The 72,089-nt window shown below is 32.0% G+C and overlaps 1 protein-coding gene and 2 pseudogenes across 1 annotated transcript; 2 read left to right on the top strand and 1 right to left on the bottom strand.

Moving 5' to 3' along the window:
* Positions 1–7,592: 7,592 nt before the first annotated feature.
* On the top strand, positions 7,593–9,222 carry LOC129313946 (organic cation/carnitine transporter 2-like; annotated as a pseudogene).
* Positions 9,223–12,592: 3,370 nt separating this feature from the next.
* LOC129313381 (protein NRT1/ PTR FAMILY 5.10-like) lies at positions 12,593–19,919 on the top strand. The gene is made up of 4 exons (XM_054956413.1): positions 12,593–12,836; positions 13,872–14,089; positions 15,616–16,172; positions 19,052–19,919. Exons 1-4 carry the CDS (start codon positions 12,668–12,670, stop codon positions 19,872–19,874), a joined length of 1,767 nt encoding a protein of 588 aa, XP_054812388.1. The 5' UTR covers positions 12,593–12,667; the 3' UTR covers positions 19,875–19,919.
* Positions 19,920–28,452: 8,533 nt separating this feature from the next.
* Positions 28,453–34,820, bottom strand: LOC129313003 (COP9 signalosome complex subunit 3-like; annotated as a pseudogene).
* Positions 34,821–72,089: the final 37,269 nt, after the last annotated feature.

Raw genomic sequence — 72,089 nt, forward strand, 5'->3', positions numbered from 1 at the left:
AAATTATTTGGTTACTGAGTCATCAACTTACCCCCATGGTTATATTTTATAGGTGAAGGTTGTGATACAAAAGTAAAGAGGACTATACTAGGGTCTAAAGAGCTTGTGTTTGTATAGCTTTCTTTCTCTCTTTTGGTTTTGTGTAATGAATTATTTGTAAGTTATCACTACTACAAAAAGGAATATAAAATGATTATTTTTCTTACTATTTAACGGTTATGAACCATTGAGTAATCTAGCATTGAATATTCCATTTATTCAATGATTTTTAACCATTAATACTATCCATTTATTCAATGATTTTTATTCCAAAACCGTAGAATAAATTTTTGGAATTTGAAAATGAGAAATTGTGAGAGATAATATTCAATAGTTCTGGACTAAAAATTGCTGAATATTTTGCTATTATTCAACAATTATTCACTTAATAACTATTGAATATTTGTACTTATTCAATGATTCTATGATGCAATCGCTGAATAGTTTTTATTGCATTATTAGTCATCATATTCAACGATTTTCTCTCATAATCATTGAATATTATGACCCAATTTTTTGCATTGGGCAGATTGTATTTCTAGCAACTCCCTACATTGTAAATTACAAGATGATATTCTAGCACCTAGACACAAATTTTAGCCAATAATAGTCACGTATATACATATAAATGTACAATGAATTCCTATAAAAAAACTTATATACAATTTGAAGTGCTTAAATTAAATCAATTAGTGGCTAAAACATAAAACTTCAAATCCTAAAATTTGCCTAAGTTTCCTAACTATCATTGCTACTGGCTGTTAAAACTAAACCATGCTTCAAAAATACTGTGTGCTAACTCTTCAAGAACTTTTTCCATTTGAGCATGAATGTATATGTCACAATATATGTCCTCGTAGTACTATATGCAACAACAACAACAACAAAAAAATAAAATCATTTTTATTGATAAAAACTAATAAAATATTAATGCATAGGAAGATAATATATATTACATCATTCGAAAGAATTTTGGTTGGAGCATGTTGGATTATTTCCTTCATGAATTTCATGATAGTGTACCCACAATCCTAACTTTGTTTGCTTGCTCTGGGCATTACAATCATACAATGGATAAAAAAACTAAATAGTTAATTAATAATATGACATGACCTATACAGTGACGTTGCTAATATAATTAATAATAAATACATATGCCTTGACAACTTTCCATGATGCTGCTATATCAAACTGACCACTGCCCTTTACTAGTTTTTAAAATTTTTGATCAACATTAGTGTGGTACATGAAAATGGCCCTAACGTGAAATAGAAAATTTGACATGAGAAATATTCATAAAAAAAGAAAAAATTACATACATATATGCAAACAAATTAATCAACTTACTCATTAATCATTTCCACAATATGCGATCTGTTAGAGGGATGGCCACTATGAATAGGGTCAAGGTACCATACCCTCCCTAAAGTTAGATCAATCACAAGTAATATCTAGTGTCCCCTATGAAAAAAATTACAATTAGGAAGTATCATATAAATAATTAAATTTTGAATAAATTAAAGTGAAGAATCGTAAAGTAACTTACCCTTCACAACAAAGTAACTAATTCAAGAAACAAGATAGAAGTATAATTAAACTTCCTGCAGATCATAAAACAACTTTAACAATGGTTATATTTGCAAAACTAAAATTTTAAAAAAAAATTGGCAGTATAACGGCATAAAACTAAGCATTTCTTAGGCTTATTGCCCTCTTTTAACAAATTAAACATTAAAATAACAATAAATTCGTATTAAAAACAATCACATTTAACAATTTCACAATTCAAATTTCAAAATTGACAATAGACAAAGCATTTTCATTTAACCAAAATTCAAGCACATTGTATATGAAATAATCCCCACTTTAGATAATCATAACCCATTCAATCTATATTTAAATAAACTACTCAAATTTTTTATAGTTTCTTAAAAAAAAAACTAACCTTTTTTTCGTTTGCCAATGTAACCCACGAATGTAAGGAACCATAGTTGAATGGAGATAAACCATAAACCTAGCAACTGGAATAGAAGAGGAAGATGAACTTAGGAAGAGAGAGAGGAAGCGGAAGAGAACACAATAAAGCACTTACGTGTTCGCACACCATATAGCGGAAGATAAAAATCACAGAAGGCAAGTGACGGCATTCCAATGGCAGAATATCGAAGGGTTTGACCAGAAATGTGGACTTGGTGCCTAGGGAAAGAGATTTGACAGTGGATATTTGGTTTTGCAGAGAGAAAATGAAGTTTTAAGCGTATGAAGAGTAATGGCTTCGCAAGACAAAAAAACAATTTAAATGCTATTATTCAATGGTTCTGTTATAGAATCATTGAATAAATGTTTATTCAATGGTTCCTTCATAGAAACTGTTAAATATTCTAAATGTTTATTCAATGGTTCTGATTAAGAAAAAGTTAAATAATCTGATGATGTCATAAGGTAGTTTCTAAAGCATTTACTCAATGGTTGTTTAATTTAACCGTTGAATATTCTGGTGGTTTATTCAACAATTTTTTTAAGAAACTGTTGAATAATGGAATGATGTCACCAGACACTTTTTTGAAGCATTTACTCAATGGCTTATTTATTTAACTGTTGAATACATATAAATTTATTCAAAGGTCATATTTTTAACTACTGAATATTAGCTTTTCGAAATCCTGCCTTTTTTTATTCAACATTTTTTCTTATAATTATTGAATATGAGGCATTATACATACCCTATTTTTTAGTGGTGTATGCAACTTAGGATTATGCATCATTTTGGTATACTTGCATAAGAATATGTGATTTAGGGTATCTCGGCCTAGGAGAATATAATTGTAATAAAATTGTTGTAAGAAGTTAAGATACTAATGCAAGTGGCATTATTGTGGTGTTTGTATGTGGTTGGATAGCTATGCGATTTTTATTATAAGTTTTATGCACACCCCTTGATTTATGTGAAATTGGAGTTTTAATGGCCATATTTTGTTTGGAATGTGTGTAATGTTGTATAACTATTCAATTAGGCGTGTTGTAATCTAATTGAGTTAGTTCAAGTGGTTTTAGGATTGTTGGCACCTGGTTGGTGGTTTTGGACATCTCTATGGTGAGTTTTGAAGGAAAAAAGGGTAATTTGGTGCCTAGGTATTCAACTTTTAAATAGTAAAGTGTTTAGTTATGAAAATAGTGCCAATACATATGTGGCTTAAAAATCTACATGTAGACACTTAAATCGCTATAATTGGATGTTGGATGGTGAAACAAGGTGCACCAAAAGTTAGTCTCGAAGTGCTATCATGATAGTAGTTTGCTGTCATAACAATAGAGGTACATCACATTACACAATAAGGGAATTGCAGATGACACATGCACCGCAACAAACAATGCAATTTGGGCAATGATCAAATTGCCTTATTTGAGGCTTGAATATTTCCATACTTCCATTACTTCTTTTTACTTCTTTTAAATTATTATTTGAGTTTAAACATCTTTTCAAAAAAGGTTTTTTAGGATCCCAACTTTTAAACTTGATTTTAAACACTTTTATCATAATAACCTAATATAAGAAATTAATTAATTTTGGTTATCATAATGGTAGAGTGTGCTATGTTATGATAATGTTAAGGCAGACATTACACATTAGCTTTAATCTTATAAAGTTGCTGACTCCAAGTGTCTTTTAAGTTAAGACGAAGTTTTAAACTATTGTTTGAGTTTAAACATCTTTTCAAAAAAGGTTTTTTAGGATCCCAACTCTTAAACTTGATTTTAAACCCTTTTGTCATGATAACCTAATATAAGAAATTAATTAATCTTAGTTATCATAATGGTGGAGTGTGCTATGTTATGATAATATTAAGGCGGACATTACACATTAGCTTTGCTCTTATAGAGTTGTTGACTCAAAGTGTCTCCTAAGTCAAGACAAAGTTTTCATGAGAGGGAATAGAGTTTTGATGTATTTAGATTTAGATTGAAGACTCATGTTCCATTGCATTATCAAATATTATTTAATGCTAATATTTTTTTCTTAGGATTGAAACTAATAGTTTTTTAAAAACTTTGTTGCCAATATTTTTCTTTGAATTTATAAACCAATTTAAAGTAAATATGAAATTTGGAGGAGGGAGGGACCTACATGCCCAAGAAAAAAAAAAGAGAGGAAAAATTAGAAACTTAATTCGGATATATTTGGCCCTCTCTGCTACTTAATTATTACTATTTTGATTCTTATTATATGGCACTTTTTTTTTTATTTTTTGTCCCTAATATAACTAAGGCACTTGATGAGGTATATTAATTATATTTTTTTAATATTACCTCAATTTAAATTCATTAAGTATGAGAGAGAATATAATGTAAGTTTAAAAATTTTCATTTAAGTATGGATAAAATTGAAAGTTTATTTTATTTTCACACGAAATTGATGATGGATTAGTGATGAAAATTTTGTGATAAATTTAAATTTGTCACTAATTACATAACTTAGTAATGGATTAGTGATGGATATGTGATGTCATAATATTTTGGTCAAATTTTATAAATTTAGTGCTAGATTTAAATCTATTACTAATTTCCATCAATAAATTTTTATATTAGTGATAGATATTTTTAATTAAAAAATTAGTAAAATGATCTTAAATATTTTATAAAAATGAAAATTTTATAATATACATAGAGAGATTCACATGAAAAAATCTTCAAAATTACTATCAAATTAAATAATTATGCAAATATTTTTTCTCCTCTTATAAGTAAAATATATAATATAAAATGATGTAGAAAAAAATAAAAAATAATTTTTTCTTTTATTATGTAAATTTAAATATTAAATAAATTTTATTATATGAGAATATTTTAATTGTAACATAGATAATATAAAATGATATACTTAAATATTTATTTTCATAATATATATTAATTGATATTAAATAATATATTAATTAACTACTAATAAATATTGAATCATATATTTACATGTGTTAGTGTGCGTGTATGATAATATAAATAAATAAATAAATAAATATATATATATATATTATCAACTTATTTAACTAATAATATTTAAAGATATAAAAAATACATTATGTCAAATGAATGAGTTCAATTGAGTAATATGTATGTGTGTGTATAACTTTGCATATTAATGAAAATCATCATAGCTCAACCGACAAAAGGGACATATGAAAAAGGAAAAGTCTTGGGTTTGAGACGAGATAACGTCACATCAAAAGAAAATTAAAATAGACCATTGACATGGCAAGTGATTTATACTTTTGAAGTGATATGGTAGTGATTGGACCCATAAAAAATTGTGATTATAAAATAAATTAGTGATAAAATTTTATTAATTAGCATCACTAAATTACTAATAGATTCATTTTTATCCCTAAATTAGTGACACCATATTTATGAAGGAAATTACTGACGAATGATCCATCACTGAATCTAAAATTAATGACAAATTTTGCTCATTAGTGATAGATTTGTTTGCCACTAATTTCATTTTTTTTAGCAGTAGCAAAATTTCATTAGCTAAGTTGATCGCCCTTGATCCCCAAAATACTATTTTTTTTATGAACAAAAATATAATTTTTCTCATATGTACACTAAATGTAAAAATAAATAATAATGTATCATAAAAAGGGTGTAAATATGTTTGTTTTAGGTTTTTGAAATATGGTTTGGCCTTTAATCTATAAAAAAAATTATAATCATTTATTCTTGAATAAAATGTTAATTTGACCCTTAAACTATAAACCATGAAACATCATAGACTTTAAACTCATTTTTGGATGATTTATAAGAGAAGGAAATTGCATTACAATCTTTGGATGATCATATCATAAAGGAGATTCAACAAACTTGATAGAAATGGCAAAGTCAATAGAAATTCAACTCATCTTGATTTAGAAGTGAGAGCTTCACAAACATCATTGCATGATATGATAGAAGAAGGTCTAAGAAACTTTGGGTGGACGCACTTTCTACAATCCTTCCTTGTGTCCATAGCAATGTTCTTTGATGCGCAACAATCATTCACTAGTGTCTAAAACAATTCCCACTCTACATGGCATTGCACAACTACTAATCACGCCATATGTAGTTTAGAAGTTCCTTATATTTGTAAGCTTCCAAGATCTGCTTGGGCTTGGGATGGATTTTCCTCAATGATAATCATATCTCAATGAGGCCCTGAATGTGCTACTTTATTCATTATAGGCTTACCCCAATCATCCTTTTTTATTGGAAGCTTTGTTGTTGGGTTTCTTATTGCCAATTTTGCTAATTCATCTCTTGGTAGGAAGTACATGCTCTTTCTCTTTTGCTTAACAATGTCAATTGCTTCATCCATCATTATCTTCTCCACCAACCTTTGGGTGTACTCTAGTTTGAAGTTTGTGATTGGGTTTTGCCACTCTATCAATTAGAACTTGTTCCCTAGCTTTGTTGGCAAAGAGAGTTTGTAAAGAGTGGTGGTTTTGATTTAGAGTCCTTGAGTACATTTGGTTCACTTTAGGGTTTTTATTCTTGCCTCCTATTGCTTATGTTAATAGAGATTTCTCATGGAATTCTCAATATTGGCAATTTGCTATTCCATGTTTGCTTATATTTTTGTCATCGAGTCTCTCAAGTGGCTTGTCATGCAAGTTCAAGAAAAGGAAGTCATAGCTTTAGTCAGAGGATTTTACTACTTCGACACAAGTTGGTGTAACTTTGACTTCAAGCTAGCCAACTGAACTTGCCAAACAAAGTACTTCATCTTTCAAAATGCACTCATCAATCAGATAACTTTTTGCAAAAAGATGGGCTCTCAAACTACTATTAGAAGTTTTGATTCTTGGTTTTAGCATAGGAATGGTGTATGTTGGTGTGGCTTTCAATGTGGGAAACATGGGCTTCAACATATAATTGAGTGTTATCTTTTATGGTTTACTAGACATGGTAGCTTTTATAGTCATATAATACTTATTGAATAACTGCATAAGAAAACTTTCACTTCTTGTCTTTACCATAGCAAGTGAAATTTCTTGTTTGATTTGTAGTGTGATAGGATATAAACCATACATAGCAAAACTAGTCATTGCTCTGGTTTTCTTCTTTAGTGTAGATACAGGTCTTGATGTCTTTGTTATGTAGCTCACGACTGTACTCAATGTGAAAATTGAAGCTCATAACTTGAGAATTTATTGTTTGTCCCATTATTTTTTTGGAACTATTTAATATAAACCACCTAATGTTCAATTGCAAAAATTGTTTGAATACTTTTCTTAGGCTTACCATACTTGTATCACAAATCCTGTCATTCAAGCATGCATCCTCTTCCGTTAGTATATCTCCATTAAGGTTTACTCCCAATTTATACTTTAGTCATCACTTTTGGTTAATATTGATAAGGTTTGAGTTTTTGATTATGACTTTTATGGACGCCTATACTATCTGCTTCTAGTTTATGAAAATCCATATTTTGCCCCAATAGAAATTATTTTTAATATATATATCTGATTAAATAGTATGCAAATGCAGAAAGAGTACATAATTACACTCAACAAAACTGAGAAGAAATGACAGGGCCAATTGGAATTTTACCTCAATATGATTTAGAAGGGAAGAAAAATACTACATTACCATATTTGAATGATCATATCATATCAAATCAAGGAGAGGTTTCAACTCATATTGATCCAAAAGTGAGAGCTTCACAAACATCATTGGATGATATGATAGAGCATGGTCTAGGAAACTTTGGTTGGACACAACTCCTGCAAACACTTCTTGTGTCCATATCAATGTTCTTTGATGCACAATAATCGTTCATCAGTATCTACACTGATGCCCGCCCTACATGGCATTGCACAACTACCAATCACACTATCTGTAGCTCAAAAGTTTCTGATATTTGCAAGCTTCCAAGATCTGTTTGGGCTTGGAATGGACCCTCTTCAATGACAATCATATCTCAATGGGGCCTTGAATGTGCTGGTTCATTTCTTATAGGCTTACCCCAATCATCCTTCTTCATTGGAAGCTTTATTGCTGGGTTTCTTATTGCCAACTTTGCCGATTCATCTCTTGGCAGGAAGAAAATGATGTTTCTCTCTTGTTTAACATCGTCAATTGCTTCATCCATCATTGTCTTCTCCACCAACCTTTGGGTGTACTCTACTTTAAAGTTTGTGATTGGGTTTTGTCGCTCATCAATGGGCACTTGTTCTCTGGTTTTGTTGACAGAGAAAGTTCGTAAAGAGTGGAGGTTTCGAGTTGGAGTCATTGAATACATTTGGTTCACATTAGGGTTTCTATCCTTGCCTGCTATTGCTTATATTAATAGAGATTCCTCGTGGAAGTCTCTTTACCTTTGGGTATCCATTCCTGGAATTTGCTACTCCATCTTTGCTTATATTTTTGTCACTGAGTCTCCTAGGTGGCTTCTCATGCGAGGTCAAGAAAAGGAAGCCATAGCGTTACTTAGAGGAATCTCTACTACTTCAACACAAGGTAGTGCAACTTTGACTTCAAGCCTACTAGTAGAATATGCCAAACAAAGTACTTCAACTTTTAACTTCTACTCATAAATTAGAGAACTTTTTGCGAAAAGATGGGCTCTTAAACGACTGTTAGCAGTTCTGATTCTTGGTTTTTGGCATAGGAATGGTGTATTTTGGCATGCCTTTTAATGTGGGAAATTTGGGATTCAACATATACTTGAGTGTTATCTTCTATGGTTTACTAGACATCGTAGCTTTTATAGCCACATACTTGTTGAATAACTGCAGAAGAAAACCTTCACTTCTTGTCTTCACCATAACAAGTGGGATCTTTTGTTTGATTTGTGGTATGATGGGAAACAAACTACACATAGCAAAACTAGTCGTTGCTTTGGTTTCATTCTTTAGTGTAGCTACAGCTTATGATATCTTTGTCATATATGTGGTAGAATTATTTCCGACAAGTGTGAGGAATACTGTAACATCAATGGCCAGACAGGCGATTGTATTTGGAGCCATATTCTGCCCATATTTGATATCATTAGGGAGGAAAAATGACCTTTTCTCTTATGGCATACTTGGCATCATCATCTTATGCACTGCTTCTTCTTCGCTATGCTTGTCAGAAACTAAAGGGATTGCTCTATGTGATACAATGGATCAACAAGAGAGGAAGGAAAGAATAATTGTGTCGTGCAGAAACTGATCGATGAATATTAAAGTGGTTTTCTGTAGGTTCATTTCTATGTTTTGTTTGTTTTGATTGTCTATGTTTGTTTCAAGTTATTATTATTATTAATCTATTTATTTGTAGTGTAACCCGAGCACAAGAAAAGTGATGAGACATTATTGTTTTCATCTTCACTGTATTTATTTTGCTGTTAATGCTTTAGTCACTGGCTAGCTCCAGCATGTAATTTTTTTTCCCTTTTTTTTATTTTTTGATATTATGCTAGATTATAGTAGCAAATGCATGAGACGAGTTGAACTTTTGTTGGATGATTGGATTTGTGATTACGTTTAGGACATCAAACTCACAGTATTCATTCTTTTTTTAGGATTTTATTCATGATATATGTGATAGGCGTCGCTGTTTAAGGTCCATGTTTTTAAATTAAGTGCACATACAAAACTTGTTTTTAATAACTCTAAAGTCGTTTTTAAAAATAAAATAAATTTTAAATTAAAATTATTGTGGCCTCGTCTCCAGGAGAATATTAAAAATTTGTATGTGAGTTAACTGGTGGTTCTTGAAATGTTAAAATCCAATTATATGTTATGTGATCATATAATCGAAGGATTAGATACAAAATTTATTGGTGTAATTAACCACTAAAGTGTGGCTATGAAGGCCATGTCTGTAATTTTTGAGGTCTTAGATTTAATTATTGTTATAGAATTCTAGTGTCATATAAGGTATAAGGTAACTCATGAATTTGCATATTAACTTTTGTGTTTGTGAGCTACAAAATTATTTACCAATTCTTTGTGATAAAATTATTTGATCCTTGAAAGTCATTCTATTTCTACCTTTTCAAGATACTTTAGGGATTCTTGATTAATTGTGCTTAGTAACTTATTAAATTTTAGCATATTCTTGACTTTTTAGGCCTAAACTTTGAGATGTTACAGTTGTGATGATTAAAGGATGACAAGAAGAAAGATGGTACTATCTCAACAATGACAGCAAGCACATCTAAGTGTATTTTACAACTCCCTAGGGGTCAAAGAGTGTGCAAAGAAGCACAAGCACAGTGGCAGAAGAACCCCACACTTGACAGTTATTTTTGCCAATGACAATTAAAAATTGTCAAGTATTTGAAGTCTTGCAAATAGCTGTCAAATATTTGCTTTTAGATTTGGTTGTCGTTAGTTTTGAAAGCTTATACCTGACGATTATTTGAAATAATCATCAATTATTTATGGTAAAAACCAAGCCAGCAGTCTCCTTGGTTTTTAGCATAAATACTTGACAATTATTATGAAATAATCGTCAAGTATTTATAGTATTTTTTTTCATAAGGGGCGGCTCTTGCATTAAAATACACATAATGCAACCAAAATGGATAGCTAGCAACCAAAAACTATACAATCAATATTTCTATTAAAATTTCTATCCAAATGCATTAAAATTCCTATACCCTAAGCTCTAAAAAATCTATAATTATAGCTAATTTACAAATTAAATTTCTAAAATTAAGTGGTCTAAGACATAAAAATTGGCCAAAAATGTAATATGCAATATATATACACACACACACCAAACTAAACTATTGGGCCAATCTAACTACTGCCACTGCCCACATATTGAATATGACTTGGGCCACCTTTTCAAGAATTTCATCTATGTGTGCAACTATATACCAAACGCAATAGACATCTTCAATACTATATGTTATATATAGTCACAACAAATTCAAGTTAATAGTTAGCTATCTAAAGTTAGTTAAAATTTATAATTTAAGTATAATTAAATTTAATATATATCTTGTCAGATAATGTAGTGGGGGTATGGGTCATAGTGTCCTATATGAAGCTCATTAGGCAATAACCATAATTATTGTTCTAATTTGGCTAGAGTGGAGACTATAAAAAAATCACATATCAATGAAATGGTATGACATGCCACGGTTTCTTGATTAAAAATTTAGCCAATTAAATAAATACATTAATGGTGACCCTTGGAATCTAAGTGTAATTTAAAATTAGGGTGTAAAGATAATAATACCTCTATTAAAAATTTATTACATCAATTAATTGATTTATAACTACTTCATCAATAATGTATCATTATTACTTCAATTTTTTATAATTTTAACTTCACATATCCAATGTGTATACTGATCAAGAGTTATAAATTTAATATTAATTATATACAACTATCTCATCTATAATTTACAACTATAATAACTTTGATATCTAATAATTAAAATGATCATGCATTACTAATAAAGTTTAATAATAATTATTTATAATTACTTCATCAGTAATTTACAATTGTTACTTTAACTTTTTTATAACTATAATTTTATATATCTAATAGTTAAAAGATTTGAATATTTGATATTAAAATTTATAGTTATAGCTACAAAAATTTGAAGTGAGAGTTGTAAATTAATTATGAAGTAGTTGTAAATTATTTAATTGATATAATATATTTTTAATAAGGATATTATTATCTCTGCAACCTAATTTTAAATTACACTTAGGTCTTAAGAGACTTAGTTGTAATTTTTAAATTTTGTGAAACTTATTTATCAATAAATATATTCCATAAGACCTATATGTAATTTTCCTATTAATTTAACTAATGTTGTTTAAACTTAAAGCTTACCAAATAATTAATTAATATGAATTCACAATTTATGAAATACTATAACATGCATATTTATTATATTCCTTTCCTTTATTTTTGTAATCTCTCTCTCTCTCTCTCTCTCTCTTCATTATTTTGTTTGAAATTATATATCCATATATGTCCGATGCTTTTTTACAATTTCTTTCTCATGTCGTGAGCAATGATGATCCTACACAATAGAGTTTTGAATTAAATTTTGATAGGAGGTTGTAATATCTCATGTTTCACCCAGGTAATAAAAAAAGAAAATTAATTGTTAGTAGGAAGAATAATTAAGTTGAATTTATTTATTTATTTATTTATTACCTTTGTTTCATATGGACTACCTTTAAATATTAATAAAAGTAATTATCAAACGATTTATCATGTCACAAACGAAACCTTTTAAAAATTCTATTAATTATTTAAAAATTGCAACTATTCTTTCAAGTGAAAATAAACAATTAAACGACAGCACGTTACATAAAATTCACCCACTAAAGGACAAAAACAGCCAGATTTGGTAAATCTTTTGGATAGTATATTATAATTAAACCTGGCTTTTGTAATAATTAAATATTCGCACGTTCTTTCTTTTCTATGCAACAAAAACTACAATCATTTGGCCAAAGAGCAAAAACAAAAATAAAAACTATAATCAAGTTTTGATATGTTGAAAAAAACGGTTTGTTGACATTTAAGATGCATCACGTTATAGAAACAAAGACATATAAACAAATTTATCAGACTTCATAATGTATAAGCTTTAGATTAGCAAGCAGGATAGTGCAAGGGAAGACTCTTGAAGAGGTTCATGGCTATCAAAATCATCAACGACCAATCCGGCGGCGTTTTGCCAGATCGGAATATGGCCGAAAGCTTGCTGGTGGCCGGCGACACTGTGGATGGTGCTGTTGACTACAAAGGCCGCCCTGCCAGAAGATGCAAGTCCGGCTCTTGGAGATCGGTGTGCTTCCTCATAGGTGTGGCCTTCATCACCTGTATAGTTTAATTTCCTTTTAATTATTTTGTGTTTTTTTCCTATGTTTTATTGTTATTTTCAACTGAAAAGCTTAAATTCTCTTTATGTATACTTTAATTTGGAGGAAACTATTCTTTTGAAGTAAATTTTTGTTTGGTTGATGTTAAATGGTTTAAAATTATTCTTTCATCATTTTCAAGATTATTAAAAAAAAGTCATAGTAGGTTGATGGAGCCTCTTGTGGTAGTAAATATAGTTTTAGTACAGAATCTCTCTTATTTGTCGTAAAAATAAAAGAATTTGTAATCAAGACGATAAATTTTCTTAAATTTTAAGTTATGTGCCGATACAAATTGTTTAACAATTAAGATTTGACTTTGAACTCTATTAAATCTTTAAAAATTTAATTTAAAAAATAACTAAAAGGTAGAAATATTTAAGAACTTTTTTGTCAGGAATATCCAATATTTTTAGGTCAACTGAGATGCAAGAATACCCATTATTTTTTTTAAAAAATAATTTAACGCCTGTAAACGTGAACCCAAGATATTGGGTTAAGGAGTAAAAATATCTATTTTTTTTAGAAATTTTTAATATCCTTAAGTCAACCAATGGAGCACAATACTTTTACAACAGGGAAAACAAAATTCCGCGTAATTTGGCACCTGAAAAAAATGTTTTTGAATGTTTTTGTATTTTACGTTTTTTTCTTATGATCAATGTTAACGGACGCCAAAAAATTTAACGGGATATGAAATGATGCCCTTACTAAAAAAGGGTTTATTGATATTCATATATTATAATAGACTTAACGATACTGAACGATCCTGGCAAAAAAACTCCTTATATAATTTTTTCCTTTAACCCTTTTTAAAAAAGAAACATTAAGCATGTGTTTTATTTTTAAACTAGGGAGATTAATTATATAGGAGACAATTATAATGAAACTTTAAAAATGAGAAAAATATATCTACATATAATTATAAATTCTAAATAATCATAAGCAATTTTATTTTAGGATCATTATTCTTTGTAGGTGTGGAAGCTGCAGAAAGGGGTGCTTACTATGGAATTCTGTCAAACTTGATGAACTTCCTAACCAAACAACTCCATCAGAGCATGGCCACAGCTGCCTCAAACGTGAACGTCTGGGTTGGGACGACGTCGTTGCTGTCTTTATTTGCAGCATTTTTCGCCGATTCTTATATCGGACGCTATCGCACTATAATTGTAGCTTCCTTCACCTATATTCTGGTAAAACTCTTCCTCTGTTTTATTTTTTAATTCGTTAATTACTAATTAAATTTAATTCCCTGAAAATATTACTTTTAGGGCCCATTTATTTAAGATTAAAAAATAAGTAATTTTTTAGATAGTTTAGAGATTTATTTTATAGAGATTTTATAAAAACCAGATATGATTTTAAGTTTGGTTGAAATAATAGAAAAGTGATTATTAGTTAGTTATTTTTAAATTTTATGATATCTTCCTTAATTTTTGTTTTACAAAAATAATTTATTATTATATTATTTTAAAATTTTATGATATATTTGCATATCTCATCTCTTTAAAATACTTTCTTTCATCTACCGTATTAGATTATTTTTGATACCTTCTTAAAATAATTAGAAATCTTTTTTTAATTTAGATTATTTTTAAAAGTTTAAACAAAGACCATAAATACTTACAAACTAGTTTTTTTTTCAAAAAAAAATGATTTTTTTAAGAAATAAGCTAAAACAAATGGGCTCTTAATTCGTTTGTTACAATCAATTATACACACAATTTTTTTTTTTGGAGGTTGTATCATATGTATAAATTAAGTTTACCTGGGTATTCATATTTTCTTTATTCTGACTATGATTTTAAGATATCACAATAATGTATAATGCAAATTACAAATTGGTCCCATACAGCATATTTATGTTCAAATAAATCTCATAAAATTCATAAATTACAGTCATATCCTTTCAGTTGAGTGTAATTTTAAAGTTATAGTTATAAGTGAAAGCCAAAATTAATAACAATAGTATTTTCTTTGCATCCTAAACTTCAAATTACACTCAAGTCCTAAAAAATTTTAATTTCGTGAGATTTATTTGTAAATTATTTTATTGTAAGGGTCCTATTCATAATTTGCCCATATATATGTGTGTGTGTTAAAATATGGCCCCAAACATCAACATTAATACAATTTTAACAATAGGAATTTAGCATATAAGTATAAGAAATGAATCAAATAAATTTGTAAGGATGTGTTTAAAAATTTGCCGTGATTGTAAGTTTTTTTTTTTTTTTAGGGGAGTGTGGTGGGAATTATTACCTAAGGACCCCGTAGCTACTGCACCCCCAGGCATGACTGAAAATAAGATTTAGGATAAAAAGACCCATGACCCCTGTAAAGTGAACGGAAAATACAGCTGAACAATCATTTGGTATCAACATACAAGTACTTGTCAATACTCAAATGATTGCTTATTTATTCAGGACCAACATTTATATAATAATTACATGTCCTATCAATTTTTGTAAGTTATTTATGAACGAATAGGTACTTGTTACTTATGTATAGTTATTGGGCAAAACTCAAATGATTACTTGTTTATATATTTAAGACCAACACTTGTATAATTAATTAAACCAATAATTTTTTTTAATGAAAATCAATTAGGATTAAATAATAAATGTTGAAATATGAATGGTTCTTTGCTTGAATCATTTAAATTACTCAATAAAACAATTAAGAGAACCACTATAACATAGCTTGATATGAATCATAGGGACTAGGGTTGTTGACATTCTCAACCATGCTTCCTTCTCTCATCAATTGTGAGTCTCAAGTTAGCCACAAAGTGATCAAACCACGTTCTACTAGGCCACAAGCGATCCTTTTCTTCATAGCACTTTATATTGTGGCCTTAGGGCAAGGAGGGCATAAGCCATGTATTCAAGCTTTTAGTGCAGATCAATTTGATGAACATCATCCAAAGGAGAGCAAAGAAAGAAGCTCATTCTTCAATTGGTGGTACTTTTCTTCATGTGCATTTTGCTTGTTAACTGTTGGGCTCTCCAACTATATTCAGGACAATCTCAGTTGGGTCCTCGGATTTGGAATCCCTTCTCTTCTATTGGTAGTTGCATTGGTCACCTTCATCTTTGGAACTAAGACTTACAGGTTTATAACCGTTGGAGACCGCAAACAAAACCCTTTTATAAGGATTGGTCGTGTATTCGTTGCAGCTTTAAGAAACTGGAAAGTTAGTACTGTACCAGATGTCATGTTCAAAGAGGAAACTTGTGGAACCTTGTCTCATCCAAGTCCTAGCAGACAGTTCAGGTATGGAAAATGGTCCCTAACTGCATGTTTTGAATATGAAAATACAGGTAGCTGCTTTGAACTTGAAGCCATTAATATAAACTAATTTCAATGGGTTAAGGTACAAATATTTTGTAAGAAGCTACGGATCCTTAACTCAAATATGGTACAATTTTACCTATCAACTCTAAAATATGAGTAAAAATCTCTAACATCCATTAACTGTTGTAGATCCGATATGCTATATCATGTGCAAATATATCCATGAAGTAGTACAATACAATGTAATTTTGCCCACCAATCCTAAAAACGGTGCAAAAATCTCCAATTTGTAACAAACGTACTAGTTAGCAAATTTTAACCATGAATGTTGAAACATTGAAATTTTATTTGTCATGAACTGCATGCTTAGAAATACATGTCATCAAATTTGTCCGAATTGGTTAAAATAAATTTTAAGCACGACATTTTATTTTGCCACACGTCACAACCCCATAAACATTTTTTATTCAAAACCTAACTAGAAGCTACCCCAACTCGGCTGACTCTTTTCTTTTCAGTATCTAATTTAGTTCAAACTCTCTTTCCTCTCCTCTTCACGGTAAAGTGTGACAAAATAAAATATTGTGCTTAGTGTTTGTGTTAGTTAAGACAAATTTGAACACATGTACTTCCTAATTATTTACTCTTTGGATCAAATAAAATTTCAATTTTTTGGACATTCATAGTCAATGCCTGCTAACATATGTTTTTGTTTTAGATTAGGGATTTTTGCATCGTTTTTTATGATTTTGGACAAAATTGCACCATAGTATAGTACATGATAGATATTTTTGTCTCTCACCCATTTAAACGTAGCAAACATGTGAGATTAATCATGACCTTTAGTTAATGGATGCTTAACTTTCGTTAAAAATTGGACAGTTATGTACCAATTTTTTTTTTTTTGGTAGGGTTGATTGATAAAATTGCATTATACACACACTTGAGTTAAGGATACCAGCAACTCCTCATCAATATTTTGTGAGTAATTTTACACCTTAACCCAATTTCAATAATCTGCAACAAAGAACAAAAACAACTAGACAAAGCAAACAAACACTAACCTACTCCTCCATCATTTTCCACCTCAAGTAGGAAGGTAGAGGATGATCAAGGATACAAAAAATTATCAATAGTTCTATAGAGTAATTAGCTAAAAGATGTGCCTACTTGATGTTTTCCCTGTACACATGACTCAAAGAAACTGGTTGCTATGCAATATCTGTAAAGGCTGTGGTAGAGCGAGGACGTAGAGCCGGGAAGCGCAAAATAATTTAATTTAAAAATTAATATTTTTAAAATGATAATTTAATGAACAAAAATAATAATTTCACTATAAATAAATTTGTAATAAGATAAATAAATTGATGATCATTTTGTCAAAAAATTACATTATTAAACAGGCTAACATGGTCTTTTTTTATGTGTGTGTGCATATATATATATATATATATATAAAGGATAGATCATGACCTCCTCTTTTATTCTTTCAGACAATAAAAAGGTTACTGAAAATTTTCTAAACCTTATTAGGTTAAAAAGTAAATGAGCAAACTACCCAAAATTAGGTCAAGTAGTACCAAAGATCTTGAACTTCTTTATTGTGTAATTGTTCTCTCAACTTTTGAAAATGATGCAATTTGGTCCCCACCATTAACAAAAATTAACTTTAATTGACTAGAAAATGATAGAAAATGACCTTAAAGATTGTAGAAAAGGACCAACAAATTACGTACAAGGGCAAAAAAAAATTTTGATCCTTTTCTATTATTCTTTGATCAACTAATAATCAAAATTAACTTTTGTTAATGATGGGAGTAAGATTGCATATTTTTCAAAAGCTAAGGGAATAATTTATATAATAAATAAGTTCAAGGCCTATAGTGTTACTAGACATAAAGTTTAAGAGATAATTTACTTATTTATCCTAGTTAAATTCCTATTACTTGGTCTAAATTCTTAACAAATATACATTTACAAACCAAATAAATAGGATTGCAAATGTTTTTTTTTTTTAATTTTGAAATTCTGAAACTATAGCCTTATCTACACTTTGAAAATTTGAGTTTTCTTATTGACAATTTATGGTGATACTTTATGCATGGAATTAGAAAAAAACAGATCAAGTATTTAATTAGGATGGAAAGAAAAATAAAATATAGTCATGTTGAGAAATTTTGGTTTAAAAATTTGAAAAATTATACATTTAAAAGTGTCTCAAAGTTGATTCCAATTAGGATGGAATAAAAAACAAAACCCAGCCATGTTTTCTATGAAGATCACAATTGATAACTAAGGAATAATCAATCCACTGTATTCTAAAGTAAAACTCTAAACCGTGATAAAAGTATATAGGTGTTTTGCAAAGTATCTCTTCCTTTTGTAGAATTTGCAGAAACTGGGGGGGGGGGGGTTCTACACACACACACACACAATATCACACATCAACAGAAACCTCAAATCTTTTTGTAAAGTGGATTTTTGCCGTCGAGAGACAGTTAAAACCTATATATTTTGGTATGCATTTTTTTTTTTGTTAAGCTGCAACAATATCCATAAACATTTTTTACAGGAGCTTCTATAGTATCTTTAGATCAACAATGGTATACATGGGCACCCATTAACTTTATGAAAGAAGCTAATATTACCCATCACTTTTTGTTTGAGTATATGCAACACTAGCTAGTTGGTTATGGCATTTAAAATAGCCTATAAATTATATATAGTAGCTTGTGCTTACTTATTTTTCTTTCATTATACTTTCCCGCTGTTTTCCTATCCATTTGTGCTAAAATTCCTTGTTTATGTTTCTTTTAGATATAAATTCATTGAGTACATTCAATTTTCTCTTGAGGCAGCTTCTTAAACAAAGCATTGCTTGCTCAAAATGATTCTTATGAAGACGTGGTTTTCACCCTTAAAGAAGTGGAAGAAGCAAAGACAATTCTAAGGCTTGTTCCCATTTGGACTACAAGTTTGGTCTATTGTTTAGCTTCCTCTCAAACTATTACTTTCTTCACCAAGCAAGGGAACACAATGAACAGAACCATATTTCCAGGCTTTGACATACCTGCAGCTTCTCTTCAACTAATGCTACCTGGAGCCATAGTTTTCTTCACTCCCATCTATGACTGCATAATTGTACAAATAGCGAGTTCAATCACTAACAAACCCTACGGCATCACGACGCTGCAAAGAATCGGAACCGGAATGGTCATATCGATAGTTACATTAGTCATTGCAGCTCTAGTAGAGATGAAAAGACTACAAGCAGTGAAAAACTTTGGTCTTATTGATGAACCAAATGCCATTGTTCCAATGAGTGTTTGGTGGTTGATTCCACAATACTTCTTGTTTGGTGTTGCTGACGTTTTCACTATGGTTGGTCTTCAAGAATTCTTCTATGATCAAGTCCCAAATGAACTAAGAAGCATGGGTTCTGCTTTGTTTTTGAGTATCTCAGGTATGGGTTGCTTCCTAAGCAGCTTCATGATTTCAGTGGTAAAGAAATTAAGTAGTGATGAAGATGGACAAAGTAATTGGTTTGATGATAACATCAATCAAGCACATCTTGACTATTTTTATTGGTTACTTGTAGCATTTAGTACCATGGCTTTCGTTGTGTACATTTTCTATGCGACATCTTATTGTTATTATCAAAAAGGGATCATATTACAGTAGTGCAATTTTTCCTGTGATTAGAAAAGCATGGAGAGATTTGGATTATGTCAAAGCTCCAGATAGATGTGTTGGATATTATAAAATTTATTTGTTATTTCAAAAGAAAATTAAATATTGTTTGGGCTAAATATGAAACGTCGCTCAAATAGGTTACAAGGCTAGTTGGGCTAATTGAAGCGTCAAGCCCGATATAAACAAAAGGGGCTGGCCCCAAAGCTCAATAAAGTCCACAACAAGTAAACTTGCCAAAATCTCATCAGCTATAAATATTAGACTGTTGGCACAAAGACATGATTCTAAGTAATGCCAAAATCTACACCCAAGTAGTCTGGTGAAACGAGCTAGTTATCAAAATGGAGAGACCGTGCCATAAGTTTCGCGAGATTCCTGATTCTTCAGCAAAATGTGCTAAGTCCTAAGGGAAAGGCTTCCACTATTCGACACTATAAACAGAAAGAAGAAAAAATAAAGAAGGCTAGTTAACATTCTATCAAAACTCTTACATTTTAAATTCATAAACCCTTTTCAGTTTTTAGTTTTTAGTCTATAATCTTTTTACACTTCAATAAAATCATACAATTATTCTACCAAAGCTTTGTATCTTTTTACATCCGAATGAATTGTGGTAAGAAAATTCGGAATCCTTTTTATTTTCTATTGAGACTCAGTATCTCTAGCATGCCTGATATTTATTGTTCAACCACGAATAAATATGATCTACATTAATAATATTAATTAACCACATTATAATCTCCCTACTTAAATCTATTTATATCGTAGCCTATATATTAAACCTCATTGTTATCCAAAAATTGTTTTTAAATTGTGATTTAGGCATAATTAGTCACTGATTAAATGTGCCCAATATTCATTAGTTCTCCCTACCTATAAAATTAAAGCAGCGCAATCCACAAAGTGTACCACCTTTGAGCTTTTGTGTATTCTCCTCTTAAAAATTTTTTAGGTAAATTGGGTGCACCACATTATTTGTGGTTTATCCAACTAAATTACCCAAAGTTATCTAAATAAAATTTTATGTGATATTATTTTAATTGATTTTATTCTTATAATAGAATGCATATTTAATTTCTTATCTTTTATTTTTCTATTATCATTAATATTAGAATCAATTTATATTTAATACTATTTAAATGTTATATTTTTATTGGACAGATTACAAATGACGTCGCACACCTGTTCTATCTAAGAATTTTTCCTCTCCTCTTCTCTCCTCCTTACCAAAAACCACTGTTAAATGTAATAAAAGGAGATAAAGGGCTTGTTCGGTTTTTGTATCCTGTTCCAATGTTTCATTGTTAAAAATTATTTTGTAATATAGTTTTTAAAATTTTTTTTCAAAACAAAACAAAATAAAAATCTGTTTAGTTTTGTTAATTTAAAAACATTTTTTAATTAAAAAATAAGTTGATAGTGATGTTGTAGGCATTTAATAATGGCCATTTATGATAAAAATTGATCAAGTTAATTGTAGTGTATTTTAAAAATAAAAAATAAAACGAAAACAACTTAATGGTATTTTATTTTTTATTTTTAAAAACAAAATGAAATAATTATTCTTTTCAAAATACTTATCTAAATAAGTATTTTTAAAATAATTAAACTCAAAACACTTATTCAAATAAGCTTTTTAATTTTTTTAAAAAAATTAAAACTAGAAAACAAAGAAGCCCAAGCTCTGCTCATCTTATTCAATTGATATCAAGTACATTATGTATACTCAGCTATGACCCACGTGCCTTTGCAAACGTTCGGTGTTTGACTATTTGACTGAGACAAAAAAATAAACAAAACCAGAACTAAATCACAATTGATTAATGCTGACATAGATATTGAATCTCTTGTTGATGATGAATTCTCATTCTTATTCTTGCTCAACAGTCGGAGTATTTATTTTACCCTCAATCTCATCGGTGCATTAATACATCACTTCAAGTTTATTGCAGATTTCCTTTGCACTGGTATAATGATTTATCTCTGCAAAATCGACTTCTGTTAAAGTACTATGCAATATCTTTAACATTTCTAAACAGTTATCAACATCAGCTTTTTCTCAAAAAGAGAAAGATTTAAATAAAATTATGAGCACAAGACTGACTTATAGGACAGCAAGTAATGAAGCAGGATTATAGGACCACAAAAGAGCACATTAATTGTTAATTCTCTTGAAAGAAATGTCTGAACAGTTTATTGGAAAATTTAAATTGAAATTACATGTTTCACGTTTTAGTAACTTGTGTATGTTTTTTAATTTTGGAACTCTTGAAAGCTACAGAGAAACCAACAGTTCAACAAGATTGGGCCTCGGTGCTTATGAGTTGTGAATTTTTTATGTATGTTTGTGGTGTGTGTTTAGTTAGAATTTGCAAAATTGAAATATCTATAAATTGAATTTTTCAAATTGAAATTGAGATAAAAATCTTATTATAATATGATTTATATTTGAATATTTTTTTGGTCAAAAAATCAGTTTCACAAACTGAAACTTTTTTAAATGATATAATTTAAAAATTTTAGGTGCATAATGATTGAAAATGATATGAATTTTATGATATATGATATGATCTCTTTAAGAAAAGATGTCAAACCTTAATTGAAAAATATAAAAACAAAAAAGAATGAACATACAATTAAGAAGCATTATTTCTAAAGACTAAAAAGTTGAAATAATTTGATAAATGAAAAAAAATTCTAAACTTTTTAAATAAATTCTAAAAATGGGATTATGGCATTAAGAATAATACAATGAATGCTTTAACTCATTCTTTACAACCTAATGACTCTACCCTGGTCTACTAATAAGCATCAAACATGCTCATCTTCACTAAGAATTTAAGCATACCTAAATGACTCTTTTTTTTTAATGATCTCATCCCCAAGAAAAAAATAATACAAGAGAATAATTATGTAGGAAAATATGAAAGAAAAACAAGAGACCAAGAAACTGAGCACCCGCACAATTCCCAAGTCATGAATATAGGGCCTAATTACAACAAAGCTTGAAAGTTTCACAACACATTGTGGTCCTTTAAAATAATGCATTCAGGAGAAAGTAACGTTGAGTACAAATAAGATTTACTCCCTCCAATCTCATTTATAAAACATGTTCTAAAAAGTTTATTTGGTTTCATTTGTAAATCATGATATGACATTTTAGGTAATATTTAAAAAGTATTTTTAAAATTATTCTTTATGGAATAGAAACATAATATCACTTTTTGGATGTATTATATAGGGACATATTTGAAATTTTACACACTTTTATTCCTCATATTTTTTTTGCATTAGTTTTGACAACGTTAGTACAAATGACTTAAAAAGAGGACTAGAGAAGTACTTTGTCACAGCCCAAGAGATTGATGCTGTAGAAAATGGATTCAGACATGAGGAGGTAACGGGCTTTGACCCAATTCACTTAGTGGATAAATAAGGGCCTAAGAGGAGCAAACAAGTTAGGAAACTCACATGGAAATTGCGTGAGCTAAACCTAGATGGGGAAGAATAAGAGGAGCAACACTCGAGAGAGGTAGAGGGAAGTTGGTCATGATTGTATTTCTCTCTCTGAATCTCTTCTCCCGCAGATTACTACGTATTTCTGTTTATGTTATGCTTAATGTTATTTCAATTCCTTCTGTCATTGAATTGCAACAGACCCATTACTCTTTTATCAGTATTGAATATTGTTGAATATTCCATTACTCTGCATTTCTTGTTGAATTCCAATTTTTCAGATATTGTGAACGTGATATTTTGGTGCTCTCGTTGAGAGAATGAAAGGCGAAATGAAGAAGGTACAGGAATTCATGGAGGAGATGAAGGATAAATTTACTATTATCAAGAAATTCATGGAAACCATGACACATACACCTGAGGAGTTATGTTACAAGAGGAAACGATCAGATGACTCACCTAAAAATGCACCAGGTTTTCTGATTCCACACAGCCATCAGAATGCAGCTTGGTCATTGAAACAAGTTAAGGTTGATTTTCCTCGATTTGATGGCACTGAACCAGCAGATTGGTTGTTTTGAGCAAAGCAATATTTCTAGTTTTATATAAGACTTTGGATGCTCAAAAATTGATAATAGTTGGAATACACATGAAAGGTGCGACAATTCCTTAGTTCCAAATGTTACAAAAAGCAAACCAAGTACCCACCTGAACAGACTTGTCTCTAGCAATAGAGGCTCATTTTGGACCCACTCAATATGAGTGTGCTAGAGTACAGTTATTCAAACTTACCCAACAAGGGTCATATGAAGATTATGTAAAATCTTTTATGGCATTGGCTAATCGATCGGAAGAAATAACTAAAAATTCACTAATCAACTATTTTATGGGTGGATTAAAAACAAAGTTAAGGAAAGATGTGATGGCATGCCGATAACTTTGCTAAAGGCTGTGGCCTTAGGAAGGCTGTATGCAGATAGAGAGAATGTCATGTTGATGCCAGCCCATTTATGAATGGCATATTCACCCTCACCGACTTCTGGGACAGGAAAAAGTGGGATTTTGGTAGTAACACCGAATACCATTCCAAGCTCTTCAAACAACAAAAATGTTCTACCCGCGTTACTTCCAACTCCAAACCAACCCCCTATACGACAAATCACACCAACTGAGATGCAAATTAGAAGGGAGAAAGGATTGTGTTATTTTTGTGATAAGAAATTCTCTCCTACTCATAGATGTACAAAGAAGCAATTAATGATGCTTATAGGGGAAGATGAACTAAAGGAAACATTAACAACTGAGACCAAACCAGAAGAGGCGATGTTACATCATTTGTCATTATATGCATTCAGGGGCTCTTCTAGTACAGCTACAATCTAATTTGATGGGTTGATTCATGGTATAATAGTACAAGTGCTACTGGATAGGGGCAGTTCTGACAATTTCATGCATCCTCGAATTATTCAACATTTAGCATTACCTGGGGGCACTATTTCCTGTATTACGAGTGTTAGTAGGGACTAGTCAAGTGATAATGAGTAAGGGGTACATTGTTGAATTACCAATACAAATTTGTGATCATCTAATTCAAATCCTAGCATTCATTTTACTAGTGACGGGGGTTGATGTTGTTATCAGAGCTGCCTGGTTAGAAACCTTAGGACCACAAGTGGTTGATTATAGCACAACCACTATCCGTTTTGTGTAGAACGGTCAGTTTATCACTTTACGTGGGCTTAAAAATGCACCTGTTTATCAAGCCCAATTGAATAGCATGGTTAGGATTGCTAAGCTGGAAGCCACAGATGAATTATTTGTTTTGAGCCCAATAGATAACATTAAAGCTTGTGATAGGTCATTGAAAGGATTAGACACAAATACATCCTCTAAGCTAAAGAAGATAATACTGCAGTTTCACTCGGTGTTTGACATGGCACGAGGGCTACCACTAATGCGTGAGCATGAGCATTAGATTGTATTACAGGATGGGAAGGGACCTATTCAAGTACAACCATATTGATATCCATTTAGTTAGAAGGCAGAAATTGAGAAAATGGTAAGGGAGCTTCTGGATGATAGGTTGATTCAGACAAGTAACAGCCCCTATTTGACACTAGTGATATTAGTTAAAAAGAAGGATGGCACTTGGTAATTTTTTGTGGATTACCGAGTATTAAACGTAGTCACAATGCGCGATTCATTCCCTATGCCAATAGTAGATAAGTTGCTCGATGAATTGAATGGTTCACAGTACTACTCCAAACTTGATCTTCGGACAGGCTATCATCAGATTTTGATGAAGAAAGATGATCGAGAAAATAGGGCATTCTGGACTCATCAAGGGCTATACGAATGGCTTGTAATGCCCTTTGGATTAACTAATGCCCGGGCTATATTCTAATCTCTAATGAAAAAAATTTTTCAGCCATACTTGCGTCAATTTGTGCTAATTTTCTTTGACAATATATTAATTTATAGCCCCACTTGGTTTGATTACTTAGAATATGTGGCCTTTATATTGCAACTGCTGGCACAACATAGACTTTACACAAAATTATCAAAATGTTCTTTTGGTCAAACAAGGATAGACTACTTGGGACACTTTATTTCTAGTAGGGGAGTAGAAGTTGACCCCTCAAAAGTGCAAGTTATACAGCAGTGGTTGCCACCCCAAAATGTTACCCAGTTGCGTGGATTTTTGGGTCTCACCGGATACTATAGGCATTTCATAAGGAGCTATGCACAAGTGGCTACACCATTGACTAAATTGTTACAAAAAGATTCTTTTGCATGAAATAGTAAGGCAATAAAAGCATTCAATGCTTTAAAACAAACACTCATGCAGGTTCCAGTTCTAGCCTTACCCAATTTCTCCAAACCTTTTATCCTGGAAACAAATGCTTTTGGAATGGGCATTAGTGCAGTGCTCAGTCAAGAGGGTCATCCTATAGCTTTTTATTCAAAGAAATTATCAAAACAAATGCAATCCCAATCAATATACAACCGAGAGCTATATGCTATCACAAAGGTAGTGGCAAGATTTTGACATTATTTATTTGGGCATCAGTTCATTATACAGACTGATCATGTGAGTTTGAGGCATATCCTAGATCAATGGGTTCATACGCCTGAGTAAGAAGCTTGTTTACTCAAATTATTAAGTTAAAAATTCACAGTGGAGTATAAACCAAGTCATACAAATCAAGTTGCAGATGCTTTATCACAATCTTCTTTATTTGCTTTATCCACTGCTCAGAATACATTTATGGATCAAGTTTATGCGATAGTGCGTGACTCATCTGAGATACAAGAGTTAAGGAATAAAATTCAAAACTACCCCAATACTTTTATGAATTATTCTATCCGTGATGGAGATGTTTACTAGAAGAAAGATTAGTAATTCCCTCAAGTAATAATGATTTAATTCGACAGATAATGTCTGAATTCTATGCTTTAGTATGGGGTGGACACGCAAGGTATTTTAAGACTTTTAAGAGAATTGTGGCATTATTCTAGTGGCCAAAAATGCGATCAAATATTAGGACTTTTGTGCTACAGTGTTCAATTTGTCAACAAGCCAAATCATCTTAATTGCATCCTGCTGGACTTCTACAGCCATTACCCATTCCTAAGAGAATATGGGAAGAGATTTTCATGGATTTTATTACAGCTTTACCAGCACAAAGAGGATACTCTATCATTTTTGTAATGGTTGACCACCTGTCCAAATATGCACATTTTATTCCTTTGAAGACTAACTATAATAGTAAGATAGTTGCATTGGTTTTTTTACAGCACGTGGTGAAACTTCATGGCATTCTCAAGTCCATAGTGTCTGATAGAGACTATGATTTCACCAGCTCTTTTTGGCATCATCTAGCTCGCTTACAAGGTACTACCTTACAAATGAGTTCTACTTACTATCCTCAAACAAATGGACAAACGAAAGTCGTCAATAAGAGCTTGGAAATGTATCTTTGATGCTTTGTTATTGATCGGCCTCGACAATGGTTAGACTTCCTTCCTTGGGCTGAATTTTGGTACAGCTCTTCTTTTCATTCATCTATAGGAATGTCTCCTTTTAAGGCAATTTATGGAAGGGAACCTCCTCCCTTACTCTAATATAAGTCGGCCCCAGATACACCACCTAACTTACATGAGCAGTTATCTCAGCGAGATGAGGCCCTACTTGATTTGAAATTGAATCTGGAAAGAGCTCAACTCCATTTCAAATGCTTTGCCAACTCCAAAAGGACAGGGATTAATTATGACATTGGGGATATGGTCTATGTCAAGCTCCAACCGTACCAGTAACATTCCATACAACTACAAAAATTTCACAAGCTTGCTATGCATTATTTTGGCCTTTTTCCTGTAGAAGCCTAGATAGGAAAGGTAGCTTACAAATTGTCTTTACCTCCTAAAGCTAAGATTCATCCAGTCTTTCATGTTTCCTTGCTTAAGAAATGCAAATGAGACTATCAAAATGCTACTTTACCACTCTCGCTCACGATAGCACCTGAAGGACTTGTAATTCAACCTCACAATATTGTAGATACTTATTAGGTGCAGATGAACCATCAGTGGGTTTTGCAAGTTTTAGTTCAGTGGGAGGGACTTATTGAATCCACTTGGGAATGTTATGATGAACTTTTACAATTATATCACTTCTTTGACCTTGAAGACAAGGCCCAACGCAAAAGGGTAAGCAATGTCACAACCCAAGAGATTGATGCTATTAATGTCACAGCCCAAGAGACTGATGCTGTAGAGAATGGATTCAGACATGAGAAGGTAATGGGCATTAACCAATTCACTCAAGGGATAAAGAAGGGCCTAGGAGGAGTAAACAAGTTAAGAAACCCACGTGGAAATTGCATGAGCTAAACCTGGATGAGGAAGAATAAGAGGAGGACCACTCGAGAGGTAGAGGGAAGTTGGTTATGATTGTATTTCTCTCTCTGAATCTCTTCTATAGCAAATTACTGCGTATTTCTGTTTCTGTTATGCTTAATGTTATTTCAATTCCTTCTGTCATTGAATTGCAACAGACCCATTACTGTTTTATCAGTATTGAATATTGTTGAATATTCCATTACTCTGCATTTCTCGTTGAATTCCAATTTTTCAGATATTGTGAACGTGACATACTTTATATCTACTTTCTAGTCTCTATTTCCCTGTGTACTTGACAGCTACTATAGGACGTGCATAAATGGCCAAAAAATGTAGTAAACAAATTGCAGAGAGTCAACAAGAAATTTAACACACCATCCCAGACTATTCGCGAATAAACAAGGTAAAAAGCCATAGATAAACTCTTTACATTTCAGAACCAAAATAGAAAATCCACTTCCTTACTCACATAATAATGGGGCATCAATTGCATCATTTTAAAACCTTGCATAAAAAAACAAGGAAGCTTTGCCTTAAATGTTGAATTTCGTTGGAACCGTATCAAAGTCATCCATGTCAAATCTCTGTCGCTCTCGTCCAGCCTGGTAATGAGGTAGCCCTTGTCAGCGTTCGATGCTTTAAAAATAAGTTCAAATTACAGGATGAGTACAGAAGAACAGAGTTCTCATGTTGGACAAGTAAACCTGATCGCATGAAATTCGTTCATCCATAGCTGTTAGCTTCCTTGACAGTGCCATTATCCTGGGAATGAATTTGGAGATTAAAGAAACACAAGAAGCGTACCATATAATCGACAGAGATAGAAAGTGTAAAGAAAAGCTCAATGTTGGCAGCATATTTGCACGCAACGATGGCATGTGAAATGCTCATAAGTACAGAAAAGAAGGACAACTTGCTTGATGGGCTTTACAATTGGAATTTATAAGCATACAAGGAGCGTACCTCCGGATTGATGAATCAATATGCTCAATCATCTCACATGTTTTAAACTGCTCAGGATCCTCTAGGAATCTGACCATTCCATCCTTCTGGTTGATTGTTGCACATATCTCACCATCCTGAATCTGTATTTGAAAATATTTTACTAGTGGTACAATGTTAATTCCACATGAAAATCATCAACAAACTTGGTATTTTGAGGATCACCATTTGTAGCACATGCATCTCAGCCTCCTTTGGGCTGTTTAACTGCACTGTGTTGGCTATATCTTCTAGAGAAAGTGTCAAGTATGTCAGTCAATCTCTGAATATTTCGCTTATACATGGATGATACAACCTGCTTAACCAGGCCGAGGCTGCTGTCCTGAAACCAGAATTTTTTTTTTTCAGGTTATGCAAAACTAGAAATAGTTTTAGAGATATTATCATATGTCATAAAAAAGAATAATTAGAGAGAATCCTTCAGTCAAAATAGTTGAAGCTTTGTTGGAATAATAAAGTCACAAATGGACTTACAGATTCAAACTTCTCAGCATTTGACTGGACATAAGCCTCTAACTTGCAATTTTCCCAGTCCCGTAAGTATTCGCCAGTTCAATGTAAGGCTGCTCAAATGAAAAGCAATCTATTAAATAAAGGAATACAAGAATACCAGAATGACATACAAAATTATAATTTGCTAAAGCAGAATTAATTAACCAGAAAGGGAAGAGGACAAATAACAAAAGTCAAAAACATGTAAAATTAGTAAAGATTGCTTCCCTTTTAAGCGGATCGCACCACAAAATTAATTAAATAAAAGACCTATAAATAAAATTCTATTGAGCAAAGCCACAAATTGATTTTAAGGGTTGTTCCAGTAAAAAGCAACCTGAGCATGTTGCAGCAAGGATTTCTCAGCGGATTCCTCTATTATATATGAGCACAAGAATTAGGACTGTATATTTTATTAACTGATGTTTTCATTGATCTGCCTCTTCCTCCTTGTGTTCATTGTTCTCTCATCTTAGAAAGTGGGGTGGAGTAGACAACCCACTCCATCAATAGGACGTTTTATGTCAAAAATGAACAGTATCCCATTTCTGTTGATAGTACGTTGCAGTATCATTAACGGGGTGGAATGGGTTTCGAGAGTGAAGTTTTCATTAGTATTAGTGATAATGATGTTAAACCATGTAACAAATAAACAAATCGAGAGATTTAACAAAAGAAATGCAAAATTTTATATAGAACCAAGCTGCAGTTAAAGGTTCTCAACTTTCTCCACGTAAAAGTAGCCACAGGTGCTTGCCTTTCAGTGCCGTAGTGAAGCCACACCTCCTATGAATCATGACATGAGAGATGCTAGACCTATTTGGGGCCTTGCCTCAACACCAACAACAATGACCCAAGACATTTCAAATCATGCAATTTGGAGTGGTTAGAAATTTCGGGCATATGATGGATTAGGATGGTTTTAAACATACAATCAATGGTTAAGATGCTCAAACCATTTCACCCTACCCCATTCCAGTTCTAAACCATCCCCGCAATCATGTCAAACAACAGAACACACCAGAGAATTAACTAGGGAAAAACCCTTAAAAATACGAGAATTGTATTATTGGATAATTGATTATAAAAGGCATTGGGATTGATCCTTGCAATGCATAATTTAGCAGGATATTCTAAATATGCTTCAAAAATAAAGTGATTCGATGCAAATAATACCTGACAGAAGTTCTTTAGGTTTCTCTGAGCTACAGAAGAAGCATACTTAGGAAGACTGGTAGAGAACTGCACCACATTTATAACAGGTCAACAAACATAAAAAGATAAAAAGGGAGGGATTGCAGAAGCAAGGCTTAATTTGAAACTTCATCTTAAGTATAACATGATGAAAAATTGCAAAAAATACGAGTGTCTTTCTTAAGTATAACATAATATAGTAAATGACAAGCATAGGGCAACATTTGAAACTTCATCTTATAAAAGGCCACCTGAAAATCAGGTTTCGTAGTTTCCCTTTTAAGAATAGTGGAACATGAATTCTAACTAAATATATGAAGAGCATTATGAATTACATATTGTAATAAAACAATTCATGGTTCTTTATCCAAAAAGCTTTCAAGTTAAAATGATCCTTAAAAAACATAGATGAAATATAACTCCTACAATCCATCTCAACTTAAAAGAGATGAAGAAAGATGCTTACCTGTCCATGGCGAATGAGAGAAATCAATATATACTTCTTGTAAGCTTCAACAGCAACAGCATTTATTGTAGACATTGGAGCAGTTACAACCTGGAAAGCAACTCATAAGCTACCAAGCACAAGGTTACAATTAGAAAAAACTATGACTGCTGTAAGCAATAGCTTTCGTATAAATGACTTACATTATGCAAAAGCTCCAAAGCCTTTTGAAAGTGCTTCTGTCCAATGCATATCATACCTCTAATACAAATTCAAAAGTCAGACATAAGCAAATTCCTCACTGTTGCCAAAGAACTCATGACCAAAAGCAAAACCACAATGTTGGTTCATTGATGATTCTGTTCATAAGTTTAAAACTGATCCACCTAGTTGTCTCAATGATTATGATTACAACTAAGATTAAATCAAGAAATTCTGCAGATTTAAAGTGCCACAGTATTGCATGGTTTGTAGCGACTAGAAGACATGGATCTAAGTTAGGAAGAAACTGGTATATGCCAATACAGATACTCAATACAGAAGCAAAAATCATAAAGGTCAAGTAGTAACAAAGATAAGTCTTTAGTTTTGCCTCTTTGAAATTAAATTTACAGTCCAGCTTTGACTAAATTGCGCTCAAATTTGAAATAAACTTTTGCCATGGTTGTGGTGGCCATTTTGTGCTTTTTTTTTTTTTTGGTCCCTTTCTCTTTACATTCTCACAACTATGCTGGGATTTACACTTTACAACTATAAAAACAAGTCAGTTTGTTCAAGACTACGAGCACAAATGTTCTTAGTATTGACACATCAAACGCCTAAAATCTATCAGCACAATGATTACATATGGATTTCCATAATTGATGTCAAAAGAAGAACAGCTTTCTAGCGCAAATGAGAATTCAGATAGAAACAAGTGCAATAAAACATCATCGATGTTGATATACTAGAGAAAAAACTACTCAGTCCTCCCCCTTTTAAGAATGAAATGGGGAGGAAATGAACATGACCATAATAACAGTAGAGAAAAAGGTCTTTTGGCTGATCTACTTTAAAAATATTATCCTCTAATACTGACATACCAGTTTTATAACACTTTGCCAACAGGCAAAGCATAAGAAACTCTGGATGTAGAGGAGTCAAGTGTTCGGTAGAGGTCTGAAGTTTCTTAAGAGCAGTCAGCATTGGAGCCACCCCCTGCATGGGGGTTTGAAGCAGCATCACTTGATCCTTGAACCTCTTGCATAGAGATACGACTGCAAAAAATGAACAAACTAATACTTATACATCATAGATAGGAAGAATAATGGCATCAAAAGTTCAATACTACAATGCAGATGTAGCAGGAGACAAAATTGAATACATTTATCAGGCATTAACCGAATTTGTTCTGCTGCACAAGCATCAATAAAGCTGGTGATAATCGGAACTACTGTCTCAGCTTGCACTTTTGTAATTGGACCAGCTGTAGATGCCTCTCTGTTAACATAGATGTAAATTGAAGGAAAATATATACATCTTTCAATAAGAAACAACTGCAACTTAATTTGACGCACAAAGTGACACCATGCACAACATTATCAGCTTCCATAGCTAGGATTTGTAAGCATGATCATCTTTACAAACACCACTGTGAGTTGACTTCAGGAATCATATTACATAATGCTTTCTTAAAACTTGCAACTCTGCTAAACACAATGCTTTCTTACAATCTCTGACGAATTAAATAGGAATGGATTATCTTGTGATGAAAACAGTTTCTAAATCCTCAGGAAAATCTTTCAAATCAGTGATCACTTGACAAAACAATGTTTTGTTAAATCATAATTACGTTTTAAAGGTTCATAGCAACTTTTTGATTTTGTTGATGTTCCATTGTTGGAAAATATTTTTGTCAGGAATTCCAAATTAGGCATTCTCCTAATGCAAGCCAAATGAAAAAGATGGTCAGCAATTCTTTCCTTCTTTCTCACAATCAATCAAAGGCTGCATGTTCCTTCACTTGTTTGAGGAACCCCGATAAAATCACGATTTCAGATTTTTCACTTCAAAACACTAAACCCTAACTCATTACGAAACATATTAAACAAACAAAACCTAAGACTGCTTTAAAAACTAATTTCGAAGGAAAAAGTGAAAGAAAGAGCGTCCGTTAAACTTAGACTTACAGGATATACAGATAACCAAGAAAGTGCTTGGAGTGGTCAAGGTGGCTGAGAACAGAAGACAAACGAGTCAAGTCAGTGCAAAGCAGGTCATCGGAAGACTTCAAGATACCAAGAAGATGAGGGATGTCAGTGTCTGAAAGTCCTACAATTTGCGCGCCGAGATGTTCAAGCGGGTCCATCACTGTAGATTCACTCGCTCAGTCCAGTGCGCGCAGCTACCAATGTGAACTGCTTTGCTTCCTTCCCTGATTCTGCCAGAATCAGCCGGAAAGATCAGCACTTTATTCATAGTTTGCATGGATGAAAATTTTGATGATTCCGGCCATTAGGTAATTTACATCAAGCCCAAGTCTAAACTAGGCTGGCTGATAAATCCACCCCTTGTTCAGCCATATTCTAATTTTATTTTGACTCAAATCCAAAAGCTTTGAATCAATGTTGTTAAAACTGGACAATCCGACCATCAGCGACATCCGACCATCACCCGCTGAGTAAATTGGTCTAGTTCAACCAATTGAACCACTTATGCTGTTGGGCTGAATTGACCTGGACAGAACTGTTTGATTTTGATTGAACTGGAGTTGACTTAGAACCTGAATCCAGCTCAATATGGGTCATTCTAGGTCAAGTAAAAAAATTAAAAAAGAAACTTAAGGCTCGTACATAGCTCGTCCAAGACTCAAGGAAGCACAAACACCACAAACCTGAGCTGAGAGCCTGAGACCTCACCTCTAACCTCACTCTCGCAATCGTGGCTCACCTGACCTCTCACATTCACAATCTCACTTTCACACCCTCGAGCTCAAACTCGTCTCTCGTCGTCTCACAGCTCTGGTCTCACTCTTGCCTGACCTCTCACACCCTTAGAGCTCAGACTCGTCTCTCGTCGTCTCACGCCTCTAGTCTCACTCTTGCCTCTCTCTATTTCTCATCTCCAATCAACTAATCAAGCCATCAAATTCAAAATCTCACTCAAATCTCATCTTGCACTCTGATTTTGATTCGTCCCCCTCTCGCATCTCACTCGCCATTCTCAGCCCAAACCCAAATTTCGTGCCACCATTCTCAGCCATTCTCACCATGCTCAAACTGCGAAGGCAAACTCGGATGACCTTAAGCTAACTCTAGAGGCTAGAGTTTCATGTCGCCATCGAGATATTAAGCTCGTACCTCTGCCTCTGCATCTAATCGAGTTGCCTCCAACTCCTCCCAGCTCCAGCTCGTGCCTTTACCTCTGCGTTATTCTCATTTTGCTCTAGCTTGTTTGATTCTCGGCGTGCTTTGCTCTCCTTCCGGGTTCAAATTCTAACTTCTATGTTCTATCTATGTATTTGAGTTTGTATAATGAGTAGTATGTATGCATGATTCGTCCAGCCATTTATATGCTTGTTTGCTCTATTTTTCATGTTCTATTTGTGCTTTCAATTTAAATTTAGAAAATATCATCTGAACAAATATCTAGTACTACATATACACAATCTATTAGAGCTACGTCAGATCCTACATGGGAGCATTACAATGAAATACCGAATGAAAAAGGTGGCAAACCTTACTTAAGATGCCTATATTGTGGAAAGAAATTTGGTGGTGGTGGAATACACAACACCTTGATGGGAAAAAAGGAGATCCAACTAGTTGAACAAGTGTGCCACATGATGTTCGCTATCAATTAGAGGAAAACTTGAAAGAAATTGATCAAAAGAGACTAGTTAAGAAATTGAGAAAACAAGAAGAGGACAATCCATAGGAAGCGGATGATGAAATTGTGCAAGAAATAATTCCTCCAAGTTCATCTCAACCAGCTAAAAAAAGGCATCTACAGCTGGAGACAAATTCTTTGCCTCAAGGACAACCTCGGGAGCACAGTTAGGAATTCGAAGTGCATTTACAAGTAAAGAAGCTTTGCATAGAGTGTATTTAGGTGTGGTTAGGTGGTTGAATGATTGTTGCATTCTTATGAATACTGTAAATTCTATTTACTACTAGCATATGATAGATGTTATTTCAGCTATTGGCCCTGGTTATAAAGGACCAACTTACCATGCTATGAGAACCAAATTATTGCAAGACATGAAAAAGAAGGTGCAGTTATTGGTTAATGAATGTAGAAACTTTTGGGCTAAGACTGGATGTACAATAATGGCTGATGGTTAGCAGGATCAAAGAAATAGACAGTTGATTAATTTTCTTGTTTACTGCCCTTGAGGAATGGTCTTCATTAAATCTATTGATACATCAGATATTGTTAAGGATGCTCAAAATCTTTGCAACTTATTCATGAATATGGTTGCTTTTGTTGGTACAGATAATGTTGTCTACTTAGTAACTGATAATGCATCTAATTATAAAGCTACTGGAAGGTTGTTAAATGATAAGTTTCCTTCTATTTTCTAGTCTCCTTGTGATGCCCATTGCTTAAATTTGATTTTATCAGATATTAGCAAAATGGAGATTGTTAGTAGCTTAGCAACACATGCATCCATGGTTCCAAAATTCATTTACAACCATGTCTTTTTGCTAGCTTGGTTAAGGAAAAGAGATGGTTGGACAAAAATCATCCGCCTCGAAGCAACACGATTTGCCATTACATTTATTGCCTTGAAAAGTATCTATAAGCACAAGCATGATATTCAAGCTTTGATAACAAGCAAGACATTTGTAGAATCTAGATACTATAAGGATTCAAAGGCAAAGGATATGACAATGATTGTATTGGACAATCAATTCTAGAATAATTGTAAAATTGTTGTTGAAATTGTAAAGCCACTTGTGAGATTGTTGAGAATTGTTGATTCTGATGATCAGCCTTCACTTGGCTATGTTTATGATGGCATGTACAGAGCAAAAAGAGCTATAGAGAATACTTTCAGGCATAAAAAATCTCTATACAAGCCTTACACAAGTATTATTAAGAGAAGGTTGGATTCTCAACTTCGACAAAATCTTCATGCAGTAGTATATCTCTTCAATCTTGCTTTCCTTTATGATAAGGAAAATTTTTCTAGAAAGCCAGAGGTTATGCAAGGATATCTTAATGTAATAGATAGAAAAATTTCTTCTAATAAGACTAAGTTTTTATTAGAAGGCATACAATACCAAGAAAAGTGTGGAAGCTTTAGTCATCTATTAACTATAGAATCTGCAAAAACCATGTGACTTAGTAAAATTTATACTTTTATCTTTGATATTTATTTTTTTATCTTTAAAATATATTCTAATGACTTATTTTTTCTCATAATTAGGGAGCAGCTGTCCAAATGTTAAAGACTTGGCTGTTAAGATATTAGGCCAAACTGTATCTTCCTCAGGCTGTGAAAGGAATTGGAGTGTCTTTGAAAGAATACACTCCAAGAAAAGGAATAAGTTGAAGCATGAAATATTGAATGATCTTGTTTATATTCATTATAATTTTTGATTAAGGAATAGGTAAATTATTCAAAATTTTGCTTTCATTTGTAGTTATAAAAAATAAGTTACATGAATCCTTATGCTTTGTTACTATCATGTATTTTTATTAGAGTTGCTAACAAGAAGAAAGCTTTGGACCTTGTTGATTATGAAAGTATTGATAAGATTAATTATTGGGTAATGAAAGAAGATGATTGTTCTTTACTCAATGTTGATGAGATAGAATGAGATCTCATTTATGATGACACAATGCTACCAAAAGCTATCATTCATCAAGAGAATGAAGAAGGTTTGGTGTTGTTTACTTAATGTTTTCACTTTTTTTATCACTTATCATGTGATTCTCATTAATTTGATTATATAAATTAAATGTTTGTTTGTGAAGATAATGAACAAAGAGGCAACATGGCAGATAGTGAAGCTATTGGTGAACTTGATTTACAATTATTTTCTAAAGAGGATGTTGATAGCTTTAGTGAAGATGCTGAAGCTTTTAAGCTTGCACATGCTTGGATTAACCAAGATCCCCCAATACTTGATAAGCCATGAAAATTTAAATTTATGATGTTGTGAACTTTACAATGATATGTTTGAGCTATCTATTTTGGATTTGTGATATCTTTGCTGACACTTTGAGCAATTAGAACATGTTTGAGACATATTTTGGATTTGTGATGTCACTGTTTGAGATTTTGAGCAATTAGAACATGTTATACAATGTGAATTTGTGGTGTTGCTTGATATATTATTTTTTTTGGTCAAATTAATGTCTTGTTTATATATATATATATATATATATGCATATAAATATTATTTTTATTTAATTTTTATGTCATCGGTTTGACTGTCGATCTAACCGGTTGAACCGTGAGAACTGTGACCCGCTACTCTTTCCAATTCAATGTCCGATCCGAGTTTCAAAACATTGCTTTGAATCAATGCTCGAATCTTTGATAGGAAAATTGCCCACATTTAGTATAAGATTCCCTTCAATTAAAAAAATATATCATATGTGTAGCCAAAAAAAAAAGATTCCTAAAAAGGGCTTTTAGAAATGAAAAAGTTTAGCACAATTAGTTCATCCTTCACAATGTAATAAATTAAAATTTGAATCCCTATTAAGAAAAGCATTTACATTTAGTACCTAATAGTGCCTCAAAATTATCTCCAATAGAAAAAATAAGGAATTTAATTGTGCACCTAAAATTACCCATGGTAGACATGTGACAAGTGAAGGAGTTTAGGAATACTTACAGCTATGTAGCTCCAATATAAGTCGTAAGAACATAGGGCAAATAGAAAATTACCATCAATATATTAGATATAACAAAATGGTTGAAGCCTATTCTTGAAAGTGGCTTAGCGTGGCTCTTAACTCAAAATGCTATTTATAGAGCTAATGCTATTATTCATAAAGCCATTTGGCTCACCTTATTTTCATGGCTTGCATGTTACGCTCTGATGATCCTCGCTTTTACATTGGGCTAAAGGGTATGAGAAAAAAATTCCTCTTCTTTTTTCTTTTAAATTTCAAAACTCCCTCCATATTTTTAAGTTTCTTTAAACAAGCTAATTTTGAGTTCCATTTAGATGTCTTCTCATATAATAGAACAAAAAGGCTAGTAAAAGTTTGATCTGAGAGGGAGAGAATATGGAGGAAAGAAGAGCTAGAGATAGGAAGGAAAAAAGGCATTAAGAGTATTAGAGGAATGGGAACAATCCAACACTTTCTTCCTCCTCCTCCCTTTCCTCACATTTGCTATCACTTTCTTCTATCAACACTCATTGTCATTGCTCAAAAAAAGTTTTCAATTTTAGGGTTTTAAGTATGATACTTTTGAGAAACTAGGGATTTTTCCCTGATGTGATGAGTGAAGACTGGGGGCAGAGTTGGTTCTTTCATTTTAATGGAGGCCACGGCTAGTATTGCTGCTACTACCACCACTCATAAGGGTTCTCTGTTGATGCCTCCTTCATCCTAGAAAGAGTTACAGGCTATTGGGGACTAACATTCAATATGAAATAAGGGAGACAAGGTAGTGTGTGGTGGGAAAATAATTTGCATTCTCTCACCTTTATGGTTGAGAGAGTGTTAGTCTAATGATAATGCATGTTATGAAATTTAGAGCTTCATTATCCATGGAGATCAATATTTTGTTTTTTTTTCTTATGCTCACCTTATGGGTTTTATAGATTTTCTTAATGGCCAAACTAGATAATTATAGTCCTCTCCTTTATTTCATTGCCTTTCATCGCTACTTACTCAGCCATAAATAGCTTTAATAAATGAAAAGAAGTAGCAAAAACATTAAAACTCAGAAAAGGTAGGTTTATCCCGAATCTTAGTGATATTCCTTTTTCCCCTTCCCTTTATCTCTTTCATTGTGATCTTGACGAATTTGATTGAAAGTTTCACAAAAGGTCTAGTCGACTCTTTTAAGAATGCTGTGAATGCTTCATTGGACAAGGCCTAATATGTTGTTTCTCATAATAACGTTGATACTAGGTATTGTTCATAATTGATATTATTTACCTTTTGATTATTTTGGCATGGTTTCCAAATAGTAAACACTTCCCATTCTAAACTATTTTTGCCTAATGGCATGCTTAATTCCTCTTTCTCCCTTGCCCTCCCTTTCTTTAACAAGATACATCATGTGTATCTACTGACCTTATTCATATATGATATATCCCTGTTGTGTTAAATATTATTTATACTGAAGAAGAATTTGATTAGACAAGGTTTTAAGATGTTTGGTTCTCTATATGATTTTTTTTATAAATATGAAGGTTGCAGGTAGTTGCTTGCTCTTTGTTGAAATATACCTTTAATTTATTATTGTGCATGAAAATCCTAATTGCTTCGGTGATCAACATTTTTATAATATGGTTATTTCAATGCATATATGTTAAGTTTCATTCTCAATCTAATGGCTTAACAGTCCATGAAGTAGCAACATGTACATATTGAGTTTAAGTTTGAGCTAGGTGTTCGTTTGTTCATGTTTAAGATTGTTATCATGATGTCACAAAAAGCCAATACTAAAAGGAGAAAATTTGTACATTTTATGGCATTGATTTTATTGACCATTAAAGAAATATAGGTCCCTCAAAAAGTCAAGATGTAAAAAGAGAAGAACAAAAGTTATTTCTCACCATCTTAATTTGCAAATACCTATACTTATTAGCTTGGATTAATAAGGACTTTGATAGAGCTCGGCTCTATTTACTAGTTTTCAATAGAACCTTAACACCAAGAAAAATAAATGAAGGGAAATTCTTAGGTTTTGATATCAATATGAAATAACCGAATCAATGTTAAAAATTAGAGTCACTGATTCTAGCCAAAACCTTATTCCCTATAACAACAAAATACAATAAAGAAATAGTCACCAATAATATACACATAAAGGTCAGGTCTCCCACTGGTGTTCGAGAGACCAGCACTCCTCTCTCTAATATCTAAGTTACAACATACTCTAAGTGCCAAAACAAATGATAACAAAATATTAAGAAAGCAGAAAAGTGACACCATCACCTAAGCTGAACCTACAACTACCCTACACACATGATGATCTATCCTATAAAATTTGGACCCTAAGGTTAAGAGTTTTGACCCGCTAGATTTTCATTTATGTTTTTTTTCTTTTTATAAGTCTATGCAGTTCCTTAAGTCACATCAGTACCCTCTCCTAAAAGCTTCACCTTGTCCTTAAAGAGAAAAATCTAGAAATTGCATGGAGATGATATCAATAGTTTGCCAAGAATTCTCAAACTTCAATAAATTTAACAACAACTTCTTATTGACCATTTAGAAGTTTTCAGACACTTCAGATCTCTTAGGGCTGTACTTGGTGTTTAAAGTCATAAGACAAAGCTGAAGGGACAGTTGAAGTAATTATAGTAGAGTGCATGGTTTTTTTAAGTTGGCAAATGTGAAAAATCAAATGAAGGTAGGCTATAGGAGGTAATTATAGCTTATATGCAACTTTTCTAACCTTTTCAATCACCTTGAAGGGACCGTAAAAGCATGGACTTTGCTTCTCATTAACTCTTCTAGGCAGAGTTTTAAATCTATATGGCCTAATTTTAACATAAACCAAGTCTCCTACCTCAAACTAAACATCCTAACAATGCCTATCAACTTGGTGCTTCATCTTATTTTGTGCCATGGCTAAATTTTCCTTTAAAGTTGCAATTATCTAGTTGTGAAGTTGAATATACTCATTAACCTCTTTTGTCGTTGAATGTTCATCTTGCAGCTTAAAAAATGTAAGAGGATCCTGACCATGCACAGCTTTAAATGGTGACATTCCTACGGCACTATGATATGATGAATATTCTACCCATGATAGCCATTTGACCCATTGATTAAGCTTCTAACTGGTAAAACAGTATGAATATGTTTCCAATCCTCTATTAAGCACCTTGGTTTGTCCATCAGACTCAGGATGATAAATGGAGCTTAGACATAATTGAGTACCAACCTGCTTGAATAATTCCCTCTAAAATTGGCTTATAAAGACCTTATCCTTATTTGAAACAATTATTTTTAGAAACCCATGCAACTTGACAATCTCTTTCACAAAAGTTTCAATAATTTCCTTAGTAGTAAAAGAATGGGAAAGGGGTAGAAAATGAGCATATTTGGTAAGTCTATCAAAAACAACAAGAATGGTGTCATACCTCTAAGACTTAGGAAGCCTGGTAATAAAATCCATGCTAATATCCTACCATACATTTTGAGGTATAGGAAGGGGTTGCAAAAGGCCAGCTAGAGATAATGCTTGGTATTTTCTCTTCTGACATACAACACATTAAGCAACGTATAGCTATATGTCTTTTTTCATTCCTTCCTAATAAACAATGTTAGTCAATCTTTTGTAAGTCTGGAGGTAGCCCACTTATCCCCAAATAAGTGAGTCATGATATTCCTTAAGCAATAGTGGAATCCGAGTAGAATTCTTACGCAAAACCATCCGTCTATTATAGTGCAAATAGAATTTGTTTAAGCTATATCCCTTAACACTGCTTGGTTTTATAATGATTTGTCGCATTACTTGGCTTAATTTTAGGTCCAACTTTACTTCTTTTTCCTATTATTCAATGTCATGGTGCTGCCACAAAGAAAAACCCATCATTTCCATAGGTTCATCTTGCTTAGAGAGAGCATCAACTGCTCTATTTTCTTTGCCAGGCTTATACAAAATTTCAAACTTGTACCCCATTAGCTTATAAACCTATTTTTGCTAGTTCTCTTCAACTGTTCTTTGGTCTAGCAAATATTTCAAGGCTTTCTAATTTCTGTGAGTGATAAATTTATGCCCCCCATAAATAATATCACCACTTCTTGACTACCATGACTATTGCCATCAACTCCCCTTCATACACAGAACATTGTTGGGCTCTAGAATAGAGTTTTTGACTAAAATATGCCATTAGTTTTCCTTTTTACATTAATACCACTCTCACACTAGACTCAAATGCATCAATTTCCAACTCAAATAGAATGGAAAAGTCTGGCATTACGGCACAAAAAATGTAGTCATTGATGTTTTGAGTCATTTAAAAGCATCACTAGCTTCGGTTGTCTACTTGAAGGCATCTTTCTTGAGCAAGTCAGTAAGAGGGCTTGCTATCTTTTCATAATTCTTGACAAAACATTAGTAATATCTAATCAGTCCTAGAAATCCTCTCAAGGACTTCGTATTCTTGGGCTTAGGCTATTTTAACATGCTTTCAACCTTTGTAGGGTCAGCTTGGACCCTTTCCTTTAAAATTATATGTTCAAGATACTCGATCTTCGGTTGAGCAAAACTGCATTTTGTTAAATTTACCACCAGCTGAATTTCTCTCAAGCAAGTTAATGCAATTTCTAAATGTTTCAAATGTGTAAACAAATTAGTGTTGTAAATAAGTATATCATTAAAAAATACTAACACAAACTTATGCAAATACTCCTTGAACACCTCATTCATCAGTAATTGGGATGTAGAGGGGGCATTGGTCAACCCAAAAGACATCACTTTAAATTCATAGTGTCTCTTATGCGTTTTAAAAGTGGTCTTATGTTCATCTCCTGCTTCAATTTGAATATAGTGGTATCTCGATTTAAGATCTAGCTTTGAAAAAATGGTCACTCCTTCAACTCATCTAGCAATCCATTAATAACAAGGATGGGAAATTTGTCTAGAACTATAACTTTGTTCAATGCCCTGTAATTGACACAAAATTGCCAACTCCCATCCTTTTTTTAACCAATAAGACTAGGCTTGAGTAGGGGTTATTGTTGGGTTATATAATTCCAACATTTAACATCTCCTTTACCATATTTTCAATTTCATTTTTTTACAAATGAGGGTTTATGGTTGAATGTTCACCACTTACTCCCCTAGCTTGATTTTAATTACATGATCCTCACATCGAGATAGAGGTAACCCTTGAAAGGCTTGGCAAACTTCTAAAAAAAATTTCAATAACACTTGAAATTGGGGAATGAATCTCCCCTTATCCTCATCATCACTGATTAGACCATTATACTTGATCAAATACCCTTCTCTTTTTTTCTTTATCAATAGTATTAAAGACTTAAGAGTTGTTTAATTCTTGGACAAGGTAGGATCACCTTGTAAACAAACCTAGTCTCTTCTCTTGCCAATCTTCATTATTAGCTGATTCTAATTCTTCTTCAGTTCTCCTAATGATTTCAACCATTCAACTCCTAATATAACATCCACGACACTTAGAGGAAAAGGGTAAAAGGTATGGTTCACTTCTAGCCCTTGCATGTTTAGCCTCACACCCTAGCAATGTTATTTCTATTTAAGTATGTATCCACCTCTAACTGTGATGGTATAATCTCATCCATCACAATAGTTGCCTTACCTATTAAACCTTCTAATATAAAGTTAAGAGTAGCTCCATTGTCAATTAGAATTACAGTAGCTTCATTTATAAGTTGGCCCTTTACCTTCATAGTATGGTTACTTCCAAATCTAGCATTAAAGTTTAGTGATAACTCCATATAGGTTGCCTCCCCTTCCGTATCAAGCATGTCTTCACCATCCCCTTGAGCTAGTGTGACTCTATCCTCCTCCTTCTTTGAATCAAATTCCAATAATATAACTTGCAAATTTTTATTTTTACAAACATAGTCGGGGCCATACTTTTCCAAACACATGAAGCAAAGACCCAATTCCCTCTAACAAGTTAACTCGACATCAAAAGGTCTTCACACACCTCCCTTTTTTTCATTGATGTTGTGCCTGTGGAGTTACTCACAGATTTTAAGTCTCCTCCTTTTACTTTTGGTTTATGAGTTACGACCGAGTAGGTAGAAGAAAACACAGTGCTTTTTTGCATATCGAGCAATTAGGTCACTCTAGTGAACTCGGTTTAGGCCGAGTATGGTTTAAGTCTATTAAGGTAATGTTGCATCTTGTTTACCCAATTCTCCCTGACCCAATCCAATACTAAATTCTCCTCTTCAATTCACAAGGCCATCTCTATTATCTCTCATAGTGAATGAGCACTAATGAGTCTCAACTTGGCTTTAATCTCTAGTTTCAAATCAATTCTGAAGGCTCCTATCAAACTCTCTTCAATCACGTCTACCAATGCATTCAAATTCTTCCATAAACTCAAGCACAGAATGCTCCTGTTTCGCTGCATAAAGCATATCATATTCGTCCCCCAATTGGGAGAGGTGAAATCTCCTTAATAACTTGTGTTTAAACTCAAGCCAGCCTAGTATGATAGTTTGAGATTCAACCTACTAATACCAATTCAAGGCTTTTCCTTCTAAAGAGACAACTGTAGCCTCTAGTTTCTCAATTTCAATAAGAGTTAATGTGAAAGTATCTCTCTGCTCGAAAAAACCACCCTAAGGGATCTTCTCCAAAAAATACAAGTAACTCTAATTTTCTATACTTACATGACTCCTTCTCATGATCTGCACTACTCCTTGGTGATGCCTCATTATTGGGAATCACTGGCTCCTTCGCATTAGACTCTTTAACATTCTTCTACTTTACTAATTGCCCTGGAGTCTCTTGCACTTTCTCAACTACCTCTCTCAAGGAATTTATGTCCCTAATTTATACCCCAACAATCTCCCTTAACTCTTGCATATCTAGATCAGCATAAAGCACTCCCTTTACCATTAATCTTCACCATAAGTACCTTTCAAATTCATACTTCTCTAATACCAAACGATAAAGCTTAGCTCTATTTACTAGTTCTCAACAGAATCTTAACACCAAGAAAAAGAAATGAAGGGAAATTCTTAGGTTTTAATATTAATACAAAATAACCGAATCAATGTTACAAAGTAGAGTCACTAATTCTAGCCAAAACCCTATTCCCTATAATAACAAAATACAATGAAGAAATAGTCACCAACAACATACAAAGGTCAGGTCTCCCACTAGTGTTCGAGAGACCAGCACTCTCCTTTCTAATATCAGAGTTACAACATACTCTAAGTGCCAAAGCAAATGATAATAACATATTAAGGAAGCAGAAAAGTGACACCATTGCCTAAGCTGAACTTACAGCCACCCTACACATATAATGATATTTCCCATAAATTCTGGACCTTAAGGTTAAGAGTCTTGACCCACTAGATTTTTCTTTTTTTTTTTTTTTTCCTTTTCTAAGTCTGCATAGTTCCTTAAGTCACATTAGACTTTATTGGGTAATTAAGCATGGAATAAATTATGTGTACTAGGGGTTAATTTCTAAATCCTTAATTTTCAAAATATCAAATACAAGTTCTAGAAGGGAAAAAAATATAAAAGCTTTTCTCTTATGATTTGAAATTAGTTAACTTTTAAATTTCAATTTAATTTTTTGACTGAATGAATTAGCAAATTTCTATAATAGAAGAAGAATCTATTACATAATTATATTGCAAAAACTGGATAGTGGAGAAGGTAAATTCAATATCCCTATTTTTTCCCTTTAAAAGCCTTTTGAGTTGAGTAGTTCTTATAGGACATCGAGCTATATTATTAGGGGTTTTAAGTGTTGCAACTCTATCATTAATCTGCTTGATTATTTGAATGGTGGTATCCCAAAGGAAATCTTATCAATTAGAGGGTAATGGTAGCAATCACCAAGTTCCAATTCAAGAGACAAGGCAAAGAAGACTTGGCAATTCAAGACAACCTCCAATTAGGTACTTGCTATTCTATTCCCTCCCATCAATTTATATGCCTTAGGTTGTTGTTCTGTGTTTGGCTTTATGGTTTTTATGTAGTAGCCTTGAAAATATTATGAACGGACTCTTGAAGAGAGGCCTTGATTCTTACTAGGGAGACCTTTCTTGCGAAGAGTGGTATCATGTATTTTTAGCTCTATTATATTTTAAAAATGAATATGGGGTTGAAGAATACTTCAACAAGAATATGGGCTAGACTGTATTGCATAATATGTGGTAGAAGGTTTGCTTTCTTTCTCTATGATTCTTTTTGTTAATGTACACTTTTGTTTGCATAGCAAATTAGGATCAATGTGATATTAAACTTATAGATTCAGTCAAGTATATATGCTTTAATTTTTTTATATAGGTTTACAGCTTAGGTGATAGATTTAATATAACTCTAAAGTTAAACATTTTTCCATTATGCAAATGTTTTTATTGAGTTAGGAGCTTAGATGTGTTTTTGGCATTAATGCCAACCTATGGCCAAAATGTATCCTAGTCAATGACTTGAGGTGTATTATTGATTCAGTACTGTACCTATGGCTTAAAGTTTTATGTAATTTTTTTATGTAATTTGTTACTTTTTAGGAGATTCAAGCTTGATTAGCTGTGTGCCTATTACACATGTATTTTGGAACCCTACCTTTTATGAGATCCTTCCTACAAGGAAGGCTTTCCTTCAGCTTATTATGAGGCATTGGTATGAGGCCAGTACCTTAGAGTATCTTGTATCTGTACTTCTAGGTCATTATATTTGTCTTAAATTATGGAACTAAGTTCAGATAAGAAGATTTTTGTATTTTATAGGGATGTATAGTACAAGATTACAGGTTGTCCCTAACAAATGCAGAACTTTAGCACCAATTAAAATATTAATGTAAGTTAACTTTAGTTATGTTTCCATATGTATTTTCTTTATCAGTCTTAATCTGATACATGTCATATTTAAGTCATTTAAAATGGCTTGTATGTGGCTGCTTATTTTATATGTTATGTGCTACAAATGGCAATTGAATGGTCAATTATGGACTCTTGATTACAATTTAATCATAATTTTCATATTAGTTATTTTAACTTGTCTCACAGTTATTTATGCAAATCACTATCTGCATATTATTAAAGTTATCAAGCCCATGCTGGATATGTTTTTCTCTTTAATAAGGTAATCTAATGGTATGGGTTTATCTTTTGTCATATTGCTTTTTCATTTTTATCTACTTTCAAAACAATGTTCAAAAGTGATTTGATCAATGGGCATTAAATTTTACATGTATCTAGGATTTATGAGTAATTAAACAGTGGGGGTTAGCTTTTTGATCAATTACTTTCTGTCAATAGTAAAACGTGTCACTTTTTCATCTTTTGTGGGTTTTTTAATGTCTTACTGTTAATGCATTTTTGTTTATTTGTTGGTTGACCATCAATTCATCATATTGCCTTTAGTTTTTTTATGCATGGTATTGTGTTGTGGTCCCCCAATAATATATTATCTCATCTTCTACATGCAATCTAATTTTCAACTTCCTGCTATGACCATTCATCTTTTACCAATCATTTATTATCATCTTTTGTTGTGACCACGCCTTCTTACTCCATGGTTTTTTTTACATATTATCATTTTTCTCCCTATTATATGTCAGTTCTGTAATCATGAATATCTGACTTCAATGTTTTCCTTTTTTATATAGGATCTAGTAGTAGCATTTTTGCTTTTCTGATGCTATTTTTTTTTATTTCTATGTGAAGTGTTATGTGAAATTTTTAGTCTAATCTTGATATCAACTTCTCAAATTAGTGTATGGTGTAACCATCTTAAATTGGAGTACCACTGATTTCAATCATATTTAAACTAATCCAATTTAGAACCAATAGTTTTCATGTGTATCATATTCGTGGTTGTAACTATGTTTGAATTCTTCCTCCTTTTTTTATGCCTTGAGTTGATTTCCTCAATGATATCTTTTTGGTAGCTATTAGAGTTGTATTTTTTATGATATATTTATATTAGTTTTCTATTTTAATGTTTGTACATAGGATTATATGTTTTTGCTTTTCCACATCTACTGTGTATTAGGCTTACTCGCTGCTATAAATCTACATGCTAAGTATGTATCTTTGTAGGAATGGTAGACATGTTTTGAATTAAACATTATTATCCTAACTAACCAAAGTTAGACTATTTTTTTATGAGTGAAGTCATTTGGTTGAGTTATATCATTGGTTAGCTTCTCAAGAAATGTATCATCCTTGATTGCCAGAAGATTTTGCATGATGGTATTAGTATTAGCTCCCTTCTATTTTTTTCTAAATATGTATTATTTATGAGATTTATTAAGTTTCTCAAGAAATATTTTACTATCTCTTAGCCATGTGTATTTTACTTGCTGTATCAGACTATGATCTTATAGTATATCATCATAGGATTGTCCCTTCATGCTATGAGATTTTGCATCATGGTCTTAGTATTGGAGCTCTTCTATTTTTTTTTAATTTGTAGTCTGAGTTGTGATATTTAGTGTGCTTTTCGAGATATATTTCACTATTCACTTTCCATGTTTATATTTTACATATCTATATCTAATATGATGCTATTGTTTTCTGTAGCATAGCTTCTAATATTATGTGTAACAAGGGTCATAGTATCATCATGATATGTTTTAGGTATTGAAGGTAAGGTGAATTTTGTTGAGGTGATGTTGCTTATTTGTAACTCTTAGTTTTCTTCTCAAGAAATACATCATGCCATTAGGCTTGAAGATTTTGCTACTTGGTGTTGATATTGTAGTTGACCTTACCAACTTCCTTCATCTCGAGAATTCATGAAACTCACGTTTTTAATGTTTGACCAGTATGTTAAACCATATGTGAGTTTTAATTGCTTCCTTTTTTCATGCATTGGTAGTGATATGTTTATATCCTTTAGAATATTGATAGCAGTAGCATCCAACTTATGTATTGTGTTACTGTTCATGTAGCTTATTCTAATTAGATGCCTTTCCAATTCTTATGTATTATGTGTACTGTTCATGTAGCTTATTCTAATTAGATGCCTTCCAATTTTAAAATTGGAGTTTTTTAATAGTGTTACAACCAAGATGATATTAATTATTCTATTTAATTTTGGCCTTTTTTTCCTTGCAAATTCATGTCATCTTTTACATTTGTGACAATTTTATCTATACTTTTGAGGTCTACATAAGTAAAATGTATAGCCCACATCAAGAGTTCTTATAAGTTTTTACATGATGATCTAATCCATTTAATACAGGTAGTCATAATTTAAGCTTTCTTAAGGCAATGTTTGGTGATTAGACAATTTTTTTTTAACCAATGGGTGATTAGACAAGTTAAGCTATTGCTATTTAAGCAATGTTCAGTGATTTGATAAGTTAAATTAATGTTGATTTTTTTTGTTATATGATTTATTTATTGATAATCTATTTTTCAATTTCCTTTTTCTTTATATTTAAAGAAGTTCATTTTTATTTTACTTCCTTTATATTCATTAGCATAGTAAGTGTAATGATATGATTTAGATGCCTATGAAATTCATTTATAAAACTCTCTTGATATTCATCCATATTTCAAGTTTCCTTCCTTTTATTAGTGCCAATGCAACTTTTTTAAATGTACTATTGTCCAACAGTTAACTACTTTGTCTCTAGGCTACTTGCTTTTTGAGATTTCTGAAGGTATGCACACTATATCTTTGGTTACCTTGATTGTCTTAATGCTTTTGTTAGTTGTTTTATTATTTTACCATGCTTTTTAGTTGCTATGACCATGCCTCCATAGAAAAAGTTGTGATAGTGTGATACAAATCTTTTGTCTGACATTATGAATTCCAAAATGTGTTTTGAGTCATTGCCTATCACCAAAGTTCTTTTTTGGTTGTTTTATTACTATCTTGTATTTGTATGTATTGTTATGTGGGTTTTTGTGAGCCTTATGCTATGTAGGCTTTTCTCTTGAAATTATATAGGTAATTTCAACTTCCTATCATGCAACTTGAAAAATATCCATGGTGATTTATTTTGTTATAGATTTTTAGCATGCTATTGATCATTTAGCTTTGAGTTAGAGCATCATGGTTATATGTACTTTGATGGACCCTTTTATACACTCATATGAAATGACCACATGTATTTAATAGTGCTCTCTATATAAGTAATTTAAAATTCATGTTGGAATAAAAAGGTCTATAACTTTCATTGTAATCAAATAGCTTCTACTTAATCTTGATGAATTTTCTATGACTAAATGAGTATTTTCTTGAGTAATTTTTTTAAGACCATAGAATTAATAATTACTCATTTATATATAATGTATCCTGTGTGATGTACGAGGGAGTTAGTGCTAGTTTTATGTCAATAAAAAAGGAAAAAGGAAAGAGAGAAAAACACCACCAAACATCCAAAACATTCTCTTGAGAAGACTACCTAAAAAAAAATCAAAGTCTCTCACCTAAACATCCTATTCATTTTCTTTTTTTTTTAATATAAGGCCATGAAAAAAACCATACAAAGAGACCAAAATCAAGTCATTTCTAAAACCATAAGGTGTTTATAGTTGGGGGGTAGATTATCAAAATCGTAGCATTAAAATTATTTCTTGAAGTCTTGTGTGCTAGAAGTTTGGCACATCTATTTGCTTCTCTATAAAGATGATAAAAAATGATCACCCATTCACTCATGATGAGATCTATGATTTTTCTAATAATTACTAAGAAAGAGTGGCTTTTAGAGAAGTTGCATTCAATGAGTGACAAAACTTCCATGGAATCTGAGTTAATATTAACCTTAGGAAGCTTAGTATTTCAACAAAGATTAAGTCCTTTTAATATCCCTATTATTGAAAATTGTGCCCTTGGGCCAATCATCGTACTATGTACATTGTTATTTAATAAATTTATCTTTTGTTATCATAACAATTACATATTTAATATGATAATTGTATTCTTGGACAAACTATAGTAATTGTCTTAAATGTCCTTAGTCAATCATCTTTGGGGGATCATAGATGAAATAAGACTAGTATGACTTTAATTAATTATAGATATAAATTAAAGTTATAGGTACTTGAAAGGGTACAAGGTGCTAGACTGACCTGCTATGAGAAAGCTACATGGTACAAGTCATAAGCTTATCTCATATGTAACTATATCACTAAACCATTTAACTTGAGATCATCATGGATTCCTACATGATGACCACTGAACTTTGACCTTGTCAAAAGTCACCTTTGATTGGATGATTATAAAGGTTATGATTGAGTTTAGTGATATTCATGCAGATGAATATAAGTGGTCAAGATGAAATTTATCCCTCACATTAAGTGAGAGATATTACTGGGCCCCTCGATGAGTAAGACTGAGAAAATGTATGATCATACTACAATGTGGAAAGGGTTTTTCTATTGCTACTATCAATCTACTCAGAGATCGAGAAAGTAATAGTCAGGTAAAAGAGAATGACAATTTCATGTCTCACACTTGACCAAAATATCACTTCGGATCATCGATCCCTATATGAATTGGGTAGTTGCAATGTCTTGCTAGAAGCCACTTGTGACTTGTGGGCTAATAGTGTAATCAGCCTACTGTTAATTTCATATGTGCCTACAGGATCGTACACAAGAACAGCCCAACTCGAGCTATAATGTCCAAGTTCATTGAGTCTGGAATATGTCTAGATTCAATGAATGTAATATAGGGTGAATGAATTGTGTGTGTGTGTGTGTGTATTTGAATATTTATTTGATAAATATTTATATATATATTTATATGAAATATAAAATTCAAAATATAATTTTATATATATATATATATATGTATTTTGAAATATATATATATATATATATATGATATATAAAATTAAATATAGATAATATAAGAAAATATATATATATATATATATATATTCATATATATATAATAATCTGTATTTGTGATATATATTATATTATGTTAGTTTTAAATTTAATTTTATATGATAGATTAAATTTTATAACTAATATAATATGAGAGAATATCATGTCAGTTTTATAATTTAAATTTATGAAATAAATTTGAATTAGATGTGATATTATGGATTAAATTTATGAGATAAATTTAATTAAATTTTCATGGGCTTTTAAGTGAAAGATGAAAATCTTTATCTATATACTATATATAGATAAGGACGTCCCTTATGAAGGAAGAGAAAGTTAGAAAAGTTCTGATGGCAAAAATACTTTAAGAACCATGAAACACCCTATAGAAAGAAAACTAATGTTCAAAGATGAACGGACGCTGAGAGCACTAGCACATTGTTCGTGTGGATACCAGTAGAGAGAGTAGATCTATGTTGTTAACTCCTAAGATCCAAACTCTTGAAGAGAACATGCGTCAAGTTTGAAGAATTAAAAGATAACTCTTCTATCCACCTTAACTTAAACGAGATCGTTCAATCCATATTAGGATAAGGACTTTAAAATTTTAATCTTTCACTACACCTCCCTATCCAGCACTTATAAGCTCATAGTTTTGGAAAAACCCTTAATACAATGACCCTTGTCATCCCTAATGATGCCTACATAAGTAGCTACACTATTAAGGTTGATCAAACCATCAACATTAAGTCTAACTCACCCAGGATTTGGTAGATTCCATTTAGCTTTATATATGATGTCAATTTTACTTAGAAGGTTGAGTTTGGATTGAAGCTTCAGATCGTTGAATATTTGTTAAGTGCAGAAGAAGGCAATATCACTATGCAAGATAGTATCTTTAAAGTAAATTTTCTTGTATCTCGCTTTTTAAATATTCCAATAGGCATAGGCAAAAAGTCTCTACTAGGTTAATCTTCTTATACTCAAGCTGCTTGCTTCATTTTTAGCATTTTATATCATCTAATTCTACACAAAAAGAGAAAAGAAGGTATTATGCTTTGAAGGATTGTCTAAATTTTTTCTAGACATCTTTAGCTTCCTTATAGTCATGTAAGATATGAATAGAAGAGTTAAGAAAATTACAACCAAGAGGGCAAGCACGTTGCTGAAGAGTATTTCCATTAGAGTGCAAGAAATTAGTTTGGAAACGATCCCTAGTAGCTTTCCAAAGAAAATATTTAATTTTTTCATAAGTGAGTCATTTTTAAATTTAGACCAAATATCTGAGTGGTTTTGAGTTTGATGAATCTCCATAGCTTTATAAGTAGATTTAATGGAAAAGTTTTGTTATGTTTTTCTAATTCTGACATTAATTAATTAGATACAACTATTAGTAGAAGTTTGTTAATATCCGTTAGAGTATTTAGGTTCCTATAGATAGTTTTCTATTTAATTGTATTGTTATTATTGACAAATTAATAGATCTCAGGATTATTTAGAATTCCTTATCTATCTTTTCTCTCTTTTTCCTACAACCTCTCGTCTCTCTTCTCTTCTTAAAACCTCTCTGTTCTTCTCTCTACCTACCTCCTTCTATAATCCTTGACTTTTAAAGATTACAAACATCTAATAGTGGCATCAGAGCCAAACTATCCTTGGCACCTCCCCTATTCATGTTCAATAGTACATTGTGACAACTCATACCTAGAAATAGCAAGAAATGGATGATCAAGTTGCATGACTTAAAGAAATATTCAAAAAAGTAGATACCTTGTCAAAAATGGTAGAGGGTATCTCTAACCAACTCTAGTTTCTCATGTGTGATAGAGAAAAAGCCTTAAATAAGTATGACTGAAAAGGTCAAAGTGAACACAAATATAAGGAATGATGGAATAGAGACGATAGACCATGCTATAGAGAAGACTACGAACAACCAACCTAGTCTATGAAGATAGAGTTTCCTAAATTCTCATGTTCCAATGTAGTTGGTTGGCTTACATGCTGTAACGAGTTTTTTGGTCTTAATAATACCTTAGATGATGATAAGATTTGCATGGCAAGTATTCATCTAGATAAGAAGGCATGGTTGTGGCACGTTACGGTTAAGAAGATATAGAATGGCATTAAACCTACCTGGGAATAATATGCCCAGTCTTTGCAAGAACGTTTCAAGCCAATGCACAAGACCCCTATGGCTAACTTGATATGACTCTGCCAATAAGGACCTTTATCAAACTTTATTGATGCTTTTGACACAATAGCATGCAAGATGGATCTTTCCCAAGGCTTTCTAGTCGAAGCATTTATGAAGGGACTAGTAGAAGAATTTGTGGGCCTGTGTAACTTTTTAAACCTCAAACACTTAAAGAAGCATGATCTTTGGCTCGAATGTAATAAATTACTTTTAAGTGACAAACTGAGAGGAAGACGAGTGGCAAGACTCCTTCATACATGGCTAACCCTTTAAACACATCATCACAGAATGCCCAAAACACTTCAGGCTTTTATAAAAGTGCTTTATTAAGCAGTGGGACCCAAGGCAAAGGGAAGTTAACACCTTTAGCCTCTAAAACCTTATCATATCCCTCTAAAAACACCATTAATGCTTCCAAAACTCTCTTTATAGAAGAAGAAGTTGAACACAAAAGCAAGAACCTCTGTTTTATTACCATAGCAAATTCTTAAGGGACCACAAATGTCCTCAAAGACAAAAAATGCAGCTTTACTTTCTTGAAGTTCTAGAAGACTTTAAAGAACAAATTTCCATAAAGAACCTAAAAAAGTTGATAGTATTGAGAGGGAGACACCTTGGATTTCATTATATGCCATTGAAGGAGCTAATGGTGCTTCTTCAATGAGAGTTATGGGGTATTGTGGTAAGAAGCAATTCTAAATCCTCATTGATAGTAGAAGCACGCATGATTTTTTATATCTATATTTTGCAATAAAAATGGGATAGCAACCTAATAACACTTGTGAATCATGGTTGAGATTGTCGGTGGTTAAAAATTAAACATACAAGGGATGTGGCAAGGTTTTAGAAGACATATGCAAGGCTTGGACTTTGTCTTTGATTTCAAAATTTTGGAGATATATTCATATGACATGATTTTATGGCTATATTACTTGAATAGCCTTTAAAATGCTTTCTAGAACCATAAGACCCTTACTATGTTTTTCTGATATGAGGAGAGATTGTACAAGCTTTAGGCTAACGTTTCAAATCAGTTAAAAGTGGTTTAACCGAAACACTTAGGAATGAGAGATTTTAAGGAAAGTCAACTTTATTTGTTACAACCTATCATACATCAACAAGGAAACCTATAATGTTTTTCCCTTCAAACACTTGAAGGAGTTCCAATAGTGATTATAGCCATTTTAGATGAATTTTTTGACCTTTTTAAGGAACTTAAAGGGTTACCACCATTTAGGGAAGGTCATAATCATTCCATTATTCTCTAGAAGGGTATAAACCCAATAAATCTAAAGCCCTACAAATATATGTTGCACAAAAGGATGTAATCAAAAATTTAGTCAATGCTCTTCCATAAACAAGGGTCGTACAAGAAAGCTCTTCTCCCTTTTCAGCTTCTATTGTCTTAGTTTAAAAAAAGATGGCACTTGGAGGATGTGCATCAATTATAGTAAGTTGAATAAGAGAACATTTAAAAAACAGTACCCCATCCCACTAGTGGAAGATTTATTTGATGAATTAAGCATAACAAAATGGTTTAAAAGTTGGATTTATGGGATGGGTATCACCATATTAGAATGATACAAGAAGATGTACATAAAAGTAGTTTTAAGACTCATTGTGGGCATTATGAGTAGCTAGTTATACCTTTTGGCTTAACTAATGCTCTAGCAAGATTTCAAGGAGCCATGAACAACATCTTCTGATTGTTTTTAAGAAGGTTTGTTCATGTATTTTTTAATGATATATTAGTTTATAGTGTTAACCTTGTTGACCATGTATAGCACTTGAAGCAAGTTTTCTCTATTTTGAGAGAGAATCATTATTGTGTCAAAAAGAGTAAATGTTCTTTTGTTGCCACTGAGGTGGAATATTTGGGACATTTAATTAGAGATGGTAAGGCCATAACTAATCCTAAGATGATATAAGCTATGACTAATTAGCCTGAACCTTGAAATATCAAGCAATTAAGGGCATTTTTAGGGCTGTCAAGTTATTATAGACATTTTGTTAAAGGTTATAGGATTTTAAATAAGCCCTTAACCCTTCTCCTTAAGAAGAATGGGTTTTTATGGTCACAAATCACTATTGATGCATTTAATTATTTTAAAAAGGTTTTGATTTCTACATCTGTACTCACACTTTTAGATTTTTCAAAGCAGTTTATTGTTGAGGCAAATGCTTGTAGAGTGGAGATTAGAGATTTTTTAATGCAAGAAGGTCAACCTATTACTTATTTTAGCATGGGATTGGCTGAGAGTCATCAAAGATTATCAATTTATAAAAACAAATTGATGGTAGCAATGTTGGTTGTACTTCATTAGCATTAGCATTTAGAAAGGTAAAAATTTATCATTCGATCAAACTAGAAAAGCTTGAAGTATTTGTTTGGACAAAAGTTAAAAACATCTTTTTAAATGTTTTGGATTGCTAAATTGACAAGCTTTCATTATGAAATTCAATATAAAAAGGGGCACAAAAATTCTGCAGTTGATGCTCTATTTAGATTGCCTAAACAACAATTGTCGTAGATCATTTTGGACACTTCTTCCCTTGAGATGCTTACAAAAATTAAGAATAGTTATCAAAATGATGTTGTAGTTACAAAAATCAAGCAAAAGATTTAAGCAAATAATAGATTTTGGGGCCATTTCTCTTGGGAGAGTGACTTATTAATAAGGAAAGGGAAGTTAGTAATAGGTCATTATCCTACTTTGAAATAGCAAGTTCTTGAATGGTTGCATTCTAACCCTTAAGAGGGTCATTTAGGCATTTAAGTTACCTATCAGCAGGTTAAAGCACTATTTTTGTGGAAAAAGCTTATTAATGATGTCACAGATTTTATTAAGCAATGTAAATATGAAACTATTGCTTCCTCAGGGCTGTTACAACCTTTGCCTATACCTAGTAGAATTTGGGAAAGTATTACTATGGACTTTATTGAATGACTTCTTAAATCTAATGGTAAGGACATGATTTGGGTTTCAATAGATAGAATGAGTAAGTGTGTATATTTCATTCCTTTGACTCATCCCTATTCAACATCTTTCTTAGCACAACTTTTTATGAATTATGTTTATAAATTACATGGTACTCTTGTTGAAATTATATCTAACCATGGCCTAATTTTTGTAAGTGGGTTTTGGAAGGAATTTTTTTTCCAAATTTTAGGTATTCAACAACATCTTTCTATAGCCTATCATCCTCAAACAGATGGCCAATCTAAAGTTCTTACTAGATGTTTAGAAATCTATTTAAGGTATATGTGTTGGGAGCAACCTAAGGAATAGAGTAGATGGTTGTCGCAAGATGAAGGGTGGTATAATACTACCTTTCATACATCAACTAAGACCACTTCATTTAAAATTCTATATGGTCAAGCTCCTCATATCTGTTATCCTTATTTACCTCACCATTCTATTTTAGATGTGTTAAAATGGTCCTTTATAGCTAAGGAAGAAATGATAAAGGTTTCAAAGCATTAATTGCACCGTGCTTGCCAATATGATGACGCAAAAGGCTAATGCTCACATATCTGATCAAGGATTTATAGTGGGACAGTGGGTTTTTCTTAAGCTACAACCTTATAGGCAATTATCTACTACTACAAAGAGTTCTCAAAAATTAACACCGTGAGTTTTTGGCCTTCACAAGATACTAGAAAAAATATGGGTTGTTACTTATAAACTTGACTTGCCATTTGACTCTAGAATACATCCTACCTTTCATATGTCTTTGTTGAAATTATGTCTTGATCCTAAAGTGAAGCAAAGACATCCCCCACTTGATTGGCCAAAAATTCTAGGCACAATAGAACCTGAGCAGATTTTTCACAAAAAGAGAAGGTCACAAGAAGGGTCGAATTACTGAAGTTTTAGTTAAATGGAAACGATTTCCAAATGAAGAAGCATCTTAGATGCCATTGTATCAATTTTAGAAAAAAGTTTCCACACTTTATTATCACTAATTCTTAAGGGCAAGGATCTCTTTTAAAGGAGACATTGTTATGATTTTATAATTCTGACATTAATTAGTTAGATACAACCTTTAGTTGAAATTTTTTAATAGTTGTTGGAGGCATTCAAGTTCCTATAAATACTTTTCTATTCAATTGTGTTGTTGTTATTGATAGATTAATAGATCTTAAGATTATTCAGAATTCCTTATCTATCTTTTCTCTCTTTTTTCCTCCAACCTCTCATCTCTTATCTCTCTTTAAAACCTTTATGTTCTTCTCTTCACCTACCTCCTTCTATAATCATCAACTTCTAAAGATTACAAACATCTAATAAGTTGCTATCAAAGGAGGACCTTAAAAAAAGGACATCATCTTCACCTTGTCAATTAGGAGGTTGGATGTGTGTGATATACTTAATCACATCAAGTTGGAGGTAACATCTTAAAATATCAAAATTCCAACCACTAGTGGGATGGCGAAAATTAGAGACTTTTACATGTAGAATAGAGTTAACATTATGGAAAACATGTTTGACAACCGGATTAGGCAAGGAAGTCCATTTGTCACACAAAAATGACATTTGGTCACCTCTGCTAAGTTTCCAAATAACATGAGACATGAATTTATCCTAGACTTTTCAAATGCCAGCCTGAGGATAGGAACAAGAGTTTAGTTTAACAACAATAAGGATAGTGGGTTTGCTGCAATTGTATGTCACATAAGATGCACACCTAGAGATTGTTTGATTTAGTGATGAGCCCCCAACAAAGCTTTATTATGAAATATTTTTATTTTTGAACTTCTTGAGGCCAAGACCCCCAACCTTTTTATATAAAGTAACACAATCCCAAGAGAGAAGGTGAGGTTTTTTTTACTTCTATCATGTGAACTCTAAAAAAATTTTAGGAGATTTTGTCTAATTCGGTCTAAACATTGTCAATTAAGAGCATAGTCTACATGGTATAACTAGGAAGAGTCAAGAGGATAGACTTTATGAGGACAGATTTTCCAACAATATTTAGAGGGTGACTCCTTTAGTTGGTTAAGCACAAGTCATGTACAATTTCCATGCATACATGTTAATAGCATACATCATCATGCTTGAGATCATATACTAGCATTATTCAAGTATGAAAAACCATTTTTGCAATTATATATATATATATATATTCAAATACTTCACATAAGTTTTCTAAAATCATAAAAATACTTTTATATGAATCATTACATATCAAAATAATATAATAACATTTCACTAGTCTCACAACCATCCAAACAAATAAGTAAAAGAATAGATCATCCAATTACCTCAACCATTTTATCACAAAAAGGATTACTCATGGAAATTATTCACTCCTCTAGCCTCCATTAACTCAAAGGTATCTAAGCAATAATTAATCTACAAGATTAAACACTAGTCATTAATTTCCAACTGTAATATACACACTTTTAAGCCTATATTTATCATCCACGCTCTCTAACTTCTATTGTTAGGTTAATCAAAACTCTATTAACCTTCCATTAGTTCTATCTATCTTTCATAAACTTAGACAATACTAAATTATAGTTTACATTACTCCCAAAATGCTATTATGATAATGAGGACAGTATAATCTGTATGAAATATTTATTATGTATTTATGTCTTCCATAAATTGTATATGTCTTAGGCAATTTTTCTAAAGCTTCGCAGATTATTACAAGCATGTTTTGGTATTCATTTTGGTTCCCAAAACAAATGGTTACCCCAAATATAATATTTGATAAATGGACGTGTTTCAAAACAAATATGCATATATATGCCAAAATGTGAATGTGATTCAATCTTAAAGATTGGTATTTCTAAATGAAAAGAAGGTTAAATTTGCACTAGGATCATTGTTTTGGAATGATTTTAAGAAGTAAAATATCTTTTTAAAAACTTTTTCTTTATTTTTATACAACTTGCAAATGAAACTTCAAATAATTAATAAAAAAGACTTTTTTTATCCATAACATTTGTTATTTACCTTTTTTGCTATTTTTTCTATTTAATTATGAAAGATGGACATATCTTTTCTTTTATTTTTTAAGGGCGGGTTCAAAAATTACTCTGTTAAAAAGGCAGAATTACAAACTTATTTCAAAATTTGATTAAATTTTCAAGTAAAGAAGTGAGTAAACATGGTTAATTATTTTCCTATTTTCATATGTACGAATATTTTTGAGTTATATTTACATCATCATAATTGAAAACTATCTTTATACATCTCTCTCTCTCTCTACAGTCTTTGTACATATTTCAATTGCTCATCTAACTTATCACAACATTATTATTTTCTCATATATAACTTTGTGTTTGCTTGAGAAACAGAGAAGGTAATTATGATATGATTCTTGGCATCATTTATAATCAAATTTATTATGTGATTCCTATATTTTGTGGACATATCTGCTGTGATTTTTTTTACATGTATTTGTGAGAGTATGTATTAGGACAAGTGCTGCATTTAATTCTTTGGTGGCTAAAAATTTTAGCTATCAAATACCAAATTATTGGCTACTAAATCATTGTCATTATGTTATATGTTGATAAGCTTTAGTATAGATTTTTTTCCTTTAAATATTAGTGCTACAAGTAAACTCATAATTTTTTTTAAAATGTACCTCACCAATCAACATTAAAAGGACGGTCGAAAGAAATTAAAAAGTGAAAGAGGGTGATGCAGGATGGGGAAAAGGGAAAAGGGGAGAAGAAAAGAATGGACAAATAGAAAGAAAATAAAGACAAAAGAAGATGAGAACCAAATCATTATCAATTTTTGTTCATTCAACAAGGCATACAGAGCAAATATATGGAGTTAGTATTTATAAGTCTTAACCTAACTCTATAAATAAAAGTATTAAAAGCATAATATTCTATAAGTCCTAATATTTAAAAGAAAATATCCTAAAATAATTTAAAAGATAACCAAGTAATTTAAAAATATTATATTTATTCAAATCAAATCCTAAAATTATTTTAATAAAATAAAAATCTCAAATTTAATTAATTCTATGTCGCATCATTTCTCCCTTATTTAAAGAAAGTCTTCTCTGGATAGTACAATTGATGATGGCTACAAGGAAGCAAGATGTAAATAGGAGATCCCATAATCAGCATGTGATGGCAAGTGTGGCAACGTCTCATAACAATCTTCAATAGATAGACAGCATTGGAGGTGGGACACAATGATGAAAGTGGTTCAGAGATTTGACTAGTGTGGGTGATCTAATTTTTGAATGTGTAAAATTTCATATTTTATGAATAAAGAAAGGAATATGGCTTTAGGAAGATTTTTTAGAGAGAACTTAGCGATAGAAGTTGGGGTGGGAACCAAGTTGTGATACTAATTGATGCAGAATGAGAGAGGGAAAAGGGATAGAAGAAAATAATAGATACAAAGAGTAGAGACAGAAGAAGGTAGAGATAGAAGAAGGGAAAAAGCAAAGCAATATCAATTTATATTCATTCAAAAAGATACACAAAGCAAATATGTAAATACGGTATTTATCGGTCTTAATATAACTCTAAAAATAAAAATATTAGAAGCATAATATTTTATAAATCCTAATAATTAGATGCAAATATTTTAAAATAATTTAAAAGATGACCTTGCAATCTAAAAGATTACATTTATTCAAAACAAATCCTAAAAATTATTTTAATAAAATAAAAATCTTAAATCTAATTAATTTCATATCCCATTAAGGGGTGAGAGGATTTGTAACAAAAATTAGTAGAGTGACAGTGATTTAATGAATCAAACTAGGTATTGTAATTAGATCACAAGTAAATTTGTGGAGATTATTTAAACTCAATGGAGATTAGAATGCAACATCATGTACTTTGACCTGCCTAGAGTGATTTTTAATAATCATTTGGTTGTGATTAAGGTCCACATTTAGGATGCATATTTATCCATTTTCAACATCCTCATTATGTATTGTATTTGTTCTTGAGTGATTTTTTTATTAAGACCATAGAATTAATAATCAGCTACGTACTTCTTTCGTTAAAAAATATAAGGTATTTTTAACCAAATCTCATTCCCCAATAAAGTAGTTATCTACTTTTAAACTAACCCTATCTTTCCATACTTATCCCTATTAATCACCCTATAATAAATATAAAGTTGCTATCAATAGGGACACTTTTAAAAAAAAGGTAATGATTACACCTCAAAAGATTACAAATGTCTTACATTTTTTAACATCCAACTCCTTAAAAAATACCTTATATTTTTAAATGGAGAGAGTATGTATAATGATGTTTTTATTACATGCTCCTCATGCAACACACAAAGTAGTTAGTACTAGCAAATTGATGGGCTTCAACTTCCGCCAACAATTAAATTTGAACATCGTCTTTTTTCCCCAACAAACTTAAAAAGTTCTAACATGTATGCTTTGTTTGGTTATTAAGAACTATGAGTGATTGGGCTTCAAAATGACCATGGCCTTGAAACTTTCTACCTATATTTACTATTAAATTACTTTAAATAAAACATATAGTTGATGTGAAGGAACCTAAATGTTAAGAAATAATAACAATTAAACTTATTTTAAACTAGTTCAGCTATAAACAAAGTATAATATCTGTTTAAAAGATCAACGATAAACAAAGTATAACTTACGTTTATACAAAGAAATAAAGAAAGCTCTCTATCAGTAGAGGTTACTTTTTGCACTACTATGTTCATGAAATCTTGATCTCAATAGTGTCAATCCACAACTCAATATTTGGTGAGCTATACTTGAGGTAATGATAGTAACTTTGAATGACGCTATACCAACTACAAAAAAATAAATAAATAAATAAATAAAATTGGGTTATGTTCAGAGTAACCAAATAAATTCAGCATGGGCTTTTTCCTTGCTTAATCAAAACAATACTAACAGGTAAGTTCATGCTTCTAAGTAAATTAAAGAGAAAAGGACCATACATATCCCCTTTTTTTTTTTGTGTTTCCTATTTGTCCATTTCATTGCTTTCACTTTATGCATTTTCTTTATGGTTGAGGCTTGAGGGGTGGCTTAGAAAGCCAAGTTACAGGAGATATGATTTTTAGTTCTGATTTATTTTCAAGTCTTTTCATTTCATTTTTTCCATTGATCTGCTTGTTTTCTTTTTCAAACACAAAATAAGTTTCATTCTCCATCTTCTTACATAGAGGTGTTCACTAAGTGGAAACAACTAATGTTTGACATATATTATTTCACGTGTTATCATATGTGGCATGAACAATACGAACATGTGGTTGTTACTTTTGTTTGTATAAAGTGAATAATCTTGCAAATATATGTGTGATATAATTTTTTAAAGTTGATTGCAAGGGGGAACCAATGCGAGTTTGAGTATTATAAGTTATAGTGATTTCTTTAATATGTTTAGGGAAACTTTTAGAACAAGTACCTCCATAATTTCAACAAATTAAATCCATAAAAAAGAGAAATGGAGGAGAAAAATCTAGAAAAAAAATTAAGCATTTGGATTTTCACGGAGTTCTCAACTTAATTGTCACTAAATTCATTATCCTTAAAATCATCGTTGTGAACTAGTTTACTATAATCTTCGTCCAAAAGATCATCATCAATAATGTCATCTTCATCATTTGTAATGACTTTCTTCATTAACCTTTATTTAACTTTAATAACCAACAACTTAACAAACGGATCAACTATGGTATTATCATTTAAATTATATATCAAAGCACAACCAAGAATTAGGATCCTAAAGAATCAATCAAGGTTAAATAAAACACTTTTTCAAAAAATTAGAATATTAAAAATATGTGAAAATATGAAATTTCAAGGCATAATATTAAAAGAGGGTAAAGAGGTAAAACAATCATTTACAACATCCATGCACTCATTTGCCGTAGTTAAGTATACCTTTGCTACGGCCAATTGCAGTTTGGCATGCTCGCCATAAGTACAGACTCGTTGCAGTGTAAGACATCCTCACCGTGACCAACACACATTTGCTCCCTCACCGCAGCCAAACTCATCATTCACCATGGTGAACCTAACATGAACATTACAATAAACAACAAACTTAACTCATAAATCAACGACTCTCTAACCATAAAAATAGTACGAGACAAGCTACCACAAAAATTTCCATTCAAATTCAAATTGACAGTCTCATAAATAACAATGACATAAAGCGATACTCTAAATTTGTAAGAAATTGCACTGTATGAGTAGGTACAACTGAAATCATTACTTGTACAATGGGGCTATCTTCTCATCCTCGGAGAAAATACCTTGCAATCGCAAGACTCTCTCAAATTGGTACATTGGGTCAGTTTCTCCCCACAAAGCCCTGAAATTTTTAGATAATCACGATCATTAATAAATTATAATTGTAACTATAAATTATGAATTATTATAATTATATTATAAATTATAAATCGTGAATTCCTGCATCCCCGCACATGAAAGGAATTGGGAACTTGTCCGCTACGCGACATCGAAACCCGATTCATCTATGGTCGTATCGGATAACACCTCCGTCACCGAACTATCCACCATCATGGCCACACACCAAGGAAACTGAGCTGGATGCCTCCCAGGGCAATCCATCATATCAAGGCTACCTAACGCAGCCGAAGCTTTCCGTCACTTTTCTCTCCCGTCGATCGCTCTTTTTGCTACAGCGTCTGGTTTCTCCAGACCGTAATTTAGATTTCTCCATTATGGACTCATGATTCGGGAATTTCTGGACTCTCGAGGAGTTAATCTTATCTGTACATATTTTCGTCAGTCTAAATCAGCAATTCCTAGTTCTGCATTCTGGATTCCGTCTTATTCACATTAGGTGTGTGCAAGTGATCTTTAGAAAGTTTTTTCCCCTTTCATTTTCATGTGATCTATTGTTTACAAAGATCATGGTCAATTGGCCGATAGGTATGTATTAGTTGTATAACTCACTCATTTCTTACAACAATTGCAGGACTCTTAAATTTTGCCTCATATTCTGATTCAAATAAGATGCAAAATGTGTATGTGAGAAGCTTAAGCAATTGAAAGGTTATAGGATGGAAAGTCCCCAGTCTGTCAATAGTCCTAGAAGAATTCTCAGTCTGTCAAAGGAGCGTGTATCCTTTCAAGATCCTGATGATAGAACTGGGTTTGGATTGTCTGGAGAGCATGGACAAAGCCTTCAGAAGTATATGGTTTTGTGGGATCCATAACGGTTGTTGTTGCTTCAGATCGTTTTTAATGTCATGTTTTTTTTAATAAATATAGCTTTACTTGTTTCTTTTTATCTTTATTTGAGTTCCTTTTGATCCTGTGACGTTCTTAGAATTCTTTACGGTTTTATGCCACTTAATGATGGTATATATTTGCGTACCTTGATTTTATTTATAGATGGTCTGAGTTGACCTTGCATTTATTTTAAGAAGTCAGTTGCTCTCTGCATTTGGAAGCATAGATCACTGTCCTGTCTACGTCCATGTTTCTTTGGGTTGCTATCTATTCATACTTGTGATATGCTAGTGTCATTGAAGGCCAATGAAGGCGCCGATGAGGAGGGTTGAGTAGATGGTCTTTAAATCCATGAGGAGTATAGGGAGACCAAGAAGGATATTTAAGGACGTTATCGAATAAAATCTATTAGTGAATGATATATTTGAAGAGTTAGTTGTATGATTTATATAACTGATCTCATTTAATGAAATAAGACTTCTTGTCATATTGTTATATGAATTTACACAAAATTAATTTTAGAATGCTTTGATTGTTGAACTGAAATAATATTCAAGTGATTGACAAAAAGACTTAAGGCTATGCAGTGTGCTTTTTACTTTTTCTTAGTGTATACTACTACAAGACATAACACTTGCAATTAAGTAGAATCTCAAAACACTCAATTAATTTTTATTTTAACTATTTTATGGGCTAGAACTCCGCCTATGTTTATAGCCGGTCCCAAGCCCAGGTAAAAGAGGAGGGTTGTGTTAGGCCATCAACAGGCAATGTAAAACTTTGTTGAATCTATCATGAATATGGACAATAGACATTATAATGTTAATGCTAGGTCGTTATCCGTACATAACGCGCTGCATGGCTCGAGTACAATGATAAGTGAGTTAGAGCCGCTGCATCGGCACCCAGATGTAGTGTTAAATAAGCAAGGGCTACCGCGTCATTCTGGACGCACGCGGCTGAAGAAGTTAGTCCATGAGAGCAAAATTAAATTTGGTACTTAGAATGTTGGGACATTAAATTGTAAATCTGTAGAAGTTGTAGGGGTTATGATTCAAAGGAAAATCAATATCTTTTGCCTGCAAGAAATAAAATGGCGTGGAGAAGAAGCTAAGGATATTCAAGGTTTCAAACTTTGGTATACAGAAAAAGTAAGTTAACACAATGGAGTAGGCATCATTATAGATAAGGAGTGAAAGAAGAACGTTGTAGAAGTTAGCAGAATTGGAGACAAAATTATTTCCTTAAAAATGATAATTAGACATGAGACTATTAATATTGTTAGCGCTTATGTGCCGCAAGTCGGGACTGAAGCCAGTCTTAAGGAATTATTTTGGGAGGATCTGGAGGGGTTGATTCGACAAATACCACAGAGTGAAAAGATTTTTATTGGAGGAGACTTTAATGGGCATGTCGGGAGGGAAGTTGGTCAATATGCGAGGGTGCATGATGGTTTTGGTTTTGGAGAGCTAAACAATGAAGGATAAACTCTTCTTGATTTCTCATTGGCGTATGATTTTAAGATTGCCAACACTTGTTTCAAGAAGAGAGATGAGCATCTCATCACTTACAAAAGTGGAGCCTCAAGATCACAGATTGATTTTCTTTTGGTTAGGAACACAGATAGAAGACTTTGTAAAAATTGCAAGGTGATCCCCGAAGATGCTGTAACGACACAACATAGGGTCCTAGTCCTTGATGTGTGTATTATGAGTAAAATCCAAAAAAGTCGACAAGTAGTAGCACCAAGGATTAGGTGGTGGCAATTAAAAGGTGAGAAACAAGATATTTTCAAGCGAAATCTTTTGGATAAAGGAATTTGAGAATCTCAGGGAAGTGCTAACATCATGTGGGAGGATATGGCTAAAAAGATACGGGAGGTTGTAAAAGTAGTTTTGAGAGAATCAAAAGGTTCTGGTCCGAGAGATAAAGAATTTTGGTAGTAGAATAATAGTGCACAGGACAAAATCAAGTATAAGAAGAACTGTTTTAAAGCCATACATTTGTGTAATAATGAGAAAAATTGGGAGAGATATCGTATGGCTAAGAAGGAAACTAAGAGAGCTGTGGGTGAAGCTCGTTCTAAAGCTTTTGAAGAATTTTATAAGAGCCTTGAGACGAAGGAGAGCAAAATATTTATAAGATTGCTAAGAGTAAGGAAAAAAAATCAAGAGATCTAGAATAGGTAAGGTGCATTAAGGATAAAGAGGGAAGAACTTTAGTTACAAATGATGAAATTAAAAATAGATGGGAGACTTACTTTTCTAAACCTTTCAATGATGGAGAGGGTTCATCTAATAACTTGGAGGATTTAGTAACTGGTGAAGGAGAACAAAATTTGTTATTCTATTGAATAATATGTGATAAGGAGGTAAAAGAAGCTCTTAAGAAAATGGCAAATGGTAGAGCCAACGAACCTGATTGTATATCTATCAAAGCGTGGAAATGTTTAGGTAAAGAAAGGGTGAGATGGTTAACTAAGTTATTTAATGTGATTTTACGGTCCAAGAAAATGCCTGATGAGCGAAGGAGAAGTACATTAATTCCTATTTATAAAAATAAAGGAGATATTCAAAATTGTACTAACTATAGAGGGATTAAACTCATGAGCCACACAATGAAATTGTGGGAGAAAGTAATTGAGCATAGGTTGAGATTGGAGACAAGTATTTCTAAGAATTAGTTTGGTTTTATGCCAGATAGATCAACTACAGAGGCGATTTATCTATTAAGGGGATTAATGGAAAAGTATAGTTATAAAAATAAAGATCTACACATAGTTTTTATTGATTTGGAAAAAGCTTATGACCGTATACTAAGAGAAGTGCTTTGGAAAGCGTTAGAGAAAAAGGGAGTACGGATTGCTTATATTAAAGCCATACAAGATATGTATGAGGAGGTAAAAACTAGTATAAGAACCCCTAATGGTCAAACAAAGGATTTTCCTATAAAGATTGGACTACATCAGGGATCATCTCTGAGTCCTTATTTGTTCAACTTGATCTTAAATGTTTTGACGGAACATATTCAAGGGGAAATTCTGAAATGTATGCTCTTCACAGATGATATAATTCTTATAGCAGAGACAAGAGAAGAGGTTAATTGCAAACTTGAGCTATGGAGGAGGACACTGGAGTCGAAAGGTTTTCGTCTGAGTAGAAGTAAGACGGAATATTTATATTGTAAATTTGGTAAAGGACTATTCGACAATAATTTGGAAGTGAAATTGGGAGATCAAATTATACCTCAAGTGAAAAAGTTTAGATATTTAGGAGCCATTATTCAAAATGATGGCGAAATCAGTTGAGATATTTCACATAGAATTCAAGCTAGGTGGTTTAATTGGAGAAAAGTTAAAGGAGTTATTTGCGACTGTAAGGTGCCTAATAAAATTAAAGGAAAGTTTTATCGCACTGCTATCAGACCGGCAATGTTATATAGTAGTGAATGCTGGGCTCTAACGAAATAGCAAGAGCATAAAGTTGGAGTAGCAGAGATGAGAATGTTACGATGGATGTGCGGACATACACGTAAAGATAAAATTCGAAATGAGCACGTACGTGAAAAAGTGAGGGTGGCACTTGTTGAGGAAAAAATGGTAGAAAATCGATTGAAATGGTTTGGGCATGTACAAAGAAGACCAAGAAAGGCACCAATGAGAAGAGTGGAACATATAACTTTGAGTCCAATTAAGAGAGGTAGAGGAAGGCCTAAGAGAACACTCTTGGAAGTTGTTGAACGTGATCTCTTAATTAATAATATTCCTAAAAGCTTGATAAATGATAGAGCACAATGGCGTCTTGCAATCCATGTAGCCGACCCCACCTAGTGGGATAAAGGCTTGTTGTTGTTGTTGTTGTTGTTGTTGTATTTTATGGGCTAGCTTCATTATTTGTTGTAGTTTGCTGCTTTTGTATGAATGACCTCATGCCTTGGATTATAGAGAGTGCAAGTTCTTCATCTTTTTTTTTAATTTCTTCTTTGTCACAGGTCAACTTATGGTTTTGTCACTCAATGTTGTAGATCTTTGTTTGGAATTTAACAAATTTAGTTGTTTTTCCAATTTTCTTTATGGACAGTTATCTTCTTGATATGGGCGTATGTTCCTCAGCATTGGCTACACTCTATTGGGATCACTTACTACCCCAACAAGTTAGAAAGCCTTATGCATGTTATGATTGGAAGCGTAGGTAACTTTCAAGGTTCCTAATTAATGCTATATGTATTAGTTTGGGTGGATAACAAACTAACATATTTTTTGTGAATACTTTCATATGATATAAATTTTGAAGTGGTACGTTTTGGTTGTACTAAGGTAAATTTCATGATACAGGTATGATCAATTGGTTAACCTACAAAATTTAAAAAAAAAAAATCTTCATTTAGCTGTAACATAAAATGGGGCATTGGGTTAAGGGGAACTTGGGTCTCTGCTCTTTCTCCTGGGAGTTCTTTGTAAGATATACATGAAAAAACATTGCCAATTCCACTTTTTAGGATATAAAGTATACAACATTAATATTTTGCTTTTCAGATATTGGGCTCTGGTGGTGCTAACCTACATTATGGGGACCGTTGTGTTAGGACTTGGATTCTACATTGGCCTCAACTTCATGTCAACACCTTCCCCTGCATCTTTGAACACAATTTATGGTGAGTTCCTTGTTGGCTTCTTTGGTTGTACACATCATTTTTCCCCATGATCCTTTTCCCCCATAAGTGTGCATGTCAATTCAATGGAGTTTTTTTTTTTTTTTGTAGATTTTTCTGGTTGTTAACACTGCTGTTAGGGATGCGATTCATTTGTTAAATATTCATGATAATTAATTTCGATATTTGTTATTTCAGATGAATTCAATAGAGATCTCTCTTGTATCAATTGCTGTGCAGAGGGAGACGAGAAGGCCATTGAGCCCAAATCAGATATTGATATCAGCAGAATCAATGATATTATGTTTAGAGATGTAGCCTCGTAATCTCTCGATGCTATATGGTGGGTTTTATATCTTATGCCAGGAGTGCTGCTGATTTGGTTTGTTGCATCTCATGATTTTAATAGTTGGATTTGAAGAATAAGCTTCTTTTTTTATTTTTTGAATTAGAGGGGCAAGCATTCACAATTTGAATTTACAAATGAGATTGAATTCGTGACCTCTCGGTTATATGAAAACTTGCATATGACTAAGTTATGAGGCCATTGGTGAGAATAGTCCATAGACTTCCCCTTGTAAATTTAAATGAGAACAAGAATATGCTCATTTTAGTGTCATCTTTAAATTTCTCGATTTTTAAAATTTGATAATGATGTATTTAGATTAATGAGGATTTGGATTTTGATCAAATCCTTCATTTGAATAAACAAAAATTTATTAATATGAATTTGATTTAAATTCAAATTCATTTTTTACTATAATTTCTTTGTAATTTCAAATTTTTTCTATATTCTAGTCATTTAAAATTTTAATTATTTTAAATATTTCATTCTTTTCATGTTTTCATTATCAATATGACTTTAATATCTTTTCTCATCTTTTATCAATTAAAAATAAAGATACACTTGTCATTTTAAATTATTCATTTTCTTTTTGAATCTTAATCCATCTTTTTTCATTTTAAATTTTTTAAATTATCCAAATAAAGGATTTAAAAAAAATGTAAGATTTTAAATCAAAAATTTAAATTTAAATCTACTATTCTAAATACTACCTAAATAAATTGTAACTATTGTACTGCATGTATTGAAATAATATGTATATCATTTGCGAGATGATTTGTATATAATCAAAATATTAGAAGGTCATCTGTACATGAAAAAAGTTTATGATCAGGCGATATTATGACATATGATGTAGTCTTCATAAAACAACAAAGTAATAAAGAAAAACATAATCATTGATTCTATAATTTTATTAAAATTTACTTTTAATATTTATAATTTTTTTTAGTGCTTTTAGTCCTTTTAAGAATTGAAAACATTAAAATTATAGGGACTTGAGTAATAAATATCATTCAGTCTTACTAAAATTATAAGGATTGAAAACACTAAAAAAATTATAAAGACTAAAAGTAATATCTAATTAAATTATAGGGATTGATAAGTGAGTTTTCCCAATTAATAACAAAGATTTTATATAAATTAAAAGCTCAAATGATCTATTATCAAATTATATATAAAAAATTATATGCGCATTATTCAAAATTCAAAATTTTCATTCAAACTTATCTGTTTGATTTTTTAGTATTAGGATTCTCTCAATTAAGAAACATTAACCACTAAATTGTGACTTTATAGCGAGTTTTTTTTTTTTTTTTCGGGTGACCTGAAGTGATTTTATAGAGTTGAGGGAAGAATTACAATTTTTTTTATGAGAAAGAATATTTAACAAGTAAAGAGATCTATAATTGTAATATTTTCTCTCACAATGCCATGAGAACGTAATTTTATGGGATAGAGAAGCCTCCTCTACCTCTCCTTTAAGGTAAAAGCTTAATCTGAATCTCCCAGATTTAATCTAGACCGTTCAGATTTAATTTTTTTATTTTTTATTTTTTATTTATATTTTTAAAATAAAAAATATATAAAAATGTAAATTTTTTTAATAACTATTTTTATTAACTGACAGTCTAAATTTAATATAAATGGTCTAAAATTAATATTAAATTTTTTAATAAATTTACTGTT

This window comes from Prosopis cineraria, unplaced genomic scaffold (assembly GCF_029017545.1).
Source record: "Prosopis cineraria cultivar Desert tree isolate PC_DT_omini unplaced genomic scaffold, ASM2901754v1 PC6, whole genome shotgun sequence".
NCBI lineage: Eukaryota > Viridiplantae > Streptophyta > Magnoliopsida > Fabales > Fabaceae > Prosopis > Prosopis cineraria.

Coding starts and splice junctions, on each gene's coding strand:
- LOC129313381 (XM_054956413.1), top strand. CDS start 12,668: ATGGCTATCAAAATCATCAACGACCAATCCGGCGGCGTTTTGCCAGAT. Junction 12,837..13,871: donor ATCGGTGTGCTTCCTCATAG/GTGTGGCCTTCA, acceptor TATTCTTTGTAG/GTGTGGAAGCTGCAGAAAGG. Junction 16,173..19,051: donor AGTCCTAGCAGACAGTTCAG/GTATGGAAAATG, acceptor CTCTTGAGGCAG/CTTCTTAAACAAAGCATTGC.